This window comes from Leopardus geoffroyi, chromosome C1 (genome assembly GCF_018350155.1).
Source record: "Leopardus geoffroyi isolate Oge1 chromosome C1, O.geoffroyi_Oge1_pat1.0, whole genome shotgun sequence".
In the NCBI taxonomy this organism is placed as follows: domain Eukaryota; kingdom Metazoa; phylum Chordata; class Mammalia; order Carnivora; family Felidae; genus Leopardus; species Leopardus geoffroyi.
In genome coordinates, this window is record NC_059328.1 from 23,945,936 (window position 1) to 24,014,389 (window position 68,454).

The following is a 68,454-nucleotide window of genomic DNA, read 5'->3' on the forward strand; positions in this document are numbered from 1 at the left end:
CCATCAGCACAAGAGATGTGAAAAAGACAGAAGGAAGAGGCTTGAGATGGAATGTTTCCATAATATTCAACTTGCTCTCTCTCTCTCTCTCGCTCTCTTTTTTTTTTTTTTTTTTTTTTTTGGTCTTCTTTTCTTCCTGGCCTTTTTATATATTGAGAAGGAGACGGCAGATAGATCACCAAATTCCCAGCGGACTTTGAAGACCCTGCGCTTAGATCTGATCATGGCTTGCCCATGACCCCTGTGCCCTTTCCGCCGATGCAACCTGTTTCTGAAGGCCTCGGCTGAGACGTGTGGGAAAAGCACCACACGCGTTAGAGGAACAAGGTTTAACAAAAGATGCCATTTGGGGTCCAGGAGAGCTGGTGACAGGGCCATGCACCGGTACAGGCAGAAGGTTCCATTTCATTTCCCAGAGAAGCGGTCCCTGGTCGCCTAGGCCGGGCGCTGAAGCCTAGCTTTCCGCGCTGGGTGGCATTTCCCCAGGGGCAACGTGGATTGGCTCTGGGCCGCACTCAAGAAGTCAGAAGGGTGGGCAGAGGGTGGGTGGGGAACTGAGCACTGGTTTCTCTCGGAAGCAAACCGGGAGGGGCCTTTCTGAGCCCTAAGTTGGGCCTTCATACCTGCTTTTGGCTCATTGGTGAGGACAGGCTGAGTGATGCCCCCACTCTGACTTTGAGAGGCACGCCACGAAGGGCAGGACCCGAAGTCCACAGAGGACCGAAGCATGACTCGAAGCATCGAGAGAGGAGAGCTGAGCTGGGGGCACCCTGTACAGCAGCATCCCACAAGTCCACGACTCCACTGGTTGGCCACAGACACGTGGGAAATGCCCTTTTTTGACCCTGGGACCACACGACAGAAGGGGGATGACAGAGAGGCAGGGGCAGCACCAGAGAACCCCACTGGAAGTGGGGTTGCATGTAGTTTTATTCATTTATTGGTAAAAAAATATTAATAGCAATTAAGAAACACAAAACATTCACAACCCATCACAGAGTCCTGTACGTGTCGGCCATTTATTCCCAATGGAATCCTTCATCTGACGGAGGCCGTGATTTCAGCCGAAAGGCCCCTTCATGTTTTTCATGGGCGGGTACTGCTGCTCCATCGGCATGGCCCCAAAGCAGTCAGAGGGGTTACAGTGGCCAGCCTTGCCTGGCTGGCCCATGGGACCCGGAGGGCCAGGGATGCCCGGAATGCCTTGCTGGCCCATGGGTCCGGTCGCGCCCATCTTACCATACCCTGGAGGGCCTTGAGGACCTAGGGAGGGAAGAGTCAGAGAGGGGAGGTCAGGAGACCCAGGCGACAAAGAAGAAATCATGGTCACGGTACCTAACACCTTACGTTTGGTAAATATTTGTCAGGCTGTAACAGGTTTTCACAGACACCTGATCTGATCCTTCCGTTAATTTAACAGTAACAACATTACTGGCTGGTTTTATTGGGAGCTTCCACATGCCAGGCACCAGGCGAGCGCTTCTGATGCATAATTCGATGAATCTTCACGACCATTCCGTGAGAAAGAAACGATTACCTCATTTTGTAGATGAGGACACAGGCTCAGAGAGATTGCACACTTGGGAGTTCGAGTGTTCAGGGAGGCTGGGTCTCAGAGCCAGGCCGTCGGGCTTTGGTCACTTCTCTTTTAGGCTATGCAGCCTGACTTAGCGACCTTGTCAAGGTTCGACAGCCAGCGTGGCGCCGAGCAGGACATGAACTCTCATTCACTGGCCCCACCATATCTGGCTGTCTTCCCCTGTGTCCTGCTAGCCCAGTTTAGGACCTGGGGATGGGCCCTGGGCCTTCTGCTCCCCCCACCGCCCCCGGCACACACTGGCATTACCGTGGTAGACCTGTAGTTATTTGAGGTTCTACACAACTATATTGTGCTGTAGAAGGAACATAAGGAAAGCAGATACCAGCTGCTTGAGATTCATGCTCTCAGATTCTGGCTCTTCCTACCTGGGGGGCCGGGGAGACCATTTTCGCCAGCCATGCCAATACCAATGTCCCCCTTTTCACCTTTGGTACCGGGCAATCCTGAGACAAAAGGAATAAAATAAGTCCTATTCCTGAGCGGAGAAATGACACCCCAGTGAGATTATTTGAAACACACACATACACACAAATATCATATTCACAATGGACCTCATGCAATGCTCTTGTCTGCCCCAAAGAGTCACATGTGCACCTCGGGGGCACCGGAGGGCAGAGCTACCTCTCATTCCTGGCACACCCTGGCGTCCTTCTCTGCCGATCTGACCAGGAAGTCCTGGTGATCCCGGAGTGCCTGGCCGGCCCGGAGCCCCATCCTTTCCTGGGGGTCCCGGTCGTCCCGGAGCTGCGGCCATCTCCATGGGGAACTGCATCCTGGAGGTGTAATAAGCCATCCTCTCTGTAAGAAAGCACAGGGACAGGTCCCAGGGTGTCCCAGGGACTCAGACGGATGCAGACGGGCCACCAGCATGGAGTCCAAAGCCGCCTTTCTTCAAAGGGCAGTCAGAGCAAGGAACACGCCTCCCGTGCCCTCGCCTTCACCATCCTTTGCACGCTGGTCTTTCGACAGCACAGACCCGATCAGGGCCTCCCTCTTCTCCAACACCCTCATTAGTCTACCGCTGGCTTCACAAGAAGGTCCGGACTCCTTGCTTTGCATTCAAGGTCTGCTTCCCGAGCAAGATGGCTAGCACCACCAGGACAGGGGCCACGTTCTCCCCAGGCCCTAGCACGGCCATGCCGGATGAACGAGTGGCACGGGAAAAAAAGCTTAGAAGCGAAACCACACCAGCTAGCCTATGGCTGCTGCTTGCCCCTCTATTTAGAGCTCGCTTCATGCAGACTCGTTTGATTTCAGCTTTCCTGTCTGTCTCCTCTGCTGCAGTGGGGGCTCGGGGAGGGCAGGGAGATTCATTGTATCTCAGGGCAGAGCAGGTGATAAGGAAGGTCTGAAGTCTGATTGAACATATGCCTGTAAGTGGGCGAGGAGGGGTCTGGGGCGGAGGATTGGGCTCTAAAGGAAAAGGAGGCCAAGGCAGGGCAGAGAAACAGTGGGGAAAAGCCAGCAGCACCCACCGCCGCCCAGCCAGCTGCCAATTACCATCAAACATTTTAATGATCTCTTGTCTGATGAACCTCTTGATTTCATCATAATTCACCATGTCTCCCTGAGGAAAAAAAAAAAAAGAAAAGAAAAGAAAACCTGCCTCAATTATCCTTCCAAGCCTGATACTCTCCCCCTGGGAATAGACTTTGTGGAAAGAAAGGATAAGGAAGGGAACAAAGCTTCTAGGAGCGTCCCACAGATACTTAATCCAAGGTCCTACCCCTCCCCCCCGCCCCCGCCCCGAATTGGTGCATAACATTTTGTGGATCAGTGCATTTTCCTGGGGAGAGGGTTCCCACGCCTCCCGGCTCTCCCAAGCAAGGTTAAGAACCACCTATGTGGGAGTCATGCTCTTTCCCTCGGGGGCTTCTACAATGGTCTCTGCTCCACCCTGGATGCCTGCTCTGTGCGGCGGGGCCCCTGGCTGCCAGCCGTTCCCCTTACCATGGAGCCAGGCACCCCGGGCAATCCAGGGCTCCCCGCAGGCCCCGGAGATCCAGGGTGGCCTCTCTCTCCTGCAGGACCCGGTGGCCCAACGGGCCCCATGGAGCCACTCTTGCCGGGCCCACCAGGCATGCCAGCTCTTCCCTTCTCTCCTGCCTGGCCCTTCTGTCCTGAAGGTCCCGGATCACCCTACAAGGACAGGAAAGCCATAACCAGCATTGCCAAGGACTATCAAGTCCACCTTATTATGTCTCAGCAATCAGCCTCTCTCTCTGTCTCTCACCCTCTCTCTCTCTCCCCATCCCCCCACCCGGCCCCTGGCATCTTCTTCTGACTGTGGTCACAGCATCCTACAAGCTTGCCTGGCCTCACAGCTCCCAGAGCAGTCCGGGTCCTTCGAAAAGACAGTTCTTCATGCTGTTACTCCCTGTTTAGAAATTCTGATGCCTCCCAGCCGCCCTCAGGCTAAAGAGTTGATTCCTTGGCCAGGCATTCAAGATCATTCACGATGTGGTTCCCATCACCTCTTTTCCAGGTTCATCTCCCTGCCCTCGAACCTACAGCCATGCCTCACTGCTTATAAGTCTCTGCTTCAGCCACGCTGTCTTAGCCTTCCTTGCGCGGAATGCCCTCTCCCTCCTTCTACCCGGCTCACTCCTCCTGCTCAGCTGAAATGCTCCTGTCCTATGCACAGCCTCCCTGACTCCCCGGGCTGACTTGGGTGCTATGTCTAATCTTCTGTAAAGCTTGCCATGCCCTAGCATAAGTGTGGCTGGACGAAGTGAGTGGCTACTGTTCAGAGACCTCTGTTTAGCCAAAGCTGGGACAGAGGACCTGGAACATGAGAGGGAGCAGGTGCCAGCAGCATGAATGAATCAATCAACTGGTCAATGAGTGACTGAACTTGAGATTTCCACCCTCCCAATCGTAGCTAAGAAATAGGCCCCCGTGAGAAACTTTCAGAGATGAGGTTGCTGCAAATTCTGAGTTCTGCCCACTTTTTTCTTCCTGCCCGCTGGCCTTCCTGTGTCTCCTCTCCAGGGCTAAAGTCGTAGCTTGGAGCTGGCCTTAATCACTCGTGAGTTTTTCATCTCAAAACCAGCCAGTGCCCACTCACCTTTGGACCAGGGGGTCCATAAAGTCCCTGTTTTCCAGGGGGTCCCTAGAGAAAAGCAAAAGTCAGGGGTCAAGTCTAGGCAGCATCTCTGAGCCGTCCTGGGGAGGCAGGTGTCATGAAAGGACCACCTGTCACAACCCTAGGGCCCAGGCTGTGTCCAGCTGAGCTCTGGGTGAGGAAGGGCGACAGCCTCCCTTCTGTTAGCTGACAGCTAGAAGGTAGAATGATGTCCCCTAGGGCATCATCGTGTTGGTTGGGTCCCTTGTCACAGACAAAAAGAGGTGAGAAGTCAGAATGAAAGGGCCAGCGCATGGCATATTGGAAGGCGTTCAGGGAGTGATTACTGAGCGAAGGAAGCAGGGTGGGGGCAAGGCGAGGGGCAAGCAGCAGCATCCCCAAGGGAAGGAGAAACCCAACACAACAGTACCTCTTTGCCAGCTGCACCGTCCGCGCCAGGCTCACCCTGTGGAGTAGAGAGTGGTAAAAAGCCATCAGCACCACCCCAGCATGGCATCTGGCTCCCCTTACCCGCTACGCATGCCCAGCCCCTGTGCCACGAAGGAACCATGATCCTCTAGCCCTCACCCTCAGCCGCTCTGGACACAGGCCATGGAAACTTAGAACCCCACCCCACACTCCAGCCTGTCCTGGAGCCCCACGCTGGCAGCCTGGGCCGCCTCCCTGACTGCGCTATGCAAGGGACAAGCAGACTGCGCCTGCCTGGCTCCTGGCTTGAGGTCCCAGAATCTCGCGGGATCCCTAGCTGTGAGTTTCTGTTACACGTTTGCCAAACAAAGGCGGTAATTGTGAACCTCTGTCCTCAGTGAGGTCCCGGAGACAGGCCAGGGTGGCCTGAGCCTGCTCCCTCCCCAGGACAGGACAGGCCACACACCCTGGGCCCAGCCTGCTTCTGGTATGATTGTGGGGAAGAGGAATCTGGGATTGCAAGGCAACTGGCAGATTCAGCTAGGGACCCTGGAGGCTCCTGAGCCTACAGGCAGGGAGGGACGGAGGCTTGGAGGGACCCGCCTGCCCCGGGGCCCTGGCGAGAATCCGCGTGAGTAGGTGAGACTCGACCCTCTTGGCGGATGCACCAACCATCACCCCCGCACGGGCAGGAGTCGTCCACCCCATCGAGGCCACCAGCTCCAGGGTCATGGCCACTGCTCCCAGAAGAAAATCCCCCGACCCGGGGGCTAGGAGACCTGGGCTCCTGCCTCAATTTCCCCAGGAGAGTTCATCCCTGAGACTGGCAATCCATCCACCTGATGTGGGTCAACCGTCTGGAACCTTGGAAAGAGGGAGTATTGTAGAGTGGCTAAGGACGACGCAAGTTCAGGAATCCGGCAGGCTTTTCCACTCGCTAGCTATGTGACGGTGGGCAACCTATTTAACCTTGCTGAGCTTTGGTTTTCTCATCTGTAAAATGGGAACAATCAGACCTACTAAACGGGATTGCGGTACGGATTAAATGACCAAATGTCAAGCACTTGGCTCACCATTCAGTGCATTGTCGGTGACCCACATGTCATAGGTCTTAGTACTAAACACTAGCTGAGACCAAGGACCGGTTTGCGAGTTGCAGAGAGGGCTGTGATAACGGCTCTGCATTTCTGGCTCCTGACATGCACAGATTCTCTGTGGTTACCGGAGAGCTCCCCCAGGGAGGGGGCAGGGCAGGGGCAGAACAGGCGCCAAGTCTCCCCGGCCTGACCCCTAGGGTGGTGCATGGTCAGAGGCAGCGGCCTGGGGTGCGCTTGGCAAGCGCTGGCTTGCAGAACTTGTCCTTTCTTCCAGATGTGATGTGATCTCGTCGGGCTGCCATCTTCCCTGCTAACCGCCTCTCCTCCCCTGGAGACCCCAGATGCGTGGGGCTGTGCTCGACTGACAAAGCCAAATGTCCCTTTCCCTCGGGGCTGTGCAGTAAGATGTGGGGTCTTACCGGGGGGCCAGGGTGTCCGGGGGTCCCAGGCTGGCCTGGAAGGCCTAGCATGCCCCTTTCTCCAGGGGCTCCCCGGTCTCCTTTTAGGCCCTGGAGAGAAGGGAGGTGGGTGGTGAGAGGGGAAGGGAGAGACGGCAGTGAACCCCACAGAGCAGAGAGGCGGGCGTGATTGTATGCCAGGGACCATGCACCCACCCCCCAGGCCCTGTGGGGCAGGGTGGCGTGGCCTGAACCTGAGGCAGGGGCCTGTGATGGCCTCCAGCCCTCTCCAAAGGCCTTTACTGAATGCCACCTGGGGAGACCCAGGAGGTGGGAGAGGCTGAAGGCAGGGAAGGAGGAGGACAGGCACAAATTGTTCTCACCACCCCCCTCTGTGAAAGAAGCCCCAGCCAGAGTCCTGGGAGGGAGGGAGGGACGAGGGGAGTAGATCACTCACCACTGCAGAGATCCCAGCTGGGCCCGGCTGGCCTGGAGGTCCCGGTGGCCCCTAAAGAAACATGAAGACAGCGGGATGGAAAGAGTCTCCGATAATAAGGCCCCCCCAGGAGGCAGCGAGGGACCAAAGGCAGGAACAGGCCCAGAACTTCAGCAACTCCATCCCTCTTCCCTCAACCTTCCTTCACTTCTGGTCTTGCACTTGAGCTTCTCCCAAAAAACTTGTGCCAGAGCTGACACCCAGGGGGGGTCCCCGAGCTCACAGGACCTTCACGCCTGCCGTGCACTGAGTGGTTCATCTTGGGCTGTGCCAAAGGGATGATCTGGAAACCACAGCCAGAGCCGAGGGCGGGGGGCAAAGGCCTGAAGGTTAACTATGTGGGCCTGGGGTCTTCTGAGGCCCTCCTAGCTCCTCTCCTCCTGTTCTGTGGGAGAAGCAGGGGCTCAACTTGAACCCCAGAGACCCAGTGGATAAGCCTGGCCTCAGGCCTTGGGTCTCCCATTCTGCTGTCCCTAGAGAGCGGTGGGACTCAACACACAGAGTGCTGTCACCCTGCTGGGCTGGGGCGGGGCTGGAATGCCATCCCCATCTCTGAGTCAAGTTCAAGGTCAAGTCAAGTTGAGCTCTGAGTCAGCTCAAGTGCCAGCTCCCTGGCCAGAGCTACCCCTCTGAAGCCCAGGGCACACAGGTCTCTCTCCCAGCATGTCCCTCCACACTCCCAGATGGAAAGTTCTGGAGGCACGGACTCTGTTCCGCTCATCACAAGTCTTCTGGGGGCAGGAATGCCCGGCACCGGGACTGGCACGGAGCAGGGGCTGAAGCTGGGCAGACAGAGGTGAGAGGAGGAAACTTGTGCCCCCTCTCCCCAGCCCCCCGATGAGTCTTCAATGGGATCACAAATCAGTGTGTGGCTCCTTTCATCTGCAGTGTGAACAGGGACTAGGCTGGACCTGGGGTCCCTAATCCGGGGCCGCTAGACCCCTTGAGATCCATACACGCACTGATGAGGACCCGAGAGTTCCTCTTTTTGATCATGAGCTATTTTTAACACTTCCAGAAGCCTCCTGGAAACTGTACATCTGCCACAACAGGGCTGCAATCAAACGCCAGAGTGTTTCCTTTGCTCAGGAACCCCATCAGCTCTAGCTGTCACACTGATCAAAGGCGCCCATAGGCAGCCATCTATGTTACTGAGGAGTAAATTCAGATGGGAAACTCATTATTGCTTAATAACTGTCCTCTCCAAGTCGTCTTACCTTTGTAAGTGCACCACCCATGCACCCAGCCGCCCACCCACGCGCAGGAGTCATCCCTGGCTCCTCTCCCTCCACCGCTCCCCGCCCCTCCCCCATCCAAGTCGGCAGCAAGTACTCCAAACACAGCCCATCTGCCACCCCAGCTCCACCCGACCATCCACCATCCAGGGACACCTCGGCTGCCACCCGTGCCCCTCGCCTCCTGAGGTCCTCCAAGGTCCGAGGTCGTCACCAGGTCCTCTGGAAGCATAGCTTTCTGGCTCCCACTCATGCCTTTCTCAAACTCCATTCCAGCCACGCTGACCTTGGAGCTCCCCGGACACACCGGGCCCCTCCCTGCCTCGGGCTCCTTGCGTCAGCTGCCCTCCCCCGCCCCTGCCCCCCCCCCCCCCCGACTCCTGCCTGGACGTTCTCCCCCCAGACTGCTGGACAGATGGCCCCTTCTTGTCATTCAGGCCTCGGCTCAAATGCCACTTCTGCAGTAAAGGTTCCTCTAAAGGCGCCTCCCAGGCCCTCCCGGTGACATCACATGGCTGCCTGAAGCTTTCGCATTCATTTGTTTGTTTGTCGGGCCTGCGTGGAAGCTCTGGGATCAGGGGACCTTGTCTGTCTCGCTCCCTGCCACAGCCCAATGCTTGGAACAGTGCCTGGCATGGAGCAGGTGCTCAATTATTGTTTGTCGAATAACTGAATGATCTTTGTTTGATCAGTAAACTCAAACGTGCCCAGAAAATAAGAAAATGGCAGAAAGCCTGGGGACCACTGGATTAGGTGAGCCCAAGGCCCCTTACTGCTCTGTAGGGCTGCCCCTGTGGTCAGTTCTTTCAGGCCATCACCGGCTTGCCCACCCCAGCCCCAAGAGGATCCTAACTCTAATAGAGGCAGAGGCAAAAATGGTTTAACTCACAATATGGCCAGGGGGGCCGGGTCTTCCCTGAGGTCCCATGGCACCAGGCTCACCCTATAGGAGCCAGAAAAAAAAAAAAAAAAAAAGCAATACAGAAACAGACTTACACACACGGGGTTGTTAGTGGGAAGGAGGCTGAGCAGAGCAGGTAGGACACTGATAGAGGACCTGAGCTGAGTCCTGGCCTCCAGGCCCACGCTTTCTGGGGCCTGAGGGACCAGTCCTGCCCACGAGTATTGTTGGAGACAGATATCAGAGCCCCCAGCCTGAGAAGGCCAGGCCCTGCTTTTTAGGTGAGTGATCCAACAGCCTGCAGGGAGGGGAACCAGTTGCAGGAGGAAGGAGGAGGTGAGGGTGTGTATCTTGGGGCAAAACTTCCCCCAGAAGGCCCAGGAGGGAAGGCAGCCCCTTGGCCAGTAAGTCTTGGACTCAGCAGAGCCCCAAAGGCTGCCCGAAGGTAGCACGTGTGGACCTCAGCCCTTACCTCTGCTCCTGGTCGGCCACTGCTGCCTGGGGGCCCTGGTTTCCCACAGTCACCCTGCAAGAGAGAGGGCCAGCTGGAACTCGACAGACCTCTACTTGGCTCCCCCAGCCCCAAGGCGACCCCACATCCGAGGAGTCCTGCCCCCTGCCCAGACTCTGGCCAGCAGCCCTCGGATGCTCTCGGGCTGGTGGACGGCAGAGCCTGACCCGATCCGCTAGGCCCCCGTGGTCTCAGGAGGCTTGGATGCTGGGATGGCGTCTCAGCGCACTGGTGCCAGGCTGCCATGTCTGCCTGGGGTCAGGCCTTGGGTATGGCCGAGAAAACCTGCTTGGCAGAAGTCGCCAGGCCCTTCCTTACCTTTGGTCCTGGGAGGCCAGGGTGTCCCGTTTTTCCCTTGAAGCCCTGGAAGGAAAAGTGGGAGGCTGCCACGGCCCTCGCCTCAAGCAGAGGCGACTACCCTTGCCTCCTTCCTCAGGTTGAAGGAATCAGACCCATCCAAAGTCACAACCTGGTCCCCAGAGGATCTGGATTCGGGCTGCCCACCCTCTAAGGCAGAGCCCGCACCCGTCAGCTTCGGGACCTCCCCGCTCCCAACTCCTTCCTGCAGCTCAACTTACCGGGGGTCCCATGAGTCCAGGAGAGCCAGCAGGGCCTGGGTCCCCCTGTGGAAGAGACCAGGAGCATTGAGACAGGATGAGCACTCATTTCCCACTGTCTTCCCTCTCGGCAGCCCCTCCCCCGGCTATCCCAGGATGGAGGGAATGTCATGGGAGGCAGAGGGAAGAATCCAAGCTGGGCTTGGTCTCTGACTGGCTGTGGACCCTGAGTGAATCCCAGCCCTCTCTGAGCCCCGATTTTCCTTCTTTTGGGTACAGAAGGGGGTTGACTCTGATGCTCTGCCCTTTGCCATGTCGCATCCCTTTCACATTCCCCAGCAGCACCAGACCCAGGGATCCAGGGCTGCTCAGGTCCTGCCAGGTCTGCGGCCTGTTTTTCTGACACCCGGCCTAGTATCTTTAGTATCCTGAATTTCTGAATATAAACCCACCCCCTTCACTGCCTGCCTTTGGTGAGACCCGGCTCATCCCAGCTGGTTAAGGCTACCAGAAGAACCAAGGAACCAAGGCCTCCGGTGCCATCAGAGAAGGGGGGTGTGGCCAGGAGCAGGTGGAGGGAAGGCAGGGGTGTGGGGGAGGGGATTCCGTTTCCTTCATCGGGGTTCCATTGACTTTGGCTCTTGGAGGAGGAAAGAGAAGGGAAAGGGTGCCCATCCTCTCACCCTCAAGCCAGGCTTGCCGTCCTTCCCATCCAGACCATCCAGGCCGGCAGGGCCCTAGAAACAGGAAAAAGGAATGTGTGCATGCCTGCCGGAGCCCCAGGACGTAAGATACCTGACCCAGCCCCTCCACCCTGTCCACCGCTCACCCAGCTCCCACCCGGATTAGACACACACACATGCAGGCATGCATACACATGCAGGCACACGTACCCACGCATGCACGCCGCACGTACCTGGCAGGCCAAGGGGACACACACTCACCTGGATCCCAGGCGATCCTGGTGGCCCAGGGGGACCAGGCATGCCTGGTGGGCCTCGGATGCCTTCACTGCCCTGGAAAGGAGCCGACCCCCACAACACAGTCAGCAGGGCCTTGCCCACCCCCCCCCCCCAAGCCCCCACCCCTGGGGGATGAGGCCCTAGGCGCCGGGTTCTGATGATTACTGGAAGTCAGGACCGCTGGTTTGCAGCCCCAGTTCTGCTGGATGTATTCCACACCACTCCCCCAGAAGGATCTGTCTTTGTCTGCAAAGCATCCCTCTTTCTGCACTGTGATATGAGGAAGGGACAGAGCCTGTTCGGTCTAGCACCTTCTTCAGGGTTGACCCCGGGACTGGCACAGTGGGTGTGCAGGAACGTGTACTGACTGAAGGCATACATTCAGCGCGCGTCGGTCCCCACAAAGTGCCAAGCACTATATAGCCTCTGATTCTTCCCTGTCCTCAAGGAGCTCACAGTCCAGCTCGGAAGAGGGGGCCGCTCACTCTGGCCAGGGGTCAGGGAAAGTGTCACAGAAGCGTCACCAGATGCTAGACTCTGAAGGATAGGTGGGATTCAGGCAAGTGGACAAGTAGAAAAGAGCCTGCCGGAGGGAACTTCAGAGAACGATGCAGATTTGGAAGTGGTCACATGCCTGGCCTGGCCAGGATGTCTGGGGAGCCAGTGTGACAGGAGGGGTGGGAGGCAAGCCTGGAGGCTCTAGGTAGAGCCTGACGGGGGGTGTGCCCGGAACACCGTGCCAGAGTCTATCCGACAGACCAGTGTTATTCACACTGTACTCCTCAGAGCCCTGGGGGTTCCTGGAGGAGCGTCAGAGATGGGGGCACAAAGTGGGAGCCCAGAGGGTGGGACCCAAGACCCTTGCTCCCGCCTCAGTCAGAGCAGCTCCACTCATATCTGATTGAGAGTTCACGGGAGCTTCTGTGTGATGACAGGGCTCAGGAACTTCAACATAAAGTCTGGGAACCACTGCGACAGGCACTGGGCAGCCACTGATGGTTCAAAGCAGGGGAGTGATGAGAACCAAGGTGTGAGCTAGAATGTTCACCGGAGAAGGGAGGAGGCAAGCAGCTTGGTGTGGAGGGCTGCTGGGTACCCCAGGGGAGAGAGGGCAGCTGCCCTGGAGCAGTGGCTGTGGAGCTGGCCAAGGGGAAATGATCTAGCTAGAGACACCCCTCACCCTCCCATGGGGGGGTGGGGAGGAAAGCCCCCCCGTGGCATTGCAATGCCATCGGCTACCAGGAGGGGTCAGCACAGCCCCAGAAAATGTCAGTCCCACAGGGAGTCGGGACAGAGAACCACTGGCCAGAGGTTTGGGATTCTCTGCAGTGACCAGCCTAAGGAGAGCAGGCAGTGCTGGGGGTACAGAGCCAGCACGGAGGGCTCCGGCAGGGGCTCCCACTGAGAAGGGAGGTGACACCCACCACCGCCTCTAATGCGGCTGATAGGCGTGCTGGCTCTGGGGAGGCGGGGAGGCTCCTGGGGGCTCACCTGGGCTGGGAGAGAAGTCTCAGCTCTGTTGCTATTTTGCTGTGTGCCCCTGGGACGCCCCTAACCTCTCTGAGCCTCGTTTCCTCACCGGGACAGTGAGAAGTTAGACCAAGGTGGCCCTTTCAGCAGTCCCTTCTAGCTCTGAGAGCTGTGCGGCGTGTGTTTTCAGAGGAAAGAGGCTCTGTCCGAAGTTGTAGGCCTCTTGCCTCTCCCTTTGGGTCATAAACGCCCCACCCCCACCCCAAGCTTAGAAGTCAATTTGGGGCCTCATTACACTACCCAGCCATCACATTTGGGGAGCCCAAGGGTTGGGCGGAGACAGGAGTGCCAGCCCCCAGGCCACGGCAGAGCTAGTCTCCAAACCCAGGGCAGCCAGCGCAGGGGCTTCCCAGGCTGCTGTCCTTCTGACCCTTGTCATCAGCTCATAGGCCATGCCTGGCCCCCCTGGGCCCCTGGGGACAATCTGAGCATGCTTCCTTCCTGCTGTTGTCAGACCCAGAAGGCAAATGGCCAAGCTGCTCTGGCTTCAGGGCTGTGGGGTTTCCAGTCTGGATGTGCTCCCCTCCTTCGCTCAGCTCCTCCCCCTCCCCCTTGAGTCCCCGCCTCTGACTACGCCCCCTGCCTCATCCCCACCAGGCGGGGACTCTGGCGGCACAAAGGCCAGCGGGTATCCTGGGCTTGGGGGCCACTGGTCTGTTGCCCAGGGGCAGCTGATGAGCCGAGGCTGGAGATCTCTCTCCCCACCCTTGACGTAACGGAGCGACTCCTTGAATTTCCAAAGGGCTGGTAGTGGGGGTGGAACGGGGTGTGGGAGCTGCATGGCTCAGACCTGCGGCTGCGGCCACCTCACCTTGGGGTCCTGCTCACCTTCTCCGCTTGTGGGCCGGGGGGGCCAGGTGCTCCAGCTTTGCCCGGGAATCCAGGAGGACCCTGTATCAACAAAGGAGCAGGCGAGGATGAGAGCGGGGCTTGGGGGGGGTGGGGAGCTCTCCTTCCTTCTTCCACCTGGGTCTGCTTCACTGTGGTTAATGCGATGCATTCTGACTTCCTAGAAACACCACCCAGGAGCATTACTGCTGGCTGGCCTGCTGGTCCGGGGCCCACCCAGGAGGCTCTGCCCTCCAGGTCCCGGCTCCTGGAATCAGGCCTGGCCACCCAGGCCGTTCCTCCCATGCCTCTTCCCTCCCCTCCCCAGGCCCATCCTCGCCCAGCCTGGCCTGGCCAGGCCTACCCCTCCCAAACAGGATCACATCAGACAGAACTGGCTTTGTGTCTCCACTCACCGGTGGGCCGGGAAAGCCTGGCTGGCCTTGAAATCCCTAGAGGAAGAAGCGAGGGACAGTTTGCTGAGCCGCCCACTCCCTCCCGCCTGGCTGCCCAAATGGAAAGAGTGACAGGGTGAGGCTGCCTCGAGCCATGGGGCCTTGCCCTCCACTCTGCCCAAGATGACCGGCAGGTGAAACTCGAGCCATGAGCTGGGAGGTTGCAACACAAGGGCGGGTGAGGGCTGGAGGCTAGAGCTGGTCACCGCTCCACACATGAGGGTGGCCATCAGGGAGAGGACCCAGCCTCTGGGACCCCTTCCCTGTGCCCACCCCCACCCCCCAAGCCATCCCTCACGGTCAGGACAGCCAGCCAGGTCCTGTGGTCACTCACCTGGTCGCCCTTCTCTCCCGAATTCCCTTGGGGTCCTCGCTCTCCTCGGGGACCCTGTCGCCACAGAGAACAATGAAGCTAGGACCCAGTCTTTCTGCCCTTAGACCCCAGGGCTGGACCAGGACCAGGGGGCCCCATGTCCACTCTCCCGTCTCCTCCTTTACTCACTGCTGGGCCTGGGGGACCTGGGAGGCCTTCAGATCCTGGTGGGCCCTGGGGACACAAAGGAGCGGAATCAGTCACTCTGACTAGGGTACGTGGGAGATCAGGGGACGGGGCAGGGGACAGGGCAGAGAGTAGATGCAAGGGATGTGGTGGGAGGTCCCTCCAAGCTGTCAGGACACTTCCCCCTGGTTCGCCCCGACTTCCTTTCTCTTGCCTGAGCTATTGAACCAGTCTTCTAACTAGTCCTGCCACCTCCTGGCTCACGTCAATCCAGCCAGCAACTGGCTGCCATCTTTTCTTCTCCAACATAGTTCTGATTATAACACTCGCTCCAAAACCTTCCAGGGCTCCCCTCTGTCCCACTGAATGAGGTGCCCAATTTCCACCAGTGCTGGGTTTTGAGGCATCCCGTGATCTGGCACCAACCACCCTTTCCTGCTTCGCTTCCCTCTCCCTGTCTTATTTTCTGCCTTGCTTGGTCAGACCGCTGTTCTCTAAACATACTCTACACATTCATACCCCTGGGCCTTTGCACAGCTGTCTCTTCTACCTAGAATGCCTACCATTACCCCCATCCTTTCCAGGGCCGTTAAAACCTTACCCAGGGATTAGATGGCTCCAATCTGTTTCCAACGTGCCCCCACCCAGGGCCTCCCACTGTGGGATTCTCCAGGACAGATAGCCACGTGTCTTCCCCGCCCTCAACTCTATTCAGGGCTCTGCTCAAACACCACCTCTTCAGACAGATCTCCCAATCCTCGGCCTACTGACACCCCATACACCAGTCCAGCCCCTTGCCCTGCTCTATCTTCTCTGTTGCTTTCTCATCATTTATGTGTATTGGCTTATTCATCGGTTATCTGCCTCCCTCGCTGGAATGTGAGCTCCCTGCGGTGAAGGGACACAAGTGCCTGTTTTGTTCACTGCAGCACCCTCACAGCAGAGCCTAGCACCCAGAAGGCCCATGAGAAATGTCCGTTATTGCATAAATGCACGTGGGGTTTGCTGTATCCCACCGGGGCCCGATGTGTGAACAGAAGATAAGACTAAGGTTTGGCAGGTTGGCCACAAACAGACCTGGGTTCCAGTCCAGGCTCTGCCCTAACTCGCTAACTAGCTGCAGCATGCTGGGTGAGCCATGCCACTTCCTGAGCCTCAGGGATAACCTCACGGATGTGATGTCCTCGCCTGATAACAGCCCCAGCTCCTGCCCTCACCCGGGCTGGGAAGGGTCGCTCAGGGCTTGCGGGGTCAGGCTAGGCTCCACGCTGGATCTAGGGTTCCAGGCCTGCCTCTCCCCAGGCTGTCCTGCCCGCCTGCCTGCCTTTGTGGGGCGGGGCGGGGTGGGGGGGAAGGAGATTCTCCTGCCCACCGATTCCAGGCTCCCTGCCCCTTGGCAGCCGTGGCCAGCCAGCCCCTAGCCCGTCTCCGCAAAACCTGCTGGGATCCTCCTTCCAGCCTCCCCTCCGCCTCCGCAGCAACCAGCCTGCGCTGCCTGCTTGAGCTGCGGCTGGAGGGACTCAGGGGGGCAGGGAAGCAGGGGTCCTGTCTCCCCCTTCACAGGCTGCTGGGAAAGTCTCCTCGGGTGGAGGTGGAGGCGGGGCAGGGACTGCTCCCTTTGGATCCCTTCCTCCTGCCCTGAGCTGAGACTCACCGATTCTCCTTTCTCTCCCGGGGGCCCGACGTAGCCCCGCTCCCCCTTGATGCCCTGACAAGCAAGCAGAGAGAGAGCTGAATTAGCCCCGTGGCCCGCCCGTCATGGCGCTAATGCGAGGGGTGGAGACTGCAGCTGGCACAGGCTGGCACTTACAGGCAGATGGCACCAATGATGACGGCAGGGGGAGGAGGAGGGGGGCTGCTTCCCACCCGCCGCTGTGGCCCCCAGTGGAAAGCGGGACCCGCCCACCCAGCAGCCTCCTGCATGGGTTTGGCTTCCCCAGCTCTCCTGCCCCACCCCCCCCCCCACCCCCCAGGGGCAGATCTCAGGGCTGGGGTCTGTGTGCTCTGAGAATCTGGCCTTCTGTGTGCAGCGGCTGCAGCAGACTCGCAAAGTGGAGGGGCAGGGCCAAGCTGCACTACCAAAGGGACTTTGGGGACCTCTCCAGGGACAGCCTGGCAGAGGGACAGGCTGGTATGCTTGGAAGGGAGGGAGCTGCTGGGGGATGCCCCAGCCTGGTCCTGTCCTGACCACCATCCCCAGGCTCTGCTACCTCCAGAGCCAGCATCCCCTTACTCACAGGCAGTCCTGGGGGGCCCATGGCACCTGGGTAACCAGGTTGCCCTGGAGGACCCTACAAAGAAAGGTAGACATTATGAACCCCTCCCCGGGCAAAAAGCGTAGCCGCAGCCAGGATGCCTGATCTGCCAATTCGGGAGGCACACACACCCACCCCACGACAGCCACCACCTTGGACCCGTTCCCAAAGGCCCAGGTTTCTTTGGTCGAGACCGCCACTGCAAGGCTGGGGCTGGATGACAGGTGCCAGCCTGGCCAGGACCCTGGGAGCTGAGGCAGAGGAAAAGGCCCAGAGCAGGGAGGATGAGGACAGGGTGGTGGGGGGGTGGGGGGAGGGGGGGGAGTAGGGTATGGAAGGAACAGCTAAATGCTGCAGGAGGAGGGAGGGAGAAGAGCCCCCAGGATGCTGCTAGAAGCCAGGGGGCAAGTCTGTTTGCCCCTTCCGGGGGGGAGTCAAGGTACAAGGAGATCAGCCTCCTTTGATCCCTGGGTGGGGGGCGTGAAAACCTCCCAATCTGAGGGATCAGGGGCAGGGAGTTTCAAAAGGAGTCCCCCTCCCATCTTCCACTCATCCCTGGGGGCCCAACTTCTGTTTCCCCAGGGTTCCTGATCCGTCTCCTTCCCCTGCCAGCCCCCTCTTACCGGTTCCCCCTTCTCTCCTGTCAGGCCCCTGAGGCCTCGCTCTCCTTGAAGACCCTTGGGGAGAAAAATCATGAGAACCTACAGGGGAGGGCAGTCCCCACCCAGCCCCTGACTCCTTCTCCTTGCCCTGCAGCCTTCTGTCCCCGGTCCGGGCAGAGTTGGGCTTTCCTGATGCCCTGCCTAGGGTCCCTGACAAGGTGACCATGGGGTGTACCCCAGAAGGGTAATTGTGAGAGGTGTAAACTCCCACCTAGGGGTGCCTCTCAAGAGCATACCCCCAAGACAGGTAACTACAGAGATATGCCCCCCCCCCCAGGTAGGTGACCCTCAGAGGGTACCTGTCAGGCAGGTGACTGTCATCGGTGTGCCTTATTTTGGTAACTGGCTGGGGTGTACCTTTAGGAGGCTGACACGTGTGTGCTCCCCGTGAGGGGCAGCTGTCGGGAGTGGTGTCCCTACAGTGACGTTCCTCTGCCAAAATGTATCACCGGATACCCAACACTTACCTGTACGCCCCCCAGCCCCAGCCCCAAATCACCTTCTTTGAGGGGTACAGGGGAGAGGCACGGGAAGGCCCCCCCCCCGAGCACACTGCTCCCTCCAGAGCAGTCCCTGTCACTTTTTAGGGTGGAAAGGGATGTCACTTTCAGTCAAAGCCAGAGCCCCCACCCCGACCCTTGTGGGTTCGCCACAGCCTTAAGGGGCTGCATCTGCCCCTTCTCCCTCGCGCCCTCGAGAGACGGTGCCCACACCTTTCCACAACACAAGACAGATGGCTAGACGGACAGATGGCCCCTTCACCCAAGCAAGCAGAAACAGACAAGGTCCGGCCAGGATGAGGACATGGGGACAGATGGAGCTGTGACAGGAGGGGCCCCGCTCCCTGAGCCTCCATCACCAGGCCCGGGAGGAGAGGAGCCAGGCCCCAGGAACACCAAATCTGACAAACAGGAGGTTAGTTTCCGTGACCCAGGAGGGAGCAACAGTGACGATGGGGACGATTTAAACACACTCGTGACGATGACGGAGGCAGGGCAATTAACGACACCTGGCGGGAGGGGCAGGCCAACGCACTGGGCACAGAGGGGCAGGGCCCCACGACACCCAGAAACCCAACCGGCTGGCGTCACCTGCCCAGCCTTGGAGCAGACTGGGCCCGGAGCCAAGGGAGAGGAAAGGAAGAGGAGGAAGCTGAGAGTTTCCTCTAGGACGCTGGGCGAGGTGCGAGCGTGGCTGCCTTCGGATCCCCGGGGCGCCTCTGGACGGCCCTGCCAAGCAGCGGGGTGGCAACCTGTGCCAGCCTGCGATGTGAAGCCCTAAAGCTTTGGCATCTCTGCCGGGCTCTGTGCCAGGCGCCTGGCAGGGCCCCAAGAACTACTTCCAGCAAATCTTCAGCCAACAGCAAAGGTGGGAGAAGCAGGAGGCAGAAGTGGGAAGGGAGGCGTAAAGAGGCCCCTGGAGGCACCGGCTTCAAATAAGAAGGTAAAGCAGGCCTGGGGGTGGGGGGTGGGGGGGCAGTGACGTGGGACTAGGGGAGAGAAAACGGAGACTGCAGGGGAGGCAGGTGGAAGAGAGAAGATGAAAGAAAGCAGGAGCAGGGGGAGAAGGGAAGAGGGAAAGGAGTCAGAGACTTGGGAGGATGTCCAAGCCGCTGGGACCTGGGGGGGGGGGGGGGGGATGGGGAACCTGTGTCGTTACGTGCCTGCAGGGGACGGAGACAAACATGGAGGAGGGGCAAGGCCTCAACAGGAAGGGACACAAGCAAAAGCCACAGAGACCTGGCTGGCGGGGGAAGGGGAGGTCGAGCAGTGCTAGGTTCTTACAGGCAATCCGGGGGAGCCAACAGCACCAGGAAAACCTGGGGGGCCCTGGTGGGAGAAACAGGCAGGTCACAACTCACAAGCACAGTAACCCTGGACATAGTCGGGGGCAGGGGGTCATGGGGAGAGGAGGTCACAGGAATATTTCCAAGGCAGCTGGAAGAGAGACTCAGTGAAGGCAGCCGCTCCTCCCCTCGGCTCCAGGAAGAATGGCTCCGCCGTCGGCAGAGATGAGAAACAGCCCCCAGAGTCCCCCCGAATCTAGCTGGACACCCTTGCTGGAGAGCAAGCCCATCATGCCTGCCACCTGACCTCCATAGGCCCCCGGCCGGGTGGCTCCCTGGTTCTAAGGTGGCTCCCACCAGCCACTTGTTCTCCAAAGAAAGCATTTTCGGTTCTTCCAGACTTTTCCTGGTCACTTCTACTTTCCTGCCATAGCGACACCAGACATCCCTGGTCTGGCCTTCGTAGACCTGTCCTAGAGATGGCCTCACAGAGCAATGCAGCGATGCTGGCCCCTGTAGTGACTGGTGTCACGGAGGCATGAAGAGATCTGGCCAGGTTGCCATATACTTTCCTGGCAGCCGAGACCATGAGCCAGAAGCCTAGGCCTTCCTGCCAGGGCAGCCTGGGTCCGTGGTGCAGGACACTGCGGGGACGGGGACAGGGAGACATGAGTGTGCCCTTGAGGGCCTCCCCTAAGCAGGACCACAGGCAAAGTGGGACGGAGCAGGCCAGTTCCAGGGGACTCGATGGTGGGGGGGCCACAGTCCCCACAGATGCTCTGATGAGGGAAAGGAGTGGGCAGCAGAATCCCCCTCTTTCTGCCCTGCCCAGTTTCCCGGATACAAGGCAGTAGAGTGGTGTCTGGGCGTTGTGACCCCTTTGAGAGCTTCTCAAGTGGGCCAGGAAACCACGGATACTTACAATAGGGCCTGGAGGACCCGGGGAGCCCCTCATGCCAGGCGGACCCTGCAAAGGAAGCCAAGGGAAATGGACGGAGAGGCCCGGGCCCCACCACAGAGCCCCAGGGTCTCTGCAGCCTTCCTCCCAGCTCACCACGGCCAGAGTCAACAGAGGCTGGTAGATTTCAAAGCGGGGCCATTCAGCTGACGTTAAACCTTTCGTTCAGTTCATTCAATCATCCAACACACACTTACTGAGCAGCTATTATGTCCCAGGCACTAGTCCAGGTGCTGGGGACACAGCAATAAAAATCCCTGCCTTGTGGCACTGACAACTCTAGGGGAGAGGTAGGCAAGAACAAATAGAACAGGGGCTGACTCGTGCTCAGTGGATACGTGTGGACTGTTCCTAAACGAATGAAATACACGGTATTCCGAGGGTGACACGTGCACTGCATGAAGGGGACTAGGGTTTCTAGGGACGGTGTGGGGCACGGTCAGCTTTTTGAGAGGGTGGTCAGGGAAGGTCTCCCTGCGAAAGTGATAGTTGAGCAGAGGGGGTCGGGGGGAAGGGACGAACCCTGGAGAAGAGCTGCGGGCAGAGGAAGCGGCTGGCAGGGGCGGAAGGGTGTCCTACGGGCCAAGAGCAGCCAGCGTGCCACCAGGGCCAGGGGCTCAGAGCCACAAGAGGCACCGGATGACCTGACGCTCGGAGACCCCTGAAGGAGCCACCGGAGGGCCCAGGAGGACATCTGGCAGGAATGAAACTGCCCTTAGGAACTGAGGGCCGCTTACATGGAGATGCCAGCCCCCTTGGGGCCCTGCCCAGATGAGGGCCTGGTCCTACCTCTTCTCCTCTCTGGCCGGGCAGTCCTGGAGGACCGGGCAGGCCAGGACTTCCAGCACAGCCAGGATCCCCCTCGCCGTTGTCTCCCTGGAGTGGGACGGGGACGGTGAGCTGAGGGGCCAGGACCCTCCCTGTGGGGCCCGGGGCACGGGCAGGAAGCGGGCACGGGTGCACTCACCCGGGCCTCCTCGGCTCTGGGGCGCTCCCGCTCCGTGAAGCACTGAGGACAACAGGAAACCCTCCGTCAGGTGAGGTGGCCGGGCGCTCTCCCCTCACCAGGCCGCCCCTGAACCCAGCCTCCTACCCGGGCACAGCTGTCCAGGCCTGGCACGCCGGGAATGCCCTGGTCTCCCTTCTCTCCTTTTTCCAGGAGCGCCACCGGGTGGGCCGTCCGCCCCTGGACACAGTCCCCGCAGAGGCTCTGACAAGAGAGAGGAGAGGGCAGTGGGGCGTGGGTCCCAGAAGGCCAGGGCGGGCCGAACGGGGGAACCCCACCCTGAACTCAGCCAAGGCGCCCTGCCGGGCAGTCTTCCTCCCCCCCCCCACCCCCCGCCCACACTCTCTCTTTCCCCAGCCACATCCCTGTGGCGGCTCTGTTCCATCCTCGGGGGACCCAATCCCAACACTGGCTTTGAGTTTTCTCCAGGAAGCAGCTCTGTGGGGCCAAGCCAAAGCCACTTTCCAGACAGGCGTGTGGGAGGAGGCGGAGGGGCCCGCAGAGGGACCATCTGTCCCGGCTGTTCCTGCAACCTGCACCCACTGTGAGGACACGCCGTGAGGATTCAGGCTGAAAAGGCCGGCCCCGAACACCAGCCTCTCCGCCCAAGGGAGCAAAGGAGCGGTTGCAGGAGCCAGGCCCTCTGCAGACGCCCCGCGGGATGGGGTCTGCCCTCCTGCCCCAGCAGATCCCGACTGGCACGGGCTCCCCAGTTCGCCCACCCCTGGGGGGGGGGGGTGTCCCTGGACCCGTCGTCAGGAGCCCCCCGCTCCACCTTCACTGTTCGCTGCAAAGCCCGGGGATGATGGTTGTCACTGACTCAGCGCCCGTGATGCCAGCCATCGGAATAGGCCTGTGCACATTATCACATTCGACCCTGACAGTGCAATGAGGCAGGTAATCTTATAAGCATTCCGGAGATGAGAAAGCCGATGCTCAAAGAGACAGTGTGACCTGTCTCAGGTAAGTGGGAGACTGTACTGGGCGCTGCTGTGCTGAGGCCAGAGCTGGCACTCTGTCCACGGGCCCGGGTTTCCTCCGGGGTGGCATCTGAGCCCTTCTCCAGACCACACGCGGTTCCGGTTTGGGGTCCTCCACAGAGCACGTTGACTAAGAAGCCGTCAGGTGACATGTTACACAGAGTCGTGCAATCACTTGCCCGGGGGCAGGACGTGGGGGAACCCTGGGCTTGCCAGGAGCCTAAGGGAGAAGAACTGGGGTTTCGGTGCCACACTCCCCTGTGATCAACCTATAGCTGCTGTCAGGAGGTTAACCTGAGTTAACCTGTCAGGAGGTTAACTGCAAGCTGCTTCTGGAGACATCTGCTGTCCAGAGCAAGGGCCGGCCAGGCAGTCCTCATGCTGTGGTCTGACCAGGACCCACGGGGGGAAGTGGGAGGTCCAGGGCACTGGGTAGTCAGTGCTAGAAGGGAGGGGCCCCAGAAGTTGCTGGGCTGGAGGAGAAAAGAGACCAGCCCTCATCTCCAAAGGTGACTGAGCGAGGGAGGCCCGCGTCACCCTCGGCCCAGCCCAGCTTGGGAGGCCAGGCCAGAGCCCCCAGTGAGATCTTGATGGCCTGGCACAGGCCAGCCCTGCCAGGACCCCAAGTCCCCTCTCTTGTGCCACTGGAATTGTTCCTGAAATCCCATCACCTCTCTGAATTCTTTCTGCATTGACCAGAGGACAGCTGAAGCCTTCTTCCGGGCCCTCAACCCAGTCCCGTCCAAACATATGCGACCTTTGCAGCTCGCTGCCTGATGACCCTTATAACTGCACTTGCACCCTCCTGCTGTGCTCTAGAAGCTGCTGGACACTGCCCCGGTATGACCAGGGTGGCACAGGGCCTCACTGGTGGCTCCTGTGGGCAGGCTTTGCGGCAGGAACTACCCACAACATCCATCACGTGGGTACCTTCGCGGGATTCCTTCACACACTCATCCAGCAGGTGAAATGGAGGGTCTGGCAGCAGCCAGGCGCCGTGCTAGGCCCTCGGAGACGGGTGCTTGGAATGCACATTCCCCACAAACAGCTCCGTCTGTAGCTCCCCTGTGCTGTGCTGAGACTTCCTACGATAATCCCCTCAGGAGACTTCCCTGCCAATTCCTACCCCTCCCCGCCTACCCTCTTACCTTAAGGAGGTGCTGTTCAATTGGTAAGGATCCCTGCAAGAGAGGAGACAGGAGGGCTCCAGGGCTCAGGCCGGTGAGGGGAAGGGGGATGGAGACTTATGGGATCAGGTAGAACCTTGGGAAGCCCCGTGCCACCCCGGCTTCTCCCTGCCTTGCACAAGGGAGAGAAGAGGGTCCCCCTGCATCTAAGGGAGCTGGCATGACAAGTCAGCCCCGGGAGGGGCAGGGAAGGGCAGGGAGGGGGCTGCCCAGTGATGCCTGGCTGGGACCTACCAGTTCGGCCGTTAGCCCAGGCTGTCCGGGCAAACCGGTGTTTCCAGGCACTCCCTGCAGCCAAGAAGAGACACGAGTGAGCGAGTGAGCGAGCGGGCTCTTCTTTTGAGCCCGAAGGCCATCCTGCTTCGTGCCCACCACCCCCACTGCCTCTTCTCTTCCCGCAGAACCGGGGGCCTGGCTGGCATAAGGCTGGCACCCATTCTTAGCTCAAAACCTCCAGACTGTTTGCAGGGAGAGCCGAGGAGGCCCAGAAGGGTGACCCCCCAAACCAGTCCGATGGGAGTTTTTCCTACATGTTAGAGGGGCATCAGAAATCAGGCAAAGGGGCTTCTGCACAGTGAGGAACGGCGTTTCTTTCTTGCACACGTGTCCTCTGTATTCTCCTTAATCACGGTCTTCCTGGCCAGCTAGGTGCTATCACCTCCAACTTGAAACCAGAGCAACGAATTCAGAGAGGGCAAGTCACTTGCCAAAGGCCACAAGACGAGCAAAATGCAGAGGTGAGGCTCAGAGTCAGGACCACTGGCCTCAACCCCTCCCTTAAGCGTGATTCCAGCACCTTCCTCAAAAGACATTCCCTGGAACACAGCCAGGTGGAGGCTCGGGAGCCAGTTGGTGTGAACCCCAACTACCTGGGTAATTTCTGGAGGGCTACTTGGAAAAAAGAAATCTCTGTGCCTCAGTTTCCTTATCTGTGACACAGGGACAGTTTCTGGTGAGGCATAAAGGAGCTCACACGAGAGGTTTGCCGCCCAGACTGCCTGTCGCCCCTGCAGGCTCGCGGTGCACATTTGCATATTAAATACCCCGTGGAGGCCAGGAGAATGTTCCCTTTTCAATCCCCAGTGCCCGGCACAGAGGAGGCATGCATTAAATACGTGTCGAGTGAACGCACTGCTGCTCGCCCTGCTCTCCCCACACCGGGATTTCCTTGGCCCGTCCTGAGAGCTGGCCTGCCTTCAAGTCCCGGCTTCCGGTGACAGAATGCACCGCCTTCCCCGGCGAGCCCGCCCTATTTCAGCCCAGGCTCTAGCGAGGCCCGAGGCAGACTGGGGTCGGCCTACCTCCGGCAACCCCTGTGCCACTCGTTCTGCGTCCTGAGTGAGTTACCAGGGTCATGTGCTTAGGACAGGGCCTGGCGCGGGGAAAACACCTCGAACGCATTCGTGATCATTATGCACCTAAATCATTCACCCCTGCTCCCCTCCCCACTGCCCGTGTGTTACTTCAAGCCGGATACTTGGTGATTTTCTTTCCTTGCCCTCCTGGAACCAAATGTCCCACCTGTTGTCTTACTGTTAGAAGCCAGAAGCTACGCACTCACTAGCTACTAACTGTATGGCCTCGGGCACATTGCTTGACCTCCCTGCCTCAGTTTCCCCCGCTGGGAAACGGATGGGGATTACGTGGGATTACATTACTTGGGCAAATACATGCTGTCTATCTCTGGGCCTGCTTCTGAGCCTGAAGACAGGAGCTGCCGGGCCTCCCTTCCCTGAAAGGGCTGCAGGGCCAACCCGGCCAGGAAGACTTGCACCTTGCCTGGCACGGGGCAGGTGCCTATTAGTGGCAGCTTGGCTTGGTCTACGGCACTGGCACCAGACGAGGACTCCGGTGCCTGGGACCAGACTCTGCAGTCACTCTTTTCTGCCTTGTTCCCCCAGCGTGGCTTGGCAGGGTTCACACTCCATCAGCGTGTTAATGGGTCACTTTGAAATGACTCTCATGCTTCCCCAAGCAAACTGCAAAAGACCCCTGCAGACAGATTCCTGTTTCCTGGTGGTGCGGCAGGATGCGGGGACACTTGGCAAATGTGTGGCTGGCCCGTGGGGGACTGAGAGTTGGCTCTGGTGCTGAGCTCTTGGTGAGACAGAGAAAACTGGATCCCGGCAGAGACTCCCATCAGCCATGGGGACTCACCAGAACAGATTCTCACCCCAGGGTGGCAGCGGGGGATGTATAAAATCTCCAGGGCAGGGGGAGTCGTTTGTAAGAAGCTTCCATGGGATTCTGCTCTGCTTCCTCAGGAGCTGGGGGCCAGACCTGCAGAAGCCTAGGACCTTCAGGAAATGTGACCTGGTGTGCAAACCCTTGGGGAACCGTCCTGCGGGGCAGCGGCAGGGGGAAGCAAATGTTCTGTCCTGGGAAGCCCTGTCCAGCGCGGCCGGTTCCTAGCTGGATGACCTCAGACAAGATATTTCACCTCTTGGAACCTGTTTGCCTCGCTGTGACTTGGGGATAACACCACCTGCCTGTTGGAGTTGATGTAAGACTCAAACGAACGAGACTACGGACGTAAAATAATAATAGAAGTCATGGTGCTAATGATGGCTAATGCCTTCTAAGCATTTACTATGTGCTAGGACATATGGTCCCACACATTTCGCGTGCATTAACTTGCTTCACGTTCACAGAAGCCCCATGAGGTACTTGCGGTAATTATCTCCACTTAACAGATGAAGGAACTGAGACACAGAGAGGGTAAGGAATTTGCCCAGCATCACACCACAACTAGCACAGAGCAGGGCTGGCTTTCAAGGTCAGGTTCATTGGCTCTGGAATGCACGCTCTCATCACAGTGCCACACGGATCTCCCCTCCCACTGCTCTCCCCTCACTGTCTCTGGCCTCCACGCGATTGTCAGGCACAGTCCCGCCTCCGAGCCTTTGCACCTGCTGCTCTCCGCTGTCAGGAACACTCTCCCTCGCTCATTTCCGCTCAGTCTGGATGCCTTCCAACACGCCTCTCCAACATCTTCCTTGCCCTCCTCCCATTTTCTGACCCCACTCCCTGCTTTATCTTTCTCCTTAGCACGTACCGCTCTTTTAACATGCTATGTTGTGTTTTTTATTTTTATCTTGCTTATTGTCTGTGTCTCTTACTAGAATGCACACTCTAAAAGGGGAGGGGTTTTTATTTTTGCCCACTGCTATAGCACCAGCATCTGAAATAGCGTCTGGAAAACAGCAGAGCTGCAAAAAGATTTGTTGCATGAATGAATGTTGGACACTGTTCCAAAACAGGGGAGCTTCACACGGTATATGGAACTATTTGACCCAGATCCTGGGTTCCTGACAGCTGACCAAGGCCTGAGGTTGGCCCGGGTGTCCACAGGGTGTCTGGGCCAGCGCAGAGCAGGGTATTCCCTGCTCAAGAAAGGTCCGGGACTGCCCACAGCCCGTGCTAAGGGCTCAGAGTCTCGCCCCCCACCCCATGCCGCACTGAGGAGCAGGAACACAGAGGAGTAAGGATGGCACGCATCGGTGTCGGGCGGAGATGCGGCCCCACTCAGGGGCCCACACAGACCCCGAGCCCTGCCACCCTGCCACCGCGCCTCCCAAACTCCCATTCTCTTCTCCCCCTTTACCTGCAGCCCCGGCATTCCAGGGGGTCCAGGGGGTCCAGGAACACCCGGGGGACCCTGAGGGAGAGGAGAAGCAATCAGACCCAAAAGAAAGCTCTGCCCCACGGCTGGGGGCAGCGGCATCACGGTGGGCAAGCCACAGGGCGCTGGCGGACAAGTGGAGACACAGAGGAGACAAGCGACACACACCTGCGGGCCCGGCTGCCAGGAGCTGCCCATCCAAAGTCCCGGAGCACCCTGGGTGGGAGTGGGGGTCGCAAAAGAAGGGAGAGGTTATAGGCAACGTTCACACCAAGCGCAGGGCTGCGTGGGGAGGCAGCTGGCTGGGGCGCAAAGCCCTGCGGGGCCCTCGCATGTTGAGCCAACACAGGAAGCCAGGCCTCTCCCCCCCGCCGGCCGGGGGGAGAGCTCTCAGCACCACTTACCGGCATGCCAGAGAAGATGGGGTCCCCTCGAGAAGGGCAGGAGCACTCCCCTGGCTCGCCCTGAAAAGATAAGAGCCTTTGTCAAAGGGGGGCAAGGATGGGGGACCTTTTGGAAACCAACATCCGGGAGGCAGCACGGGCTCTAAGATGGAGAGAACAGGGTTTAAATCCAGAATCTGCCTCTTACGACTGTGCCCTTGGGCACCCTGTTCAACCTCTCAAGCCTCAGTCTCCTCATCTGTAAAATGGGCAGCATAGCACCAAACGCATAGGCCATCAGGGGGATGGAATGGATGAACGCATACAGAGTTCCTGCCCCCCGGAAAGCACTCAGCCCTCAAGTTCTAAGCGCTACTGTTATTCCTGTTGGAATAGTAGCAAGGAGACCAAAATGACTCCTCAGCTCCTGTCTTCGAGTCCACCACCGGATGCATACATTCCCCCGGGGGTGGGGTGGGGGGCTATAGGGGTTGTTAATTTCTCCACGGTATTGGCCACAGGGCCTGGGGACTTACCTTCTCTCCCTGAGGTCCCTTGTCACCCTGCAGGGAAGAAACACAGTGAGGTGAGTAGATAGGGGTGTGGAGGCGAGACCTGCTGGGGCTTCCTGCCGCCCTGAGGCGCTGTACTCACTGGAATCCCTCTGGCTCCTGGAAGTCCTTGCTGCCCATCAGGGCCCTGAGGGGAGAGAGCCCATGGTCAGTGGCGAGCCAGGACAGCAGCCAGCCATGTGGCCCACCGGCAGGGGAGGGCAATGGGACAAGCAGAAGCCTGCACCCCAGTGCCTGTGTCCTAGAGGAGGGGACTCTGGCGTAGGAGACAAGGAGAGAAAGAAGGAGAAAGACTGGCATTTCCTGAGCACCTTCGGGGGGTCAGACACGGGGCCAAGCACCTGTCGGAGAACAGAGTGGGATCCCCACTCCCATCCCTGCAGGACGGTACCGTTCTGTTTTCCAGGTGAGAAAACTGAGGTTTAAAGAAACTTTGTAATAGACCCACCAGAATCACTGCACCCAGCTATATGCGGCCCAAAGTCCCTGTTCGCGCCCTCTCTCTCCCCCTTTAGTGCTCGCCACACGTTCCATCACAAAGGTCATCTCAGCTGACTTAGCAGGAGATGGGAATTTCTGCCCTTAGTTTATCACCAAGGATTTGAAGACTCTGAAAGGCCGTCACTGGCCTAAGGTCACACAACTTGCACGGTGTGTGGGGCTGGGACTGGGGGGGACTCCCGGCTGGGGTTCAGCCTGAGGGAAGAAGATCTGGAGACGTCTGCTTGGCTGTTCAGGGGCATTCTGATGGCTGCCTTCCTGTGGGACATGCCACCTTCACACACGGGACTCGCAACTCCACGAGAATCAGGACTGTCTTCACTTTTACCTCCGCCTTTACCCAGGGGCTCCCTGGAACAGCCAGGGACCCTGTGTCTGGGTGACACAGACTGGTTGCATGGATGTGGGCGAGTCCCTGGCCCCTCTGGGCTTCAGGGCACCCTCAAGAGGACCCCATCAGTGATATTGCCAAACCGGAACTGGAATTTCTCTAGGGATCCATAAACACAGAAAAGATATCTTTCACTGGGCTGTTTTCAACATTCCCAGAAACCCAAGAGAAATTCCACACTTGCCCACGACCTGGCATGGCACAGCCTGGCTGCAAGGTAGCACTGCTTTGATTTAGGCTAGAATTATACCATCTCGTAAAATTCTAGTGGGTTCATGTGGAGTAGACGCTGACTATTATACAGGTATTTGATGAATGAAAATAAGGAAAGGCATTTATTATTACTTAATCTATGCAATTTGTTCAATAGGCACATCTTTTAAAACATGGGAATGAGGGGCACCTGGGTGGCTCAGTCAGTTCAGCGTCCGACTTCGGCTCAGGTCGTGATCTCATGGTTCGTGAGTTCGAGCCCCGCGTCGGGCTCTGGGCTGACAGCTTGGAGCCTGGATCCTGCCTCGAATTCTGTGTCTCCCTCTTTCTCTGCCCCTCCCCTGCTCACACTCTGTCTCTCTCTCTCTCTCTCTCTCTCTCTCAGAAATAAATAAGCATTAAAAAAATAAATAAATAAAACATGGGAATCGTGGGTGGGACAGGAATAGAGAGGTCTTTGAGGGTAATGAGGTTGGTCTAGACAGATCTGTGCTGGCCAGTATGGTAGCCAATAGCCGCATGTGCTTATTTAAAATTTAAATGAATTGAAATGAAATGAAATGTAAAATGTAACTCCTCGGTCACACTAGCCACATTTCGAGGGCTTGAAAACCACGTGGCTACCGGCTACCCTCTCGGGCAGAGCAGAATAGAACATTTCTATCATTGTGGACAGCTCCATGGGGCAGCACCCGTTTAGATGAGCCCCCAAGGACCAGGCTTTGAGGTGGGGTGGGTGAGTTAACATATGGGCTTTGAGTCAGACAGACCTGGGTTCAAGTCCTGACTCTGCCTGCTCATTCTCTGGCCTTCCGGGGGACAATGATAGCCAGTCCCTTATAGGGCTGTTGTGAGGTTTAAGTGAATCTCTGTTGCTTTAGAGCTCAGCACAAGGCCTCAGCGCAGTCACTGCTCCAGAAATGGTGGTGATCAGTGATGTCATTCAGGTGCCCTCCCCTCCAGACAGTGTGGCTTTCCTTCTCGGAGGCTGGGCCTCTCTCCTCCCCTTCCCCACGCTGGGGGGCCCGGTCAGTCAGCCCTGTGCCCTCTTCCCAGCAGCACCAGCCCGGCCCCAACAGGGCCTCCAGCACAGAGCACAGACAGGACCCTTACCGGAGGCCCAGAGACACTGGCACCAGGGGGCCCCATCGGCCCGGCAGCTCCTTTCAGCCCCGGAGACCCCTGCAGAAGAGAGAGCACAGAGGCTAACGGCGTCAATCGGACAGGTGAGACGCATCAGACCAGGTGTTGGGTGGCCCACCGTTGGGCATCACTCACTCCCATGTCCCCGTCCCCCCTGCCAGGGCACTCAGAAGCACCGCAGGTCTAGCGCCCTACGAAGCAGAGGCTCACCTTGGCACCTTTCTCTCCGGTGGGGCCAGGTGGTCCCCGAGGTCCCGGAAGCCCCTGCAGACAGAAGGAAGCACAGGTCCTTAACCCCTGGCCCGAAGTGGCCCCTTCCCCCGCCAGACTCCTCTAGGCCGAAAGCAGACGTACCTGAATGCCAGGCAAACCCTGGACTCCAGGCTCCCCCTGCAATTTAGAAAAGACAGACTGGGCCACAGGCCCTGCCCCACTGGCAGACCTGGTCTGGGGTGGGGTATCTGCCAGCCCAAGTTCAAGAGAGCTCCCCGGCAAGACCGTGAGGGTCAGAGAGGCAGGGGTCAAAGCCAAGGTCCCCCGCAGGAGTGATGACAGGCCAGGGCTACAGCCCAGTTCTTCTTCCCAAAGCTGTGCCCTTGAGCACTGGAGGCCAGGCAGAGCCCCATAGTTTTGGGGACAGATAGGAGTGGGCAGATGGTTAATAGAAGTGTTGGGAGGCTGGGGGCAGGCAGGCCAAGGGAAGGCTAGAGACTCACCTGCGGCCCCTGGATTCCCCTTCCCGGAGGTCCAGGCTCTCCCTGAAGAGACAGAAGGACAAACCTTGGCTTGGGATTCCCCACTCACCCAATAGCCTCTTCCCTAGCCTCTTCTCCTTTACCCCCGCACCTCCACCTTCTCCCTTCTCTGGGGTTGATCTTCCCCACTCCAGGCCCATGCCCCACCCCGCCCAACCCTCACCACACATACCTGCAGCCCAGGCTCCCCGTACACACACCTACCTGGGTGCCCTTCAGTCCTGGGGGCCCTTGAACTCCAGGTAGACCGGGCTGGCCCTAAAAGATACAGGTGGCCCATGGGTCCCACAGGGAAAAGGGTGCAGGGGGGAGAGAAGGCAAAGCTCAGGCAGGGAAAGACCAGAGGGCAGGTAGCCGGAACTCACCGGTTTCCCAGGCCGGCCCACACCTTCTGGGCCCGGCTCTCCTTTGGGGCCCGGCTTCCCAGGCAGTGCTGCCGTGCTCGGCACCGCCCCCTGCAGGCTGGGGCAGGCAGTGCAGCCATCACCCTGGTCAGAGAGAGGCGCAGCCAGCAGTCCTTGAGCCAGGGCTGACAGGCGGGCCAGGAAGAGGCACCGCAAAGAGGGGGGTCCCTGCGCCCCTCTGAGAGCTCTGCCCCTCCACTGCCCCCACCTCGGTCTGGGAAATCAAAACACGCCCCGACCCTCCCTGCTCTTCCCCTCCCTGCCTTGCAGAAGAGCTGAGGCATCACCCAGCGATTCCGGTACCCCGCGAGGCTCGCAGCCTGACTCCGCAGTCCTTCACCTCATTAGCTCTCAGCCCCATTTCTTTTTGTCCGGGCAACAAAGTCCCCCCTGCCCGACTGACCTTTTCTCCTTTCGGGCCCACGGGGCCCCGCACGCCAGGTTCTCCCGACAGTCCCGGCCACCCCGTGGTGCCTGGCACTCCAGGATCTCCAGGGTTCCCAGCATCACCCTGTAAGGAGCAGGCTTCAAGGAGGGCAGAGGTGGCCCAGCTGGGGGCAGACTGCCTCTTGGGAACTAAAGGCACTCAGAGCCCTTTGCTGGGGCCTGGGGGCTGCCCAGGGAGTGGAGAGCGGGCACAGGGCGATCAGGAAAAGGAGGTGGAAAGCGCCTCAGAGAGGCGGTGCCCACCCGTGCCCACGAGGCTCTCTCACCTTGTTCCCCTTCGGTCCACGCTCTCCAGCCTTGCCCTGGGGAGAAAGCATTTCTAGTACCCACTCACTCATAGTGGACACCCCTAAGCGTCTGGCACCGTGTTAGACCCAGGGAACTCAACAGGGCACAAAACAGTCCAAAATCTCTTCTTGCGTCCTAGCGAAGCAATGCCGGATAGATTAAGAGAGGAGCCGAGCCAGAGTCCTGTCTGGGTGACCCCCGGCAAGCTGCCTAACCGCTCTGTGACTCGGTTTCCTTACCTGTCAATGGGAAGGAAAAGAATGGCGTTGGCTTCTACCCTGTAGAGTCCTTGTGACATTAGACGAGCTAACGTGTGTGAAGCAGTGTGTGGCACCCAGCATACGCTATGGCAGTGCTCGCTGTGACCAGTAGAGCGAGGACAATAATAATCAGTCCCGTGGTAACCATGGGTCATCCTGAACACCTATCGTATGCCGCGAAGTGCTTCACACACGCGATTCCTAGGCCCTAGGTGTTGGTGATTGCAACACCACCACGCAGAGGAAACAGAGGCACAGAGAGGAGAACAGTAACTTGTTCAAGTCAAAGCGTGAGTGAAAGGCAGAGCTAGAATCTGAACCCAGGCCCGCCTGGTCCCGAGTTGGTGCTCTTTCTTTCGTACGCCCTGCCAGGCCGGGTCCCAGGATGAAGGGCTGAGGCATCCTCTGGGGACAGAAGCACTGACCCTTCCATCGACTCCCACCTACTCCCCACCATCCAGGGAGCCAAAAGACCCAGGCAGGGTTCGTCCCTTCCTTTGCGCCTCTCCTGCAGCAACCTGGGAGCTCACCTGTTTCCCTGGCAAGCCTAAGCCCGGGGGCCCAGGCTCTCCCTTCTCTCCAGGAGGGCCAGGCAAGGCCACCGCGTAGCTGTCCCCATCCTGAGGCTCGGACAGGGCTGGGCATGGCTCACAAGGCTCCCCCTGCCAAGTGAGGACACAGGGTTGGGGGATACCAGGCCGGGCCTGGAATCGGGGGCTGGGGAACAGAGCCAGGCCTGACACAGTGTCCCTGCTGGGCGAGAGATATCTCAGGAGAGATCGCGGGAGGACAGGCAAGAAATGAAGGTGGGGGCCAAGTCATCAAGGGTCTTGAATGCCATGCTAAGGAGTAAGATGTTACCCTCAGGCAGTGGGGAGCCTTGTGGGGATTGAATTAGAGCAAGATAAGTGTGTGTTTAGGAAGTTCACCCTGGCTGCAGAGGGGAGAGTGTCGCCAGACTCACCTTCTCCCCTTTGATGCCTGTGGGTCCCACTGGCCCTGGTGGACCCTGTGTGATTAAAAAAAAAAAAAAAGAGGCCAAGTGTGAGGCCCAGCACCTGCCTGGGCTATGCTGGGGCACAGTCCAGGTCTGTCGTCCCCCCCAGTAGTAGGTAGCACCTCCTGTCTTGCCCTTTTCCCAAGAGCTGTTGTTTCTAGAGCACTTACCGGCCGGCCAGCTGGCCCTGCCTCCCCAAAATTGCCCTGTGCAAAACAGAGAGCAAAGGGTCAAAGAGAGGGTGCTGGGTCAGTCCCCAGCCACAAACCACAAAAGTTGCCGCTTAGGACCTCTAGGCTACCCCTCTCATCTCCTGGCTAGGGAAACTGAGGCCAGGGATTTCCCCAAGGTCCCCAGGCTCACTTCACAGAATCCTAGCCCCGCACGCAGCCCTCACCCAGCACACGAAGATCATTAGCTCATTCATTTGTTCACTGGATGCCTACACGGCTGTGCCCCGGGCAAGGTGCTGGTGGGTCGCAGTGAACAGCATGCCCAAACACCTTGTGCAATTTACACACTTGTGGGGGACAAAAAGTAGTTTTTAAGTCACAGTAAGTGTAAACAGCCAGGAGGGCTATGAAGGGCACAGACACAAGGGAGGCCATTTTGGACAGGGTGGTCGGAGAAGTGTTGACCAAATTATTATCAGAAAGATGAGAAGAAGGCCATCCAGTGAAAGAACAGGGGGAGGGGGGAAGAGAGGGAGAACGTATGAGATGGTGGGAGCCACGAGTACAGAATCTAAAAGGTGGGGACATTCCTGGTTCCAGAGCGGAAGGAGGCCAACACATCCACAGCCCCGGAAACGGAAAGGGAAACAGAGGAGAGGAGAGCCGGAAGAACCGGAAAGGCAGGCAGGGTCCGGCCAGGGTCTTGTTAAGCATAGCAGGACTTTGCTACAGAGTCAATCGTGAAGGATTTTAAGCAGGGAAATAATGAAACCCGAGTTCTTTTTGCAAGGGCACGTTATGTTAGCTGCTGGGTGGCAAACGGGCTGTGGATGAGCTACGGTGGCCACAGGCAGGCCAGACTGGGGGGCTGCCACCAGAGTCCAGGTGAGACTGGTCGGGACTCAGATGGCGGTGGCGCTCACAGAGGTGGAGAGGAGCAGGGGAAGCTGACAGAGATGCCTGTTGGCAGGACTGGGGGAGATGACGTGGGGAAGGCAGGGATCCGGGCTGCTGCAGGTTTGGGATCTGAGGAGCTGGGGACGTGCCATTTACTGGGACAGAGAAATCTAGAAGAGGAGGCAGCTGTGAAGTGAGGGTACAGGGGCCCCGTCTTGAGAAATGACGGGTGTGGTTTGCCTGACAGAGCAGAGTCCGAACACATATTTTGGTATTTCTCACGCTTGGACACGCATCCACCCGTGGAAGCCGTCATTTGGGTAACACCGCATTATAAGTTCAATGCTGTCATTTGTCCCCAACACAATCATAAATACAAATGTGAACACGGGCACTGAAATCGAGTAACCCAGCCGAGCAGCGAAGATTACAGACTCTGGAGCCAGATTCCTAGGCTCGGATCCCAGTTCGACACCCGAACACCCATGTGACCTTGGGTAACTGACTTGGCCTTCTATGCCTCTGATTCTTCATCCGTAAAATGACAATAATGGAGTAGCTCCCCCAAAAGGTTTTAGGGGGATGAAACAAGTTAATACGTGCCTAAGCACTTGGAACGGTGCCCGGCACATCGTAAGTGGTAAAGGAGAGGCAAATACTGTTATTTTATTAAAAGGTAGTCTTAAACGTGCTTAATTGTTTTAGATTATCAATAAAATAAACACACAGCACTAAGGAGTTCTCTTGGAGAAGGCAAGGGCTCTTCCAAATAAGCTCATTGACTCCAGTCTGCAAAGCACAGATGAATTTATTTCACTGTGGGTTTACAGTTTGATCTCTCGTCTGTATCGTCCCTATTCCCTGCCTCCCTGCCAAGAAACCGTGGCGTCACTGACAGCTAACCCAGCGCTCACCTTCTCTCCTTTCAGCCCTGTTGGCCCTGGAGCCCCAACTTTCCCCTGAAAAACAACCAAATCACAGTTAGAGCACCTTCCCACTCCCACCCCTGCAAAACCCCATGGTTCCAGTGTCCCCCCAGAAAGAGAAAGGCCAGCTTGGAATTACGAATGCCACAACTCCAGCGGTAGCTGGGCAGTTACTTCTTTTATGCAGCCAGGCACTTGGAGATTCTAAGAGGGAACTCCGGGGCAAGCAACCCGGGGGGGCATAGGGGTGGAGGGAGAGACCAGGCTGCAGGCCTGGGACACCTGCCTCAGGGCCTCCTTCCTGGTCTCTGCCTTGAGACTCGGGGGCTGTGGGGCCAGGGAAGCCACCAGTGTGGCAAAGATGGGCTGGTCACTCACCGGAAGGCCGGGCAAACCGAAGCCAGGGAGGCCCATGTCTCCTTTGGCCCCTGTAGAGGGCCCAAGATGCTGGGCCCCTACCGCTAAGCTGCAGGACAAGCAGGAATCCCCCTGGGGAAGGAAGTGAAAGAATTGGAAAGGCTCCCAGGAGTCAGAGGGGGGCAGCCAGGGGACCAGTGTTCCCTTACCTTCTCTCCTTTGGGGCCTTGGATGCCAGGGTCTCCCTGCAGGGGAAAAAGGTTTATTGGCTGAGACTGGGCACGTCGGGGCACCTAAAACTTCCTAGCCATATGCGAGGACAGCAATGGTACATACCACAAGCCCTTCAAATACCCAAGGGTCCTGTGGGGTTCAAGATTAGCACCCAGACCCGGGGCTCATCAACCCATGTAATAGATGGAGGAAATCAGGCCAGGCTAAGCTACCTCACTGGGAAGTTCCTGTACCTACCCTATCACCTTTCCATCCAGCAGATCTCAGGCCCTCCTGAAAGAAAGTGTCAGTGAGGGAGTGGGGTGGGGAGTCAAGGCCAGGACCGGAACCCGCCCCAGCCCACTCCCTTCCTCCACCCCCAACCAATCCCCAATCGCCAGGAGGAGGGCCAGCCTCACTCACTATAAGGGTGGGCTCCACCCCAGCTTGCCCAAAGGGCATCTTAGAGCCTCCTCAAGAACCCTAGGAGGTAGCTGTGGAGACGTGGGTGACCTTCTAGCCCAGCCCTAAACTCTATGGTTCAGCCCCCCTCTCCTCAAGCTAAGAGCAGGGACCCTCTGCCCACAATCTCTCTATGGCCAAGAGATGTACCCAGTCCCTCTGCCAATCTTCACAACCACGCCTGCAGGTGTTTGTGGTGCCCCTCAATGGCGCCCCTCCTTGGGCACTCACCTTGGCTGGTGCAGGATCACCTGGTTCCCCCTTGGGCCCTGGTTTTCCAGGGAGCCCTACGAAACTCTGGAACCCTTCAGGCAGCGTTGGGCACACTTCACAGGGGTCACCCTAACAGAGGGGAGAGACCGTGAGCAGACAAGTTGAGGCCGAGACCCCGAGGAAGACAAGGAGCCCTAGACATTGGATGTGCCGGCACCCTACCCCCAACATCAAGGTGGACAGTGGGATCACTGGAGGGGCCTTCTGTGCAACTGACTCATTCACTCCACTTACGGTTCCTGGACATCACAAAACGATATCCTCACAATAAGCCACGAGAAGCCGCTGTGTCCCATTTACAGATGTGGAAACTTAGGCGCAGAGGAGCTAATTGACTTGCCACATTCATAAACCACGTGAGCGGCCGAGGCAGGATTCAGACCCTGCTGTCTAACTCCCAAGCCAGGCTCTTGATTTAGTAATTATGCACACACCGTAGGAACAAAGATGGGGTCTGCTAGAGAAGGTCCAGCACCCCTGATGCTCAGAGTGTCGCCTTCAGAGAGGAGATCCCACTCCCACCATACCCTGGTGCAACCCGGCCTGGGACTCACCTTCTCTCCCTTCAGCCCCGGCACCCCTGGCTTCCCCTGTTGGAGAAGAAGCAGTGAACATCAGTGCCGGGCAGAGGGACTGATAGGCCAAGAGAGGGCCCAAGGACCTAGCCCCCCTCTCTCTGGAGGCCTTGGTAGAGCAGCCCTGGGCATGGTGGGCAACAGCACCCCTTCCCCACCGGACCGGGCTTACTTACAGGTTTCCCACCGGGACCTTCCTTTCCTGGCACCCCCGCGCTGCCCTGCGGTCAGAAGAAGTATTAAGGGGGAGGCTCCTGGCCATGACCTCGGCCCATTCACCCCTCCCCCACTTAGTCCTTTCTCAGACTCCCTCTGTATACCCCTGTATACCCCTTCCCTGGTACAGCAGGTCAAGAGGAATTTAGGTGATGCCAGAGGAACCATAGCAGACAAGACAGTCAGACATTTCCAGGGCACAAGATCCTAAAATAAGCCCGGGCCTTCTAGTTAAGGCCTCTCTGGTCATTACTAGGCTTAGGCCTATCTGTCCCCATGTCTGGAACCCAGGCCAGGGCTCCCATGTCAGCAAGCACTGGGATGGGGACACTCCCCACCGAGGGGCCTGGCTGAGTTGAGCCAGCCTCAGCTGAACGCCTGGCTCCTGCCCCCCATGGATGCCTGCTGCCCCTGGACCGCTCTCCTCTCTCCTTCCATCATGCAGGGAGCTCCCCCAAGCGCCCCTGACCCTGCCTGTGCTTACCTTGTCTCCCTTAGGGCCTGGCGGGCCACCCGGGTCCCCCTGAGGGCAGAAAGAGCATCAGCCAGAGGCTTCCTAGGGAGCCCCCACATCACAGTAAGACCAACTCTAGCCCCCTCCTTTCAGCCAGGACCCCCAGACCGAGCCTTATCTCCCCAGCCCTGGCCAGGCAGCAGAAGGGTCTCCGAGGAAAGAATAGCAGAAGGGGCAGGAAGTACTCACCGGGGTCCCAGGAAGTCCTATCCCAGGGGCCCCAGGGAGGCCAGGGGGCCCAGGCTCTCCTGCCAGTCCCTCAGGCCCGACAAAGCCAGGGTCTCCCTGGCACAGACACAAGGCAGGTATGAGAGAGCCGCTGTTCCAGCCCCACCTCCCACTCTCCATCGCACAGATACCCACAACTCACCTTCTGCCCTTTGGGTCCCATGACGCAGATCTCCCCTGGCCGGCCCTGTGGGGTCGGGGAAGGTGGAAGAAAAGCCTGAGGCCCTGAGGCAGCAGCCCTGCTGAGAAGAGGCCACACCTACCTGCCCACCCTCAGTGTCCCTCTCCAAAGCCAGACTCCGTCCCTGTGTCCCAAGGTCATCAGAGGTCAACCTCTGGGCATTAGAGATCAGGGGCTGTTAGGCTGGGAGCCAGGGCTCCTGGGTTCAGGTCCTTTTCTGTCCCCTCTTTGCTCTGCTTCCTGGGGCACAGCCTCCCCCTTTCTGGGGAGCAAGGCTAGCAGGCTGGGTTCTGATGGCAAAATCCAGCATTTCACTGACAGACACGGGGTTGCGGTGAGGAAGGGTCCCCAGCATCGTACATCTCGGCCTGGCTTTCCCGGCGAGCCCTTAACGCCTCCGTCTCCCTTCTCGCCTTTCTGGCCCTAGGGAAGGAAAAGGCAAAGTGACTGGGGTTGAAAGAAGGGGCCAGAAGAACCAGAGCAGCTCTAGCTGGAGGAAGGACAGTTGCCTTCTAGACCCCTGGTCTCTGCCTCCCCTGAGACGGAATGGCTTCAGTCACTACAGGAAAGTAGACGACAGAAAGAACTTTCGAACCAGCCAGGCCACTCTCGGGGAGTCTATGGCATTGCCCTCTGGGTCTGGTGGGAACTTGGACAGGGCAGGGTGACTGGGAGGGAGAGTGAGTAGTGCCAGCTCTGTGCCTTCCATAGGGATGGTGGCCTCCTTCCTCTGGGAAGATTCCAGACATCTTTCCTCAAGTCTACAAGGCCCACGCACCTCCCTGCCACCCACCCCTCCAAATCGACACCGATTACCTTCTGGCCTGTAGAGCCCGGAAGTCCTGAGGGTCCCTGACATAAGGCGGGGACACAAAAGAACGGGTGAGGGAAGGCGGGTGAGGCTGGGCCAGAACCCCACCGCCCTGCCCTATCCCTGGTCCCACACTCACCAAGGTTCCTGACTCTCCCTTCTCTCCCTTCGGGCCTTCTGCACACTGAGCAGGGAGATAAGGCGTTGAGAGGGTCCCGGGGTCACCCTGTGGCCTTCCCCGGGGGCTGACCCCATAGTGGTCTTGAAGTAGGCCTTGCCTCCAGGTCTTACCTGAAGCGGGGCATCCGGGGAGATCCGGACACAGTCACTGCCCTGTGGGTAGGGAACAAGGGATCAGGGGTGGGACCCTGTTCTGAGAAGGATGGGCTCAAGAATCCCGCAGTCCCAGCAGTCATTTTCTAAGGACCCCTAAAAACTAGACGTTTCCCCATACTAACTCCTAGAAAGACCCTACCCCTCCGCCCCCGTGTGGGCTGGGCTGCAGGGTTTTTTGGCTGAGCCGTGGGGACGGTTCACACGCCAGCCCAGCCTCAGGGCACGGCTGGGGAGGGCCCCGCGGTGGGCCCGGCTGGGGCACTTACCCGGGCTCCCTTCTCTCCCTTGGGGCCTGATGGGCCAGGAAGGCCTCGCTCACCTCTCCCTCCCTGTGGACGAGATCAAATCGGGGGCTGGGACCAGAGGGACCACATGGGAGACTTGAGGAAGCTCTCCCAGTCTGAATTCTCTACACATCGACCACACAAGGGTGTTTAAGTGAGCACACTACCCCCCAACCCCCAACCGTGCACGCAGCATATGGATTCCATATGCATTCGTCCATATGGCCCTCCCACCCCAAGAGGCTATATTTGGCAAATCTAGAGTCTCACACAGAGGGTACTCCCCCCACGCCCCTACTCAAGCACGCAAGCTCGCACGCAGCCCGCCCGGGGCCACATGGACGCATGTGCGTGGACACGCACACGTAGAATGACAGAGCCGGTGATGGCGAGAGTCAGGCCCCCTCGGTTCAAATCCTGCCCCCGCCACCTACTGGCACGTGACTCAGGGCAAGTCGCAAGTCACCTCTCTGAGCCTTAGGGTCTTTAACGACAAAAAGGGATTCAGGGGGCCGTGGCAAGGACGGGACATGGCACCACAGGCCAGGTGCTCAGCGCGGGGCCTGGCACTCACGGGGCCCTCACACGAAGGCGGCCCCCGGAAGTTGTGCTACACCAGCACGCTGTCGCACCTTCACGCGTGCACGGCCTGTCCCGTCGCTCACAAGCCGCGCGGGGCTGTCGGGCCCACGGGCACACGGGCTCGCTCTCCCCATCACAGCGGGCCACGCACAGGAGAACATGTGTCCCAGGAAGCACGTCGCCAGACCCCCCCACGATCACTCTGACACCCCCAGTCCCACACAGGGGCACAGCTGGGTGTCACTCAGTGTTTTCTGAAGCAAAATGATAGGACTGTCCCCACTGGATGCTTGAGGAGGCAGGAAGGCAACGTGTGCACAAGTGAGGCCCAAAGCCCGATGCCAGGAGGAGCCAGAAAAGGGGAGCTCATCACATCCTTACACACGTGCACAACCCCCTACTCTCTCCAACACACACACACACACACACACAGACACACACACACACTCACCTCCCACACACATAGGGTTGGGTAGCCCTAATATAAACACACAGCCACAGGGTCACATGCTGTGAGACAGGCTGGGACTGCCAAAGAGGGCAAGAGTGTCCTGTTCTCCATCTTGGACTCACCTTGGGTCCAGAAGGACCAGTTGTGACCTGGATGGGGGGGGTGGGGAGGCAAAGAGAACATTATACCGCAGCGATGGAAAGAAGACCGAGGGCACAGAGGAGGCAAGCAATTAAGCCAGGGCCACACAGCATTGTGGCTGCACCAACAACAGCCTGAATTCCAGCCCCTGCTCTGCCTCCCAGGCCAAGCACCACGCCGACTTTATATCCCAAGGCTGTCAGACTTGCAGAGGGGTCTAACCTACCTTCTCTAAACTGCCTGACTTTGGCTAGCTCCACCCCCTAGTTGTTAGGCTTGCACAGCTGCGCGGTTGCCATGGTAACTCCTGCATACCTGGGGACCATCAGCCTCACCAGATTTGGTGGGGGGCTAGATGGAAAGAAGGCCAGGCAGCAGGGGGGGTGCTTCCTGATGTCCCCCGAGGTCAGGGGGCTTGGAGCCAAGGGCAGCCGGGATTATGCCATTCGTGGACCAACGTGGTACGTCAATTCAGGATGTCAGGCCGTGGGAAAGTAATGACTCACGCTACCCACAGAGGAAGCACAGTTGGGTACCAGCTGTGCTCTCACTGAGCCCCTCTCCCTTGTCTTTCTAGACCCCCAGAGGGAGGCTGGACCAGAGCCAGCTGGAGAGGGATAGGAGGGGGGTCCGGAGTCACCATGTGTTTGGGCACCAGTGCTGGGCTGTGTCACCCTGAGTCAGCCTTCCCCTTCTCGAGGCCTCCAAGGTGATGTAGGAAGCCTTCAAGCAGAACGGCCCTGAGTCCTCGTGGGGGAACGGAAAGCTGGGATCATCAACCAAGGTCCTGATCCCACCAGTCACCACCCTGTCCCCAGTGCATTGCCCAGATCACAAGCCGTGAGGCTTCCTTCCGTGCAGCCCTTGGTGGGGCTGGGGTGGGCGTCAAGGCCAGCTCTGGGGGATGGGCAGGGAGGCGGTGTGATAAGAGCACAAAGACGCCCTTGTGCTTAACCAGGAAGCTACCAGGCCCACCTCTAACCCACTCCCAGCCCCCGCCCACCCCACCCTGCACACGCTCTATTCACTCACATTGCTCTCCCGGGTACCATGGACACAGGGTGGGCACTGCGAGGGAAGAATGGGCCAGGAGGTCAGTTCTGAGAGCCTGGGACCAGCCCTCACCACCCCATTCCCCCGCTTACACACAGCGAGCACACAGAACATCACGTGTGTCCCGTGTGAAGTCCAAGGGAGCAGGAAGATGGGAATCCTACCAAACAAGCCTCATCTCCCAACTCTCAGCAACCCAGAGCCATTTCTCACCGTAGCCCAGAAAGGAAGAGCAGTGCGATCTGGGTCACACCGCATGTGGGGGGCAGGGTGAGGCCCAGGATCTGGGGTCCCGTAGCCAAGGCCCGGACTCTTCCTGCGATGCGTATGGCCGCTTTCTGCCCACACAGCAGGAGTGTCCAGGACTAAGCCCACCCCCCACCCACCCACCCAAGGAGAGAGGCAGCAGGTGGACAGGGCCCAGCGTTGAGCCCCGAAGGAATGCTGGGAGCTATGTACTCCTCCCAAACCCCTACGCCCAGCCTCCAGTGCCCCAGCGCCTTGTCCAAAGGGTTCATGCTGGCACCTCCTCTTTGCCAGTCTAGATGGGAGGCTTACCTCATCGGCCGCTGTCTCCTGACGGGCCTGGGAAGAAGGAGGGCATGGTAATGGGCAGGAAGCAGAGGGTACAAAGCACTGCTTCCAACACTCCTACCCAAGAACTGCCAGGAGCGGGTGCCCTACACAGTGCCAGTTACTGTCTGTCTCGCCCCCAGTCATCCTTCCTTCCCAGAGCTGGCTCCTATACATCCTAAGCTCTGTCCAGGAGTGGGGGCAGGTGGAAAGAACGTGGGAGTAGAGTGGCTTAGTCAAGGGGTTTACAGAGGGCGCGGAGAGCAGACCAAGGACACCGTGAACTCCTCCCCCTATACCCACTGTCTCTACCTTTGTTCCCCTTTCTGCCTTCTGGCTGATGCTTCCTGTCAGCTGGGCATCCACCTGGGCAGAGAGAGCAAACAGGAGCTGTTGAAGAGGGGGCAGCGCAGGGGCCCATGCTGGAAAGGGGCACCCAGGTAGGGGCATGGGCCCCAGGTACCCCCTCAGCGGGCACGTCCCAAGGCATCAAGAGCCTGCTCAGGCCCCTGGCACTCCCACAGGCCCCCCCCTCCTTTTCCCCCCACCCACGTGATGTCGGAGAAAACAAGACCATGAATCAATGGGATCCTGTGTTCCTGCAGCCAAAGGCTGGGCACGATGCCCAGCGGGCAGGGAGGCTGCCCAGCCTGGGGGTGGGGCTAAGGGAGGAACTGGGCTTCCCTGCCACCCTAAAGAACCTGAGAGTGGTAGGGCAGCTGGCCATGGTGCTGGGGTGCAGAACCAGCCTGGCAGTGGCTGGGGCTGGGCCCAGGACAGCGAGCAAGCCCCGAGGGAAGCAGTATGGCCGGGCCTCTGATCCCGGGTACCCCTGTCCTGGAGAAACTGCCCCTCGGTGCAAGCCTGGTCCTGACCTCACCAGGAGGGTCTGGGGTGGCATCAGTGAGGGGTTGGGTAGTGGCAGAGCTAGATGGATACATCTCTCAGTGCCAAAAGGCAGGTAGGCACAAGTTCACGCAGTGGGCTCTCTGCTTCCTTGAATCCTATAGGGGTAGTTCATAGATAGGCGGGACTTCCGGTGCCCTCCCTACCCTGGGAACAACTGAACCCAGTGCTGGACCTCAGTCAGGTCAGGGGAGGAGAGTCCCACTTGTACCTCCCTGTGGTAGGTGCCACAGGTACCTGTCCACCTACCTTGCTGTTTTGAGGCTCCTCCAGGCAGAAGCAGCGAGTGTAGACCTTGCCTTCGGTCTGTGGATTGATCTCAATGAGCTCATTGCTCTGGGTATCCCGGCGGGCCTTGGAGGTCTCTGGGGGACACTGTCCAGCACAGGGGAAGGGCTGGGGTCAGTACAGAAGTCAGATTGCCCCTCACCCTCTCATCCCAAGATTTCAACGCATCCCCTCGCTGGTTCCCCATCTGTAGCACACTAGCCCCTGGAAAGTGCCCCAAACCCTCCCAGCTGTGCTGGAGCTGGGCCACTCACCCCTCCGGGTAAAATCTCACAGCATCCCTCCTCCAGCACAAGCTCTGGGTCGCAGTAGATGTGTGCCTGCTGAAGGTCAAACTGCAGGGGACACACAAGTCAGTTTCACTTCATTTTACCAAATAGCTCAGTGTCCTGGCTGCCAGGGAGGCACAGAGATGGCTCTACCCCAGGATTAGCCCTCAGAGACCTTCCGGTCTCACCTGGGGAGACCATCAAGAATATGGCGGTCACCAAAACCAAAACGGAACCGCACACGCAGGAAAGAGGGAGAGGAAGGAGGAAAGTTCACTTTGGCCCAGAGGAACAAGGCGGAGGAGGTTCCATTTAAGCTGGGCCTTGAAGGACCAGTAGATATTCCGCAGATGGGTCTGCACGGAAAAGCATTCCAGGGGGAGGTGACAGCAAAGACAAAGATGTGGGGGTGGGGAAGTAATAGGTGAGATGTCCAGCTAGGAAGGAACTGACCAGAGCAAACAGTATGGAGAGATGTAAAGGAAGATAATACCATAGACATTTCGAGGGACCAGATCATGAAGGCCTTGCATGCGAGGTTAATATGTTTAGGCTGCATCTGGAGGGCAGTGGGGAACCACGAGAGGATTCTGAGCAAGGGAAGGACCTGGTCAGATGCAGATTCCCGGGAGCTCACTCAGGCTCCCAGAAGGCGGGAGCAGAGGCCAGAGCCCGACCTCGCACTCACCGAAACGGGTTTCCCCTGCTCGGCATCCAAGCCCAGAAAGACATGGCCCACAGGCCGCATGGGTCGCCGGGGCCCCAGAGGCCGAGAGGAGGCTGAGGTGCAGTCCACATGCACGGAGGCCACGCGTCCAGCCACACTCAGCACCAGCTTGTGCCAGCGCAGGTCAAAGAGCTGGGGCACCGGGAAGATGCAGGACACAAAGTCACCATCTTGGCCGCGGGCCCGGAGCTCCAGGCTCCGCTCTTGGCTGTTGACTTCCAGGGAAATCTGTGTGGAATTGAACAAGGAAAGGACAGAGAATCAGAGCCCCAGAGCCCCCAGTATGGCAAAGTTCGGGGCCCTCGAGGTCATTTCACAGGAGGGGAAACTGAAGCCCAGAGAGAGAAGGAAGCTGGTGGGGGTCACAGAGCAGTTCGCCCTGAAAGAAAGGCATAGGTGTCGCTGGGGCAGGGCTAGCCTGGAGGGTGGGCGCCGGGATGGAGCAGAGAGGCCCCAGAATTCACCAGCTGGGTCAGAGGCTGGGCCGGACTGGCATGCTACATGCCCCAAGATCCATGGGGGGGCGGGGCGGGGGGTCCAGCTCACCTGTGGGTACCCGTCTCCATCGGTCACTTGAAATAAATACCACGTGTTCTGGCGGGTGTGTTTCTTCAGCAATAGTGTCAGCACCAGGGCAAACTCATCAGGGAGGCCCCGAGGGAATACTCGTCTGGGGGGAGAGCAGGGAGGGGACCCTGAGGCTCAGGTGAGAGGCCAGCTGCTGCCCACCCTGGGCCCTCAGGACCGCCGAACCTGCGTGGGACACGCACCGGCCCCCTCCTCCAAACCGACACAGCCATGGGCATGTCACTCTACCGACAGCTATTGGGTGCCTACTATGTGCCAGGTGGGTCTGGCTGCCGGGGATAACAGTGGTGAAAACACAGAGAAGGTGCCTGCCCTCGCGGAGCCTTCAAGTCTGATGACGGGGTGGGGAGAGGTAGGGCCCTAAACACAGACTCCCCAGGATGGCCATATCACCATTTCATTACAGTTGTACTTAAGTTCTTCCAAAGAATCCAGGATGCCCTGGAATCCAGAATAACCGGGGCTGGCCTAGGAGAAGAGGTTTTGGAGAAAGCTAAAAAGCATGCAGCCCGACGAGAGCAGGAAGAAAGAAAGAGGGCCATTTTGGAAGATAAGGCTGGAGAGGGAAGGAGGGGCCAGACCTCCTTGAGACTTGTAGGAATTTGAACTTCACATGTGGGCACATGTAGGTGTGTGTGGGCACACACACACACACACACACACACACACACACACACACAGCTCTTGCCAGGTTCCCACACACATCCTGGAGTCCTCACAGTGCCCTTAGGGTACAGACCTGTCCCCCGACTGCTAGCCAGAAAGAGGGGAGGGACAGAGGAGAGGGTGGGCCTGCCAGGCATCTCCTCTGTGCCTATCTTGTAAGCCCCCAGGGGGTGGAGACCAGGTCGACCCCTGGCAAAGGGTGGGATAAAATGACCCAGAGGGGCCTCTGGGTTCAGGCCCCCACGTCCAGAGTGGCTGGGGAGCATTGATTCCCAGTGGTCACACTGGGGCCTTTACCGCATGGGCTGGGTGAGGGGGGCTGCCCCCAGTCGCAGGATGAGGGGCCCCTTGGGGTTGCGGATCTTCTTGATGGCAGATGTTTTCATGAGGTTGAGTCGGCGGATGAGATTAAAGCCTTTGGGGGGAGACACCAGATGAAGAGCTCAGCTGGGCAGGTGAGGAAGGGGTAACAGCCACTCCAGGAAGACGTAGAGGAGGGACGGCTGAACGAGATGGGCACTCACCAGTCACGTTAGTCGATACATGGCTTCTGTGTTCTAACCTGAGTCCTTCCTGGTGTGAAGGTGGGCATTGCTCACCTGGAAGAGAGTTGGCAGTGGGGCACTCAGTAAGCTCTGGCTGAGGTGGCTGTATAGCCAGGCCCTTGGGAAAGCTGGAGAGAAGCAAGTTTTTATTCCCCATTCTGGACCTTTAACCAGGCCCTGCCTTGGGGCTGTTTTTACCTCTTGCCTTCTGACCCTGGCTATCCCGGGAGCCAGGAGGACCCCCAGTACACAGATGGGAAGACCGAGGCCCAGAGATTGAGGCTGCGCTCAGGGCCACTGATTTCACAGCAGAGCAGGACGAGAACTCCCGGAACCCAAACCCCCGAGATTTCAGGAGGCAGGTCAACAAGAGAAAGAGCAAAAGAAACTCGGGGCAGCCCTAGAACTCAGACGGAATGGGGGCTGGATATATACATGTGCTCCCTCCTTGATATACCCTAGTCGGTGTGCGTGGGGAGGGGGGGGGTGCAGAGAAACACTTCGGGGGTAAAGAAAGCTCACATTATGCACGCCTGTGTTATATACAAGTACATTTGCATGTCTGCACACGTGTGACTTGGGGATACCCGTGCCACCAGAGATGCCACGTGCAGCTGGTACACGTGTTCTCAGCAATGGCTGGGGTTTGCTTCCTACATCTAAAGCAGAAAGGCAGGCCAGACAGAAGACTTGAGTCAACAGAATGACTTTTCACCTAGATAATAACTACCTTACGAAACAGTAAGAAGAGACTGAGGGCCTCAAGAGACCACAAGCTAAAGGGAACCACTAGGACCTTGGGGGTCCAGACGGGGTATGGTAAGTGGGTAGAGGCTCCTAGAGAAGGAGATAGCTTAATTAGGGTCTTCAGAACCCTGAAGGGACAGATGGGCAACGATGGGGCTGCCTCCTCTCCAGGCTGACTGAGCAAAATGTTAAGAAAGGTGCTATAACAGGAGATAGAGGCGAGACTCCAAAAGGCCTTCCCATTAGTGCAGTTGCGGTAGCTGGGACAGGATAATGAGGACAACTCCTAGAAGCTGGGCACTGGACTCCCTGGCTGCCTAACTGGAGGAAGGAATCCTGGATCTCTAGGCCCAGTGACCCCACTGGAGTCTCCCTCCCCCAGGTCTGGCCAGAAAGACTATCACTGTCTTCAGCATCGGCAGCAGCAATGGGTGACTCACCCTTGGCCATGGGCCCAGATTCCTTACAGATGTTGAAACTCTCTGCCCCATCCCCCAGGCGACCCGGTAAGGGAGAGAGCAAGGCACTCGCGCATACATGCAGAAACACACATGGACGCACACAACCCTGCAGGCAGTCACGTGCACCCTGGGGGCACACCCCTCTCACATCTGCACCTTGGTTTTTCTGCCACCCTCAGCTAGATGAGGGTTCTTGGAGTTCTATTTCTGCTCAGTGAGGCAGCTAAGCTACGAAGCCCAGAGGGCACCCAGCAGGGCAGGGCAAGTTGCCCGGTCAACTTCCTCTGGCTTTGGGCCCTGGAAAGCTGCACCCTCTGTCCCATCCAGCGTCTGGGCCTCGAGGCGGGCTCTTTATCCAGGATCCAGGGCCAGCCGTGTGGAGGAGGAACACGTGGGCTGGAGGATGGATTCTCCTCCATGAAAGGCACTGGAAGGGCTTGGGCCTCTCTCAAGATGCAGCTTCCTTCTGCAGGAACCTCACCGGCCCTGCCAACACTCTGTGCACACGGTGAGTTTATGTGCCGGGAGGAGAGTTGTTCTCTCGTACACGGAGACAGAGGGATATGTACAGATGCACAGAGAGACTCTGCGATGCTCAGAGATACACAAACATGCAGACAGAAACACACATACATACACTCTAGCTCACACTGCACAGGCTCACGGGTGCAAACACCTCAGACCACCCTGAGCCCAGCCTGGGACTCTTATAAATGCCCACGTGATCGAGGCACGGGGTCACATATGTACACAGGGCTCCTGTATCTCAAGGAGCCGGTCATAAGCCTATGGCACCCTGAGCCTCCTGTGTCATCTCACCTGTATCTGCCCCATGGCTGCAGGCGGCCCAGAGACTGAGCAGCCACAAGCCAGAAACCCAAGGTGCCCACATCCTGATCCAGAGAGGTCGGCCACAGCTGCAGCACCTGAAAACCACAGAGACTGTGAACACGGATTCCTGAGTTCACGCAGCATCATACATAGGCAAGTAGCAGCCGGCCCATGGGGCCCAGGCCCTAGTACTGGGGTGGCAGGAGGTCTGGCCAGGCATCCGTCCCTCTCAGAGGCCCGACCACAGGCCTTGGGCTAGGATTTTCGCCAGGGTGATATTCAAAATATTTAACCACCGGTATGGCACGGACACCGACCAGCCAGAGCAGAATGCTGGCCGGAGCATTGAGACTGGGTCCAGGCGGTATCTGATGGCGCCAGTGGATAGTTGCTGCATGAAGGAGAAATCTAGAGGGTCCTAGAAGGCCAGGTGAGTTGGGATAAGGAGGGGCCTCGAGACAGAGACTATTTGCCAAGACACTCGGAAGTATTTCAAGATCTTAACCGCCTGTGCATTGTCTCGGTGTATACTAGCCTGGTACCTGGCTAGATGCACCCAGCTCAGCCAGGCAGCCCTGCCAGGCACCCACAAGGTCAGAGGCCAAGTCTCCTGGCAGGTATCACAGAGTTGTGTGCAGGCCAAGGAAGCTTCCCCCCTGGGTACAGTGGGTGGGAGAGCAGGTCGCCGGGCTCAGGACCTTGTTGCCAACCTCCCCTGCTGATGGATGCTCGTCTTTTAGTTTTATTAAACCCTGATGGATGGGCCCAGATAAATCAATGCAGGCTCAGCGAGCGGCCAGGAGAGCCATACATCATCTGGCCTCCCCTGAGACGGGCAGCTTGAGCGGGCACACCCGGAGTCATTTGTGTGTCAGCATGACACATGCCGGCACACGGGCACATACCCCCCCACACACACACACACACATCTGTGCCAGTGCATGCATGCATCCAAACCTACCTGCACACCAGCATCCTCCCCGAGACACATGTTCACGGATACACCCTGACATACGCACGTGCCCATAGCCAGCCTGTGACCGTCCCTCCGGTCGGCCCTCCTGCCGGGAAGTTCTTGTGCAAGTCTGACCTCATTCCCCCCTCCCCAGCTGTTACTGAATTCTATCACCCTTCCTGAATAGGGAGTGAGCACAGGAAGAACCCCTCACCTCAATACTCTTGGAGATAGGACCCCAGACCCCTTGTTCCTGGGGCAGAACTGTTTCTCCGCCCTACTCATCCTTCCTCTTAGTGGGGTGCACATCCCATCGCTGAACCCTGTTCCGGCCTCCTAGTCTCGCCAGTCAGTGGAAGAGCTACCAACCGCGGGAGGCATGTGGACACATGTGGAGGCGGGAATATCAGTGTGCCTGTGTCCCCTTCCGACTCCTCCTCTCTAGCCTCCACTCCCCTGGGCCCCAGCCACGGCAGGGGCTGCGGGGACAGGAGAGAAGCTTCCTGAGGATGTGATCCCATCCCAATACAGAGGCGCAGGTTTGGGGGCAGGGAGCCAGCAAGCGAGCACGGACCTGGGATGGAGTTTAGAGCTCCCCTACAGAGAAGGCAACTGAGGTCCAGAGAGGGGATGCCATTTGGCCCAGGTCACACAGCACGTTGGGGCCGCCGAGTCCCCAGCCCCCCACCGGAGGCAGCCCACTCCACCCCCACTTACCGTGGCTGGGGATCCCCCACCTCACTGAGTAATGCAGGCAGCCCAGGGCAGCCAGCCAGGGGAAAAAGGGCCTGGGATCCTCAGGCCCGCTGCGAGGGTCCTCGGTCACTTCTGGCGGCGCGGGGCCCCAGCTTCCCAGGTCGCAAGCTCCTGGGGCTGAAGGCTGCCCCGCGAGCCAGCGCGCGCCTGTCTGCCGGGGACCGCCGGCCACTCCGGGTGGGGGAAGAGGGGCGGTTCCAGGGGGCTGGGGACTTGCCAGGGCCGCTAATGGAACACAGCTGGACCCGCCCGCCGCGCGGGAGGCGGGAGGGAGGGCCGGGAGGGGGCTCCGGCGGTGGCAGAGGCGGCCGGCGGGACGCAGAGCCCCGCTCCCGGCCTGGCCCCGCGCCCAGGCCCGCCCCGCCCGCCTCCCCGCCAGGTGAGCGAGCGAGCGAGCGAGCGAGCGAGCGGGGCGGGGACCCTGCGTGCCCAGAGCTGCCCGGCGAGGGGGGCTCCGCAGCTGGCGGGGGCTGGCGGGTGGGCGGGGAGTCCGGCCCTTTAAGGGCCCGGCTGGACGTGAAGGTCCTCCCCGGTGCCACCCCCTTCGCCTCTCCTGGCCGGGCCTTCAGAAGGCTGGGGCGGGCGGGCGGGGGGGAGGGGGGAGGGGAGGAGTGTTGCGGGGGGGGGGGGGCGGGGGGGGTGTTGGAGACCCTCCTCCCCAGTTCCGTGGCAGCGGTGACGTGGCTGCTGCCCATGCCTCCTCGGTCAGCTTTTTCCAGCTTCTCAGCCTCACAGTCCCAGTTAGTCGGTTTCTCTCGTTTGGAACTGGGGGGAGGGCCCCTTCGGGTGCGGGAGTGGGAGTGGGCGCTTCATTAACCCCTTCTGCTCTAGCCTCGTCCCCGTCCCCGGGGAAGCGGGACCCAGCCAGCTCCCTCATTCTTCCTGACTCCGTGAGGTTAGAAGGGCTCCAGTCTCTGTCCTCGGCTCTAGCTTTGTGGCTTGGAACTTACTATTTGACTCCCTTTTTTCATCTGTATGATGAGATAATGACCTGTATACCGTTAGTCTGTGAAAGTGCTTATACAGGGTCTGGCACAAAAGAGCCCAGTATAGGGTGCCTGGCTGGCTGCGTCGGTGGAGCATGGGACTGTTGATCTTGGGGTGGTGAGTTCGAGCCCCACCTTGGGGGGTAGAGTTTACTTAAAAATAATAAAAAAATAAACAAACATGCAAGAATAGCTATAAAACCCCCCAAAAAGAAGAGCTGTAAGAAAAAACGTTATCATACAAAAAAAAAAAAAAAAGAGGAACTCAATAAATAATTCACTGTTATTATGACTGTGAACACCAGCCAGGGGTGGGGGTAGCGGGAGAGAAGGAGGTCGGGATTCAAGCATCTACACAAGCGGTGGGAATTCTGAGCAGAAAGGAGCAGGTACAGTGTCCCTTTCCATCCAGAGGCAGGGATGATCAAACCCTCCCAAGGGTCCCCTGCCGAAGGCAGCAACCATATTTCTGGGCACCAAGGCTGAGGAACTACCCAGAATTGGGTTCAAAAGACTCATGAGTGGGGTGCCTGGGTGGCTCAGTTGGTTATGCGGCCAACTCTTGATTTTGGCTCAAGTCACGATCTCACGGTTTGTGAGGTCGAGCCCCCCAAAATCGGGCTCTTGGGCTCTGTGCTGACAGTGCAAAGCCTGCTTGGGATTCTGTCTCCCCCTCTCTCTGCCCCTCCCCAGCTTGCCCTCTCAAATAAATAAATAAATCGGTTCCCGAGTCCTAGGAATGGATATGGGGCGAGGAGGGAGCAACTGGGGTGTCCCGACCAGGGGAGACTTCCTGTAGACACAACATGGTTGAATGGTAGCCCTGTGGCCCCATCTAACCCGGGAGAGCGGGGAGCAGGCCTGGGATTTCCCGCCTTAAGAGCCAGAGGCGCTGAGTCAGCGGAAACCCCAACCAAGGCCACAAGAGGAGCCCCACTGTGGTCCCAGCCCAGGGAGCCGTCCCAGATGTGGCTACGACAGTGGTGGGGCCTGGGAAATGCTGAGCTCAGCAGGCGGGAAGTGGAGGGGTGGGGCTTTCTGGGCACTCCCCGCCTGAGGGGTGGGTAAGCTCTGGCTCTGCCTCGGGGTAGGGTGCTGTCCCAGAGGGGGGCACTTGGGAACTAACAGGCAACACAAATAGGTCAGGGTCTGTGCCAACTGAACTTCACAGAGGCTAACTCCTTGACTCCTCACAACCACCCCAGGAGGGAGAATTCTATTCTTGTTTTTCTTTTTTTAAATGTTTTCAAGTTTATTTATGGGGCGCCTGGGTGGCTCAGTCGGTTGAGTGTCCGACTTCAGCCTAGGTCATGATCTCGCCGTTCCCGAGTTCCAGCCCCGCACTGGGCTCTGTGCTGACAGCTCAGAGCCCGGAGCCTGTTTCAGGTTCTGTCTCGCTCTCTCTCCCTGCCCCTTCTCCACTCACACTCTGTCTCTCTCAAAAATAAACATTAAAAATAAATAAATAAATAAAGTTTATTTATTATGAGAGAGGGGGGTAAGGGAGAGGCAGAGAAAGAAAGAGAGAGAGAGAGAGAGAGAGAGAGAGAGCAAGTCCCAAGTAGGCTCCGGGGCGGCCAGCGCAGAGCCTGACATGGGGCTTGACCTCACGAAACCGTGAGATCATGACCTGAGCCTAAATGAAGGGGCGGATGCCTAACTGACTGAGCCCGCAGGTGCCCTGGGAGAATTCTATTCTTATCCCCTTGTTACAGATGGGGAAACCTGGAGCATAGGAACAGCACAACTTGCCCAAGATCACATGGCCAGTAGGTGGTGGAACGGGGACCCACACCCAGCTAGTCTGGACTCCCAGCACACGTTCTTAACTACTGTGCCATCCCGGGCAACTCCCACCTTTCCCCCATTCAGAGTCGACTCTCCCAGGCAGGAAGGGAGGGCTGAACCCAGATCAGCCAGAGCTGGAGGGACCAGAAAAGGTGGAATGCAGATAACCCCTCGTGGCACCCCAAGGCACTCGCAAGAACAGCCAAGTCTGGAGATAGTGCAGGCACAGTCTGGAAACGTACCTATGCCCCTTCCTCCCTCTGACACGTACGTGCACATATCCAGGAACATACAGATACGCTCTCTCACAACACACGTGTAGACGTCGCACGCAGATGTGGGCACTTATGCTTACACAGCCACATGCACACACATACTCCACATAAACACACAAAGACGCGTACGTGAGCACGTACGAACCCACAGAAATGTATCCCTGGACGTACTCAAGCACAGGTGCGTGCGCACGGCCTTGTATGTACTTGAACGTACAGATACATGCAGGTACGCACAGATATGTATGCACATACACAGAGAAACACACACCTGTGCCCACAGGTATCACGACTCACGTATGCAAGCCGAGAAGCCCGAGGATCTACGGGGCACACACACATATGCACACAGACACGGGCAGCTCCCACAGAAACCCTCCACTCACACACGGACACATGTACACACATACAGGCACAAAAGCGTTGCTGACACATTTATATGCTTCAGCCCCAGAAAGCTCTACACGCCAGCAAGCAGGGTATCCTGTGGGGCTGGGCTCAGTGCCCTCACCCCAGATGGCATCGCCACGAGATAATCAACGCTGCTAATCGCCACCAGCTGCCCTGGAGCCTGCCTGCCGCTGCCGGGTGGGGCTACCAAGGCCTCCTGGGCCCCGGGTAGGATGCCCAGATGTCAGCTTGTGCCCAAGGGCCACCCATCCCACTGTCCCAGCTGGCCGTTGGGGAATCCCCATCTGGCAGGGGCAGTACATGAAGCCGGAGGAAAGTGAGAAGCCAAGATGGGGCCTGGTCCCAGGACAGGCCCCAGAGGCTCCCACCGCCAAGCAGAGGTGGTCTGAGCTCCACATGCACAGGTGCACACACATGCGCGCACACATGGCCACAACAGACCAAGCCACGCGCTCTTCTGCCTGGACTGTTGCGGGAGACTCCCAACCCCTACTTCCCACCCAGCAGCCATCCAGGCCGTTCCAGATCTGTACCTGTTGGGTTGACGCTCCTGCTCCAATTTTCCAGTTCTCATTTCACCTAGAGTGAAACCCCAGATCTTTTCCTTAGCCTCACGCCAGAAGCTGTGGACCCCACTGGCTTCCGTTCTCAGTCTTGAATTCGCCAGGTTGATGTTCCCTTGTACCAACCCTTCCCTCTGCCTGGGTTTGCCCCTGATCTTTAACTGGGCTGGCTCTTTGACAGGCCTCACCTCGAAGTCACCTCCTAGAATGGCCTTCCCCGTCCACCAGATCCAGAGGAATCCCAAGGCGCTCCTAATCCTGAGTCTGTTTCAAATCTCTGCATAGCTGCGGTATTTGTGTGTGTGTGTGTGTGTGTGTGTGTGTGCATGTGTGTGTACCATCTTTCTCTACTAATAAGCAAGAAGCTCCACGAGGGGTCATATCCACTGGTACCCTTCACCGACAGCTGAGCCGGGCACCCCAGAGGCATCTACTGGGAAAGTAGCGGGTAAATGCACACGGGCACCCTCCAGGCACTCAGACACAGACGCGCATCCACAGGAGGTATCCCCACAAGCGTAGGCATGCAGGTACACGTGTGCAGAAATACCCACACGCACACAGCTTCTGGGCCGTAGAGGAGAAACTGAGACCAGAATGCCTAGGTCAGTCTCTGCCTCCCTTGGTTTCTCCGGGTGTCTCTGTCCCATCTCCTTATGACCCTGGCTGTCTCCCCCTCTCTCTGTCCTCTTTTCTCTGTGTCTCTGTCAACCTCTGGTTCTCTAGCCCGCCTTCTTCCCTGTGACTCTGGCCCTTCTGTGGCTCTCTGGCTCTCTCTTCTTGCCTTTGCCTTGCTGCTTCTAACTATCCTGTGTCCCTCTGTTTTGGGAGCTGCCTCCCTGACTCTGAATCTCTGTCTCTCTGTGTGTCTGGTCTCTGTCCTTTTCCTTACACTTTCTGTATCTTTATGTCCCTCTCTCCTGTCTCTCTTTATCTCAGAGTTGCCCTGTTCTCTGCTTCTCTTCACCCGGCCGCTGTCTCTGTCTCTCCCTGTCTCTATCTACCTGCGTCTCTGTTTCTGGCTCTGTATCTCTGACTCTCTGACTCTGGTTTTCGTTCTCCCTCCCTCCATCTTAAATCAGCCCTGCCTCCACATCTCCACGGCTGTCCACATCCCTGTGGCAGAGAGACCCATCTTTCACCTCTGGTGGCAGCTTTATGGCCCCAGCGGCTGGGCCAGTGCTCTACTCTGCCGATGCCCACCTCCCCTGCAGGGCCGCGGCAACCTCCACACAGACAGCCCTGGCCCTGGCAGCATTTACAGATGCCCAACCAGGGGGCCTTATTTCAACAGCGCATAGCACCAGGCACCTGCTTGGTCTGACCACCCTGGAGCTTCTGGAGAGGTAACACAGGTACTGACGGGCACTGATGCAGATGTGGCGACGGCCAGGCAGGTGGACACCTGAGGGAGGAAAGGAGAACATGCCAGGCAATCCTGGGCCCCAACTCGGTTGTCCCCTGGGCTCAGCGCACCTGTTCCGAGGGATCTTTGGGGAGGTAACAGGCACACAAGAGCCCTGGATTCCGGTCCTACCTTTACCCAGACCCTAGGCTCCTGCCTCCCCAGCATAGCACTGTAGGATCCCCCATCAACCCACCTAACCTGGTGTGCGACAGCACCTCAAAGCACCTCGCCTGACTACTCTACCTCAGTCGTTCTCTACCGAGCCAGTTTTGCTCCCCAATTTTGCCATGTCTGGAGACGTTTTTGGTGGTCACAACTTGGGGCCGTGGAGGCCAGGGATGCCGCTGAACATCCTACAAACACGCAGGGCGGTCCCTTCGTAATAAGAGAACTATCCGGCCTGAATGTCAGCAGTGCCGAGGTGGAGGACCTCTGCTCTACGCCACGGGGAAAATTCTGCTTCTCAGAATTCCCGCGCGCTCTGACCGCCCGCGAACTCTTCGTGCTCTGACCAGGGGTGGGGGCCGTGAGAAGACACCAGCGTTGATCCCGGCTCAGCCTTTAGTAGCGGCAGCTAAGATTTATTGAGCCTTTCTAAAGCACTGGGTAGCACCAAACACGGAGAAACTCATCTCAGTCTCACAATCATCCACAGGAGGCCCGGGCACTATTGCGCTGCCCGTTCTAAGTGTGGGGACGCAGGCAGAGAGTAGTGAGTCATCAGCTCAAGGTCACGTAGCTGGCAAAGATAGAGATAGATTCGAACTGGTCATTTGGGGACAGACCCACAGGACAGAGCCCTCGCTGGGAACACTCCTGGGCAAGTCCTTTTCCATCTCTGAGCCTCCCCTCCCTTCTTTTTCCACCTAGCACATGGGATCGACTCTCTCATTTAACCCAGCCAGCAGCCGTTGCAGGAGGTAAGGCACCGTCCTTACCTCTTTGTGGGCTAGAAAGCCAAGGGTTCGAGACTGACGTCTCAAGGTCCTAGGGCTGGGAAGTGGTGGAGCAGAGATTTGAACTCAGCTCTGCCTGACCCCAGGGCTACAAAGGGGGAGGGCAGAGGTCCTCCAGCTTGGAGGACTTGTCAAAGACAGCAGCCCCCCAGGGTTTCTGATTCAGTGGAGTTTGCTTTTTGAGTAAGTTCCCAGGCCATGCAGATGCTGCTGGCCCAGAAACCGTATAGAGAACTCCTGCAGGAGAGCCTGGGATTAGATCTCCTGTCCCTGGGTTCAAATCCTGGCTCTGGCTGTTGCTTGCTTTGTAACCAGGGGATGTCGCCTAACCTCTTCCTCTGCAAAGCAGAGATAACGGCAATATCTATCACTTAGAGTTTGCCGAAAGGATTAAGGGAGATAATGACAAAGAGAAAGGCACTTTTATGGTGCCGGCTATCTAGTAAATGCTCATAGATGTTCACGGGTAAAAGGATCCCCAAGCCAGGCAACTCCCCGCCTCCCCAGACAGACTGGAAGCTCCCGGAAGGTGAAGGACACTGCTTCTCCTGACTACCAGCCACCGCCCCAGCCTGCGTGGAGGGGACATTTCAGAACAAGCACCGAAGGAGAGGTAGACGTAGCTTTCATTGATCAAGGCACCCCAGGGGCACGCGGGTGGCTCAGTTGGTTAAGCGTCCGACGTCCACTCAGGTCGTGATCTCTCGGCTCGAGACGCGAGTTCGAGCCCCACGTCGAGCCCCACGTCGAGCTCTGTGCTGACAGCTCAGAGCCTGGAGCCTGCTTTCCGATTCTGTGTCTCCCTCTCTCTCTCTCTCTCTCCCCCCTCCCCCACTCGTGCTCTGTCTGCCTCTCGCAAAAATAAACAAACATTTAAAAAAAATTTTTTTTAAACAAAGAAAAGGCACCCCAAAGGGCCTCTACCCCACAGCACAGGGCCTGCAGGAACATGGTGAGGATAGGGCACAGGCAGCATTGAGGACCCCCAGGCCCACCTGGCCCCCCGCCTTCCTCCGAGCTCTGCCCCACCCCCAGTAATCCCTTTCAGGGAGGGGGCGGGGGGAAAGCGTTGGCCTCCCAAGACCCTGGTGGGAGACAGTTTGGACCAGTACCCGGGCCTCCCTTTGGCCACCAACCAAGGCAAGTCAACCGTGCTGTGCTGTGTGACTCTTAGCCAATCCCTAGTCCCCTCTGGATCTTAGTTTTTTCACTTAAAAATCAAACAAGAACTCAGCATAGTAGGTGAGGATGGGGTCTCCAGCCCCAGAATAATTGGGCGCAAACCCCGCCTCACCACTTACTTACCAGCTTTGTGACTTGTGGCAAATCACCTCCCCCCTTGCGGGGAGCTTCGGTTTCCTTGTCCGTAAAACAGAATCGGTTGGCAGCTCACAAGGGGGCACCGAAGGCTACGTGAGACGACACGTCCAAAGTGCCGAGCTCGGTTCCCGGACCTCCGTGGATGACAGCTATTCTGTACACACGATGAGACAGGGTAACCCTCGCCACCACGACACGCGCGAGCTCTTGGCAGGCTCTCCCCCCACCCCGCCCCCCAGCCCTCTACACTCTTCTTGAGACCGTCTTCACCTTCTTGCCCACTCTGGGGTGGGGGCCCGTCTTTCAGAAGAGGCACATCTCAACAGAAGCTTGGAAGAGGGAGCAGTGTCATCAGTTATCCGCCACCGATTTGTCTGAGTGTCTTTGTGCCCTTCGAGACTATAAGCCATACAAAGAGCTGCTTTTGCTACCATTTCATCCCCCAGAGCCTATGACAGACGAAGCCGCCTTATAAATATTTGCCGCATGAATGAAAGAAGGGGCCCAGCCCCTCTAAAGGACAAACTCCCCGCCCTGGAGGGCAGGCCAAGGAGAGTCTCCTGGGGGAGGTGCGGTGAGGAGGAGAGCATCCAGGGACTCCCAGATTCTTCCTTTCCATGCAAAAGCCTCAGACATTTGGACTCGTAAATTCCTTGAATCCTGGAATCTCTGGGTGGAGAGAAGCTTTGCTGTTTTCCAGCCCCACCTCCTTCCAGTGGTGCCCAGGGCTGGGCTGGGGGGGCCGGGGGAGGGGGGGGGCGGCGCCTGTCAACCCTGGCAACTGGGCCAGGAAGGGAGCCTAAGGGATTGGGCAGGGGAAGGGGAAGTTCAGGGTGAAAATTCGACTTTTTCATCAAGGCAGAAAATAAAATCAAAGGTTGGAGAGGGTTTGATCCTGACTCTGCTACTTCCTGGCTTTGTTCTCTTAGGCAAATTCCTTCACCTCTCTGAGCCCTTGGTTTCCTTATTTATGAAATGGGGTTTTAATGATAACCCTAACCACATGGAATTGGGGGGCGGATTAAATACGCGCATGTGAAACTAAGCCAAGCCCATAGTAAACACTCACAAATGTTCATTGTTAACATTATTATTATTGGGGAGTGTTAATAATTCATTCCTGCCCTGTAGTTCACATCCATGTTCATATCTGACCCCCACCCTGGCCCCTTCACTATTTACATGGCTGATTTCATGTCATCTTGAGAGGTCAGTGACATTTCTGACCGATATAAGTCAGGTTCCCCCCCGCCCTCGCCCCCTCTCCCCCGCCGCCTCGAAGCGGCCTAAATAACAAGTAATATATAAAGAAATAAAACCGACTGGAGGGCTGTCAGCCTTGACCATTCAGAGAAAGCCTGACAAAGAGGACAGGTGGCTGGAAGTAGGTGGATTCTTCCAGAGAGGCTAAGATTGTGGACCAGGGTTCAAGTCCAGGGCTTCCTCAATGCAGGGGCGGGGGGTGGGGCGGGGGAGGTGTCCCTACCCTTCGGCAACAAGGTAAAACTGAACTTGGGAACTCTTGAGCCCGTTCATGCCCCCAAGTCTGCAGGTTTTAAACCTGGATTGACCCAAATATTCCCCCTCGTCAGATCCGGAAACAGGGTCGGGTGAGCCAGACCTGTGCAAAGCCCAAGGTGCAATGCCGCCTCCCCTTCCCCCCTCCCCACTCAAAGCCAAGTTTTGCACATCCATCCCAGCGTCCCTGTGACCATGCCCACACCACCTTAGCTGAGTGGCTCCAAGGAGGGGAGATCACCCACTCATCCGCCTCTGCACATCCAGCGGGGAGAAATATAGGTGCCAGTGATGGCAACGAACTTGCTGGGCTGGGGTTGAACCCAAGTGAAACTCCCAAAACGCCTCGGCTGCTTTCTAAAAAGTAATTTTAAGCATCAGGACGATCCTACATATCTATCATCTATTCATCCTCAGCCTGAGCACTTTACAGTAAGGAAACAGTGGCTTGCTTAGAGGCAGAACTGGATTTGAATCCAGGGCTCTTACAGTACAGTCTGCTCTGTGATAGACTCCTTCCTCTCTTTGGGACTCAGTTTCCTCATCTGTAGAATGGGGTGGTAGCTCCAGAATCTATAAGATCCACATTGAGACTTTTTGCAGCTCTGAGCTCAGGTCCCCACCCAGAAGCCTAGAACAGCCCAGAGGGCCTGGGCGGGAGAGAAGGGCAGGTGTAGACCTGACTGTCCCGCCAGGGAGGTGGGGGAGCCCCGTCGCCAGACGCACAAAAACAACGAAATAAATCAGGGCCGAGAACTTCTAATCCTTCCCGGCTGTGGCTGCTACCGCTACGCCCAGCCTGGCCTGCCATCGCCTGGCCAGTTCCCGGGGCCTGGGAGGGGGACAAGGCACAGCCAAGAGCGCAGAGTGCAGCCAGCAGAGTCGGAGTGATGCCCGGCCATCAAGTTGGCCTCGGCTCCCAGAGATGAGGGGAGGCCCTGCTGGCAGGGTGACTCAGGCATCCCAGACCCCCTCCTGGGTGGGCACGTTAGGCGCCTAGGTCTATTTTTAGAGCCGGCTCCAGGCCTGAGCTCGGAGGGGCAGGAAAGGGGGGCCTCGTAGGGGCGCAGGGGCCTGACCAACTCCTCCCCGCTCCCGGCTCAAGCCCCAGGCCCTCCAGCGGCCTATCTAGAAAAGAATGGAAACACGGCGTGGGGGGAAGTTGCAGGGATTTCGGCGCAGGCCCGAGAATGCAATCCCCCGTCCACCCTCCTCCCTGCAAGGCCTGGCAGTTCCAGGGAGCTGGGCGCGGCCTCCCGAGAAATGACCTCTGCTAAGCAGGGCCAGGAGCCTCCCTACGGCGGGTCTGTCTGGCTATTGGACTGGGGGCCAGGGCGGGCGGGGCTCCCGGGCGAGCCAAGAGGCTAGGGAAAGAGAGGAAGGAGCTTCCAAGTTCGGGGGATCCCGAACACACCCCCACTCCCGCCCGCCGCGCCTCCGGACCACTCAGGCCACACCCACGGTCGACTCCACCCTAGGCCCCGCCTCCTATTTGGCTCTGCCTGGCCCTGGCCAAGCTTGCATCACGTCTGCAAGGTCCAGAAAGGCCCAGATGCCGGACATCTGACGGCCTGGGACTGGACGGAGGCCTGCCTCTGGGGGCCGGGACGTCCCTCAGCGTGGGGTCGGGGAGAAGGAGAGCGTCGCGGGGTGGGGGTCAACCACGGCGCCCTTGCCAGGAAGGTCTCTAAGCTGAGGGCGTATCTGTGGGAGCCTGCCGGTTTTTGAGGCCCCTCGGAACACGGAAACACTGCTGTATTCGCAGGCACACGGCGGTATGCCGAGGAGGCTGGGGCAGAGGTCACTGGGCTGATACCCCCACTACTGGACCGTAGAGGTTGAGGCCACGGTCCTGGGGAGCGGGGGCAGCTGAGGGCCCCAAATACTTGAGCTCTCGTGGCGAGTTCAGGGACGCGGGGTTTGAGGAGGCCCAAGTGAAGGCCCATCCCTCCCAGGGTGAGGTGCAGAGGATGGGAGGGGAGCCGGTCTCTTAGCACCAGTCCTCCATCTAGCGGGAAGTTTGGGAATCGCAGGGGGGGATGCCGAGGTGGGATGGGGGGAGGGGTCCATGGCACCCCAAATCCTTCTTCTCCCTGGGTGTCCTGCTGGCACCTACATCCCAACCCAATCTGCTCCATCTCAGGGACTGGCCCCAGATAGTCATTCGAAGGCCTGTCCTCCCCTAATCCCAACCCCCAGCCCCAGGTCCTGCCCCTTCTTCGTAATGATCTGTGGATGGTGTCTTCTTCCGCCGCCCCTCAAGGCCACTGCCCCAGGTTCAGGCAGCCACTGTCCTTGGATCTCTGCAGCTCCTGCCAACCGCCGCCCCTGCCTCCAATTTTACCCCTTCCCCCATCCATTCTTTACTGCCAGCAACGTGGTGTTTTGTATCAGAAATCTGGTCTTGTCACTCCCTTGGTAAATATCTTTCAAAGGCTTTTTATGGTCAAGAACTCCAAACCTCCGCTTTTCACCACCTAGCCCCACCTCCCTCCCCAACGGTCAGTTCTTCACACACCCCTGCTGGCTCTCACCAAGAGGCCTTCCCACCTGCTGTTCCTTTCTCCTGGAACACTTTTCCTCACCATCTTCAGGGCTCAGTCTGGCAGAAACTCTGCTCCTTGGGAGGAGACCCCCTAGGAATGAGTCCGGTGCCCCTTGTCTGAGCTCCCTCCTGTCCCTGGTGTGTCCCTTCAGTCTCGGAGCTGTCTCAGAGCGTCATTGCTAGGGTCACTAACCCACTCCCGCGACGGGATAATGTATTGATATGTTAATTGTTTTGCTCCCCTGCCCATTCCAAGCTGGTAGCCCAGCCCTTTGGTTTTCCTAGCCCCAGGGAACAGTGTGGGGCTGCTCACAAAAGCTGTTTGAAGTCTGATGGCTCATCCTGACTTTGGAAAAAGCTAACCTTCTGAAAGTGACTGTGCTAGGTGTTCCCACGTGGAGAGAAGAGGGTGGGAGCCGACGGGGGAGGGGGAGGGGGGGAGAGAATGGAGACAGAGCAGCTAGCTGCAGAGTGGGCAGAAGGGGGGGGGGTCCTGGGAGTGGTGGGGACATGTGTCCAGCAGCCCCACCCCTGACTGGTGGTGGGAGTTGCGGAAGATGGTGCACCTGGGGAGGCTGGAGTCCAGGTGGGGGAGGGGGGAAGGTCTAGCCTCAGTAACAGAGGAACAGCTAAATAGCCGGAAACTTCAGCGACCATGTAAACTAAGACAATGGGCATCTCTGTGTGATCAAAGACAGGTGACCCCTCCTCCATGCTTAGGCCCAAGTGAGACAGCAGGTCCTTGCATGAGACTCTGGAGAAGGTGGCAGGGGACCCCGGTGATGGTTGAGATTGCATTTTCTGCCAACTCGTAGGAAAGGGCTTAGCGTGAGTCAGACTGGAGCTGACTTAACAAGAATAGAGAATTGGAGTATTTCTGGAGTTTGTGCACCAGGATCTCTACCTGCCACACCTGTCTGTTGTCGCACCGCGGGGCCGGGACTGGGCGCCTCACTCCAAATTGAATCATCAGGACCTAGCGGGGTGCCTGGCACATAGTAAGTGCTCAAAATGCATACATCGAATTCGCTTTTCCTCTGTAGCTACAGAAATCTTTCCAAAACCCAGGTCTGCTTCCGTGATTCCCCAGCAACCCTCAGAATAAAATCCAAACCCCTAACATGGCCCTTCGAGGCCCACTGTGATCAGAACCTGCCTCCCTCGTGGCCTCATGTCTGCAGCCCAACCCTCTCCTCTCCTCTCCTCTCCTCTCCCCTCCCCCCTCTCCTCCCCTCTCCTCCCCTCCCCTCCCCTCCCTTCCCCTCCCCTCCAGCCAAACCACATGATTCACAGGGTTTCCCAGACTTGCCAGGTTGTTTCATGCCTCCATGCTTCCTTTACTTACATGGCACCCTCCTCCTGGAGTGCCCCTTCCCCTTTCTCTGCCTGCTAAGCTTTCAGTTTGTCTTCAAAGCTCAGCACATGTGCTTCCTTTCTTTAAGAAGCCTTCCTGGATACCCTCCCCACAAAGGCAGAGGAGACCTCTCCCGCTCTGGAGCCTACTGCTTACGTCCATGTCTGACTCCCTCTTGCCCTAGCCCCAGCTCTCAAATTGCGGCTTCTCTAGCGTGGGGAGTCCCCAGTGTCCCGCACAATGCCAGGTATACCAGAGGTTTTCCATAAATGCTCACTATTCGCTCAACATTAGCCCTGACCCTCCATGGACTCATGATGTGACCTCAAGCAACCTCTCTCCCCTCTGTGGGCCTTCCTTGTCCTCTCTGCACAATGCAGGGGAGGGGGGAGGGAGTGGAACGCAATGGTCTCTAAGGGCCCTTCCTTCTCTCGGTTGAGCTTGGAAGGGATGACATGTAAAACGCCATCCACCTGTGTGCACCGCAGGCCAGCTAAGGGCAGGGCACGCTCGGACACGCAGCTGCACACGTAGCACCCATACATGGCCACCTGGGAACAAGCCCCTGCCTATATTGCCACAGGTGACACCCTCGCCCCAAGGTGTATGTGGTCTTCTGGACATCCATACTCTGTCCACCCAAACCCCACCCCCAATCAACCCCGGCCCTGACCGTGAAAAGCTCAGCAGGAGCCAGAGCCGCCGTCCAGCAGCAAGTTAATATGCAAGGAAGGAGCCTCCTGCAATATGCATGCCCTGAGGCTGGTGTCCTGTGGGGCTTTCTCCTTTCCAGGCTTGCGCATACAATACCCTCCCCCCACCCCCAGGTCCAGACACAGACACAGTCAGCCTGTGGCAGAGCAGGAAGGGCCAGAGCTTTAGCTCCAGGTCCCCCACTTCTTGCTGTCCTATGGGAACCTTCAATTCCACATCCATTCAGCAATATCTATTAAGTTCACATCATGTGCCAGGCAATGGTATGTATATCAATGAATCTCACCCTGTGCTGTGCTCAGAGGTTCACAGTCTAGTTGCGGGGTGGGAGGGGGGGGGGAGGGGTGGAGACAGACAAACAGGTGCTGTAATTTCGTAGGGGGGGGAGGGGGAAGCAGTGCTATGGAAGGATTAGGCTGTAATATAAAATGTCATACAAAACGTGATGTGATACAAAGGGACTCGGAGGGGCGAAGGGTAGGGAAGGAAGGCCTTTCTGAGGAGATGGCTTCAATCAGAAAATGAGGAGCCAGCAAAGCAAATCACTGGGAAAGAGCCTTTCAAGTAGAGGGTGTGGCACGCGCAAAGGCCCTCGTCTAGGAGAGAGCATGAAATGTGTTTGAGGAGCAGAAAGGAGGCCACATAGCTGGAGCTCCATCAGTGAGGAGAGAGTGGCAGGGGACACATTAGAGCTGCGGACAGGGACCAGATCAGTCCCCACCTCTCGGGCCACAGTGGGAAGGCTTAGCTTTATTCTGAGAGCAAAAGAAGGCCCCTCGGAGGTTTTGGGCAGAGGAAACAAAATCCGTCCTGCTTCCCTCCTCCTTGGTATGCTTCCTAGGGACGTTGTCTTCCTCATCTTCGCACTGTCAATGCCCAGCTTGGGCCTGGCATGAGCTGGCAGTGGACAACGTTTACTGACTACGTGAACGACCACTTCAGGCTCTCCTGACTCCAGGCTTGACTGAGCAGCTCAGAGTGGATGAGCTGGGCCACTGAGGCGTCCTTGGGCAGCTCTGGATGGGAGTCACCTGGGCCAGATTAAGATAGTCAAGTGCCCTGCCCACTGAGAAGAGTCTGGCGTTTTTCATACATAACTCGTAATAGAAATAATGCTATTCTGTGAAGCATAATATGCATATGCTGAAACGGAAGCAACTTCTTTTCCAATTTTTCAACCGCGAGATTCTGGATAAGCTTATTGAAGCAGAATTTCTTTCTGAACGTGTGTGTATGTGTGTGCGTATGTGTCTTGCTGTCACCTTCTGGTGTCCCAAGCCGGACCGTTCGGTCAACCAGTGCTAGAAGGCAGGCCTGGCCCAACTATCCCCTCAGCGATGTGGTCTCAGCTTGCGGGCTCTGGCTAATGAGGAGTGCCAAGGTACCACGGTGGCCCAGGCCTAACTGATAGCAAGTGGCCCGTAGCAGCATTTGCTGGCAGCTTCTCAAGGCTGCACCAGAGTTGGCAGGTGTGTAGCGCGAGAAGGCTGGTAACGCCCCCTGGGCCACTGTGGCTTGCCCCTGCCCATTTCTGACCCTCTGAAAACTGTACAGTGACCAAGGCCCTAAGAGACTTCTCAGAGGAAGAATCTAGGGCTCAGAAAGTTTACTTAACTTGCCCGAGCCCACTGGGCAATTATCAAGCTGCAATTTAAGCATGAGCCTGGCCCCCAAGCCAACTCCATTCCCCTCCTGAGGGTGGGTAGGCCAGGCTGGGCAAGAGTCCCAAGGGGCACAGCCCATCTGCCTGGATCTGGATCCCCAGAGGTGACAAGAACAAACTGTGGAGCAAAGCCCAGCACAGCCTTGAGGTGAGCCTTGCCCTCCCCTCGGCCTCTTTTGCTGCCCAGCTGAGCTCTAAACTCAAAGCACTCCCAAGCCCCTCCTTGGGCCTAGAGCTGGATCCTCGTCTCAAGGTCTCCATGTGGGTCCCACAGCATTATACAGGCACAGTGCTAGGCACCCAGAGGGGTTCCAGAAGCTCGAATGGAATAGCCCTTGGGCCCTGGGTCCTAGGATTCCCTTCTCGCTTCTCTCCCACAGTGGTGTGCTTCGCAGGTTCTATCTACCATTCAATTCCAACCACATCCGCTCTGCTTGTGGACCCTACAGGGAATTAGACACAGTCCCCACCAGGGAGGAAGGTCGACTTCTCTTCTCTCTTCCCCACCTCAGTGCACTCCCTGGGGCCAGGGCTCAGGAAACTCAAAGCAGATCAGAGATTCTCAGGCAGAACGGGAAGCAAGGTGGCTCAGGGCAGCACCCTCATGTGCAAGCCAGTTTTCTCAAGCCAACCTCAGAGTGAGCTCTGCCTCTTCTGCGCTCCAGCACACTCCACCCCCGCAGCCCCCAGTAGGTGGGAAGTGACAAATGAGCCTGAGGAAGCGGAGAAGGGGAGGCAGCAATCGATAGCATTAACATGATGCCCAAATTAAATATTGACTTTCTTGGTGGACTCTAGGGAGGCCTGGATTGATGGCTGGGGCTGTGCCATGCACCACAGGGGATGGGGACATACCAGCCTGGAGCAGGCCCAGTGGGGAGGAATGTGGGGAGGGCTTGCCCCTGCTCCTGCCTGGTCAGGAGCAGCAGGGGCAATGACTGCTGAGAGCCCAGGGCACGTGCCTTTATCTTGTACCCTGGGAACTTCCCCAGGGGGTCCAAAGCTTCCTCCTCCCAGAGGTCCTAGAGCTGAGGTCTTGTTGTGAGCCCACCTCTACCTTCCATCCCCTCTTCAGGAAGTGTGGCTGGCCTGCAGCCCAACAGATGAGCAGAATCAATCTCCTTGATGGTATCCATTTTTCCAGGTCCCAGGACCCTGCCTCCCAGAATGGCAGAGCTGGTTATTTTTGGTCTGTCGTTATGTAGGATCTTGAGGAGGGGGGTAGGATGACCTCTTCCTTGCTGGAAACATTCCATCAATCTTCCTTGCCGGCTAATTCACCTTTATAGCCTACAGTGGGCCCTGAACTTCTTCTCCCTTTTCATAGCCCCACTGCAAGAATTGTCTATACTGTCTTCATTTCATCACCTCCTGCTCACTCTACGAGCAGGCCCACTCCAATACGGCCTCCTGCCACACCAATGACTCTGACCCAGCTTTGCGTTCCAGTCCTGTGCATCTAACCACTTACTTCCTATGTGAAATTCCCCTTTGACCATCTCCAAGGTATTTCCAGGTTAACACACTCAAAGCCAAAGTCATAATCATGTTCCCCAAAGCTGGTTCTCTTCCAGTGCCCCAAATCTAATGGCACAGTCATCCACTGAGGTGCATAAGACGGAAGGCCATGAATCATCCTTGGCTCCTTTCCATACTGTCCATATCAGGGGCTGACAACTCCACCCACTACACACATATAAATTCCATGCCCCTTCCACTAAAAGTTCCCTTCATGGATGGTCTCTTCACTGGTCTCTCTGTATCCACCCTTACTCTTCATTAATTATCCGCCCCCATCCATTTCCCTCCACCCAGAGCAATCCTGTTAATATATAATCTGATCACACCAGTCCTCCGTTTGACACCCTTCCTGACTTTCCACTGGCCTGAAATGCCAAAGCCCTATTGGAGGCTCCTCTGCCCTGACATTTAACATGTATGTTGAGGGCCTAAGAGGGTAGGGGGTCTTCCTGGGGTTGGTGGCCTTGGAGAAGTGCAGGGAGGAATAATGGAGGCTGCTGGGGACTGCCCCTAAAAAGCCCCAACTGTGGGACCCCATGAACTTCCAGGGTGGGCAAGAAGCCTTGAGGGAAGTAAGTCCAGAGAGGCAGAAGTTGGCAGTATCCTGCACCCAAGGTCTCCCTCAGGCCTCCTTGGTCACCTAATTTCCTTTTAATTGGTGCCTAATGGAAGTGAATTATTGAGTTTTAATGTGTCTGTTCAAGTGCCAGTCTTAACCTGCCTCCCTTTTCCCAGGGGTCCGTGGCTGCAGGTGGAAAGAAGGAAGACAGGCTGTTGAGGGTGGGGAGGAGTGTGCACCCCTCCCCCAGCCCTGCTGAGGTAGGCCTGATAGTCCACAGGTCTCCCTGGGACCTTCTCTACTTCCCCAACACCCCCTCCCTGCCCACCTGCATCCCCTGAATACCTAGGTTCCAGCATCACTGACTTAGGACCTACTTTGTGCTGGCACTGTGCTAAGAATTTTCCCTGCATCACTTTCTTGAACGCCCATCAGAACCCAGTGAGGCAAGTAGTACTTGTACCCCCTTTCCACAAATGACTCTGAACTGACATGTCCAAGGCCACTGCCTTTATT

General features: G+C 58.0%; 1 protein-coding gene and 1 long non-coding RNA gene across 8 annotated transcripts; both read right to left on the reverse strand.

Moving 5' to 3' along the window:
- Nucleotides 1–924: 924 nt before the first annotated feature.
- Nucleotides 925–50,673, reverse strand: COL16A1 (collagen type XVI alpha 1 chain). Of its 7 annotated transcripts, XM_045476473.1 has the most exons (72): nucleotides 50,319–50,673; nucleotides 48,635–48,741; nucleotides 46,587–46,661; nucleotides 46,360–46,477; nucleotides 45,355–45,478; nucleotides 44,770–45,036; nucleotides 44,067–44,147; nucleotides 43,774–43,899; nucleotides 42,931–42,984; nucleotides 42,604–42,630; nucleotides 42,025–42,060; nucleotides 40,974–41,000; nucleotides 39,801–39,863; nucleotides 39,490–39,531; nucleotides 39,338–39,382; nucleotides 39,204–39,239; nucleotides 38,748–38,810; nucleotides 38,349–38,393; nucleotides 38,168–38,263; nucleotides 37,949–37,987; nucleotides 37,425–37,469; nucleotides 37,228–37,263; nucleotides 36,632–36,742; nucleotides 36,197–36,232; nucleotides 35,935–35,970; nucleotides 35,747–35,857; nucleotides 35,357–35,401; nucleotides 33,543–33,578; nucleotides 33,340–33,384; nucleotides 32,906–33,037; nucleotides 32,094–32,129; nucleotides 31,784–31,891; nucleotides 31,342–31,464; nucleotides 31,181–31,234; nucleotides 30,938–30,979; nucleotides 30,576–30,611; nucleotides 30,432–30,485; nucleotides 30,192–30,260; nucleotides 28,056–28,100; nucleotides 27,938–27,964; nucleotides 27,423–27,482; nucleotides 27,187–27,234; nucleotides 27,001–27,054; nucleotides 23,631–23,684; nucleotides 23,358–23,390; nucleotides 21,317–21,433; nucleotides 21,191–21,232; nucleotides 21,013–21,099; nucleotides 20,188–20,232; nucleotides 19,264–19,308; nucleotides 17,441–17,494; nucleotides 16,800–16,853; nucleotides 16,217–16,270; nucleotides 14,566–14,610; nucleotides 14,398–14,451; nucleotides 14,025–14,060; nucleotides 13,609–13,671; nucleotides 11,233–11,304; nucleotides 10,972–11,025; nucleotides 10,310–10,354; nucleotides 10,050–10,094; nucleotides 9,693–9,746; nucleotides 9,209–9,262; nucleotides 7,046–7,096; nucleotides 6,610–6,699; nucleotides 5,095–5,130; nucleotides 4,668–4,712; nucleotides 3,551–3,739; nucleotides 3,101–3,167; nucleotides 2,222–2,398; nucleotides 1,966–2,043; nucleotides 925–1,263 (listed from the first exon to the last, which is right to left on the reverse strand). In XM_045476473.1, the coding sequence occupies exons 2-72, from the start codon at nucleotides 48,705–48,707 to the stop codon at nucleotides 1,061–1,063; spliced, it is 4,869 nt and encodes a 1,622-aa protein (XP_045332429.1). In that variant the 5' UTR covers nucleotides 48,708–48,741; nucleotides 50,319–50,673; the 3' UTR covers nucleotides 925–1,060. The 7 variants fall into 7 exon arrangements, with proteins under 7 accessions (XP_045332429.1, XP_045332423.1, XP_045332425.1 ...); XM_045476467.1 differs by lacking the exons at nucleotides 36,197–36,232; nucleotides 50,319–50,673; XM_045476469.1 differs by lacking the exons at nucleotides 27,187–27,234; nucleotides 50,319–50,673.
- Nucleotides 50,674–55,709: 5,036 nt separating this feature from the next.
- On the reverse strand, nucleotides 55,710–58,730 carry LOC123597514. Its single transcript, XR_006712148.1, has 3 exons — nucleotides 58,335–58,730; nucleotides 58,050–58,213; nucleotides 55,710–55,785 (listed from the first exon to the last, which is right to left on the reverse strand). It is a non-coding gene; the product is annotated as an uncharacterized LOC123597514 (long non-coding RNA).
- Nucleotides 58,731–68,454: the final 9,724 nt, after the last annotated feature.

Excerpts from the sequence above, each read along its gene's own strand:
- COL16A1 (XM_045476473.1), bottom strand. The coding sequence starts at position 48,707 with ATGTGGGCACCTTGGGTTTCTGGCTTGTGGCTGCTCAGTCTCTGGGCC. Across the intron at positions 45,479-46,359 it reads CCCCTCACCCAGCCCATGCG|ACGAGTATTCCCTCGGGGCC; the intron begins GTAAAGGCCCCA and ends CTCTCCCCCCAG. Across the intron at positions 23,685-27,000 it reads CTGGAATGCCGGGGCTGCAG|GGAGTGCCTGGAAACACCGG; the intron begins GTAAAGGGGGAG and ends TCTTGGCTGCAG.